General features: G+C 43.2%; 1 protein-coding gene across 1 annotated transcript; it reads right to left on the minus strand.

The window, feature by feature from the left end:
• Positions 1-34,564: 34,564 nt before the first annotated feature.
• Positions 34,565-38,452, minus strand: LOC145337322 (putative G-protein coupled receptor 139). Its single transcript, XM_080182123.1, has 2 exons — positions 38,383-38,452; positions 34,565-35,466 (listed from the first exon to the last, which is right to left on the minus strand). Exons 1-2 carry the CDS (start codon positions 38,450-38,452, stop codon positions 34,565-34,567), a joined length of 972 nt encoding a protein of 323 aa, XP_080038249.1.
• Positions 38,453-72,089: the final 33,637 nt, after the last annotated feature.

Genomic DNA, 72,089 nt, shown 5'->3' on the forward strand with positions numbered 1-72,089 from the left:
TAGAACTCACTACCAGAAGTGGCTGGGATACATTGCGCATTTTCGGAAATCAGACAAATAGGTGCGGCAAAAGGGGAAAACATTTACTACTGTTTCCTTAAATAGACAACGATGGAGAAGGCTCGACTGGATGTAGTGTGCTCCAAGTGTGAACTAATCAAGGGTCATGAAGACGAGAACTATGCACGGTGCTGCCAATCTTTTCCAAAGATAGAACATTGAGACAGGACTGTGTACAGCGAAAATGACACGACACGTAATCTTGCCTTGAATGTAACAAAATCACGCATTTAGACGCTACGGGGAAATGTTAAATAAAATTCAATCTGAGACACTTTCAAAGTCATTAGAATCATACAACCTACATTCACTTAAACGTGTTTTATTTTTTGAGGAATGTTCTAAGTGAGTAGATTATGGACGAGTGAAGAGGAAAGCAAGCTCAGAGCTCAGTCTGTTGAATGTACACACGGCAATAGAACATAGAACATAGAACATTACAGCGCAGAACAGGCCCTTCGGCCCACGATGTTGCGCCGACCAGTTAAAAAACAATGACCCTCTAACCTAAACCAATCCCTTTCCATCCATAAACCTATCCACGGATCTCTTAAACGCCCCCAAACTAGGCGCATTTACAACTGCAGCAGGCAGGGCATTCCAATCCCTCACCACCCTCTGGGTAAAGAACCTACCCCTGACATCCGTCCTATAACTACCACCCCTTAATTTAAAGCTATGCCCCCTCGTGCTAGCTTTCTCCATCCGAGGAAAAAGGCTATCACTGTCCACCGTATCTAAACCTCTAATCATCTTATATGTTTCAATAAGGTCCCCTCGCAGCCGCCTTCTTTCTAACGAAAACAACCTCAAATCCCTCAGTCTCTCCTCATAGGACCTCCCCTCCATACCAGGCAACATCCTGGTAAACCTCCTCTGCACCCTCTCCAAAGCCTCCACATCCTTCCTGTAATGTGGGGACCAGAACTGCACACAGTACTCCAAGTGCGGCCGCACTAGAGTTGTGTACAGTTGCAACATGAGTCTGCGACTCCTAAATTCAATCCCCCTACCAATAAACGCCAAGACACCGTATGCCTTCCTAACAACCTTATCTACTTGATACTTGATACAAAGAACAAAGACAGTGATTCCACAATTTGTCATTGATCCCCTCCCAATGACCGTTAACGCCCAGAAACAAACTAAATGACAGAGTGAGTGGAGCACAGAAACAGCGCCGGTTTTCCGGATGATCGAAATTCCAAAGACGGGGAGGGTGAGGTTCATCGAGGGAGTTGAAAATTGTTCAAATTTAACAGCACAACCTGTAGGTCAAGTAGATGAGATGGCCAAGTTGAGCTGCATGGTGCTTGACATTAGATGATTGTCAATTCAAAAAGATGTAATTACATTTTGTTTATGGAAAGTTGGGTAGATTTCTCTTTCAATGGGTTTGCATTTTGATGAGAAAATAATGCGCTGATGGATTGAGTCACAGATACGGTCTGACCCACCTGAATGAGTGGATAGCCTTGTGGGCTGATCTATCCCTACGGATAGTTCAGATGGTGCAATTTAGAAGGGTGCTAACCTGAGGGTATTTCACTCTCTTCCAGCAGCAGTGAGGGTCTGTGTCAACAGAAGCAACACAAAGAACAAAGACAGTGATTCCACAATTTGCCATTGATCCCCTCCCAGTCACAGTCAGATCACTCAAGCACAGGGCCGTTTATATGAACAGACAAAATCTTTTGTAGTTAATAATCATACAAACACTGCATGTCTGATCTCCACCTTGGAGATGTTGAAAGGTTAGTTCTCTAATTCATTCCGATATAAACTGGAGGTGAGAGTTTTTTTTCTAATTAGTAAGAGGAACGACAAACCCAAATAATGACTGATCTGACCCAGGGCTATTAAAAAATGTTTCCTACATTTCATGTGGGAATCAAACAACAGGAACAGAGGCTGTTTGAGGTGTTGTGTGTCTGTTTACATTTCAATCACTCCAGCTCATGATTTTCTGTAAGTTCTACATTTTGTCCCTCACCATGCCATATTTCCCTGCCAAATATTCATGCAATTCATGTAAAGATTAAATAAAACAGGTGCATTCCTCTGAGGTCCCGGTTCGAACTCTGCAATGACAGATCGTGTTGTTTGAATTACATAAAAATCTGGAATTACAAGTCTAACTTTAACCTTGAAACCATTGTCTATTTTCGTAAAAACACATTTGGTTCACTAATTTTTTGGGGGGAAGTAAATCTGCCATCCTTTCCTATTCTGCCTTATATGTGACTCCCAAACAAGAGCGATGTGATTCACTCATACATACCATCAGTAATGGGCTAACTTTTCCCCTCCAGACCCACAGCAACCACACCCCTGCCACCAACCCCGCATTGCCTGGCCCCCCCCCATCTCGTTCTTTGCCTCTCCATGTCTGTCCCTCTGCCTCAGGCGCTGAGTTTCAGACAAGTTTGTGAGGCTTTCTCCAGTGTGATTCTCCCCGCTGTATGAGGAGCCTAGAACACCGTGAGATGGGAACATTGGGATTTGAGAACGAACCTGCCATTTGCACCTCTTGCGTCTCCTGGCGCATATGGAGCCTGGAACTGGGCACAGTTCCGGCATGGTTGTCCAAGCTATTGAATAAGAAATGTTGAACTCTTCGTTGTTCTCATAGATATTTCCAATCCAGTGCATAATGTGCCGATGTCGGCATTGGACTGAGGTGGCACAGTAAGAGGTCTCTCAATACCAGGTTAAAAGTCCAACGGGTTTATTTGGTATCAAGAGTTTATTTGTTGAGTCACCTGATGAATTTTATTGGTAGGGGGATTGAATTTAGGAGTCGCAGCGTCATGTTGCAACTGTACACAACTCTGGTGCGGCCGCACTTGGAGTATTGTGTGCAGTTCTGGTCACCACATTATAGGAAGGATGTGGAGGCTTTGGAGAGGGTGCAGAGGAGGTTTACTAGGATGTTGCCTGGTATGGAGGGGAGGTCCTATGAGGAGAGACTGAGGGATTTGGGGTTGTTTTCGCTAGAAAGAAGGCGGCTAAGACGGGATCTTATAGAAACATATAAGATGATTAGAGGTTTAGATAGGGTGGACAGTGATAGCCTTTTTCCTCGGATGGAGAAAGCTAGCACGAGGGGGCATGGCTTTAAATTAAAGGGGGGGGTAGTTATAGGACGGATGTCAGGGGTAGGTTCTTTACCCAGAGGGTGGTGAGGGATTGGAATGCCCTGCCTGCTGCAGTTGTAAATGCGCCTAGTTTGGGGGTGTTTAAGAGGTCCGTGGATAGGTTTATGGATGAAAAGGGATTGGTTTAGGTTAGAGGGTCATTGTTTTTTAACTGGTCGGCGCAACATCGTGGGCCGAAGGGCCTGTTCTGCGCTGTAATGTTCTATGTTCTATGTTCTATGAAGGAGCAGCGCTCCAAAAGCTCGTGATAACAAATAGACTTGTTGGACTTAAACCTACTGCAGTGAGAATTCCGAATGTGCCTATATTACGCATGGAGATAGAAATATGTACACTGCATCCAGTGCTGTCTATCACAATGGATAAGGAGACTGCACTGTCTTCAGTGCTCCCACTCTGGTGCATCCCAATGAACAACAAGATCTGAACTGTGCCCAGAATTCCCCCTGTGGTCCAACACAATGAATAATATCTGCACTGTGCTCAGTGCTCCCACTATGGCGCGCCCCAGTGACCAATAGGTTACGAACTGCACGCAGTACGCCCACTCCAAAGATGAATCAGATCTGCACTATGTACTGTATTCACAACGTGGCCCATCCGAATGCATGAGTTCTGACAGTGCACATTTCTCCCACTATTGTCCAGCCCAATGCATATTGAGATTTGCATCATATTCCCACTGTGGGTCCCCACAATGCATTATGAGATCAGAACAATGCACAATGTTCCAATATTATCTACAGGGTAGATAGTGATAGCCGTTTTCCTAGGATGGAGAAAGCTAGCACGAGGGGGCACGACTTTAAATTAAGGGGGGGTAGTTATAGGACTGATGTCAGGGGTAGGTTCTTTATCAAGAGAGTGGTGAGGGACTGGAATGCCCTGCCAGCTGCAGTTGTAAATGCGCCTAGTTTGGGGGCGTTTAAGAGATCTGTGGATAGGTTTATGGACGAAATGGGATTGGTGTAGATTAGTGGGTTAGTGTTTTTTTTTAAAAGCTGGTCGGCGCAACATCGTGGGCCGAAGGGCCTGTTCTGCGCTGTAATGTTCTATGTTCTATGTTCTATGAGAATTCAAGGCCGAGGGCACTACCCTCAGGAAGTCCTGCAGTGATGTCTTGCAGCTCAGGTGATTGACATCTCACCACCGCAGCCATCTCTGTTCGTGCCAAGTACGACTCCAACCACTCCAGAGTTTTTCCAATGACTCCATATTTGCCAGAGCTTAGTAACCATGAAGCCCACGGTTGAATCTGTGGACAACTCAGAACATTGGCAAGTCTACAATGAGGAAAATGGCTGTGGTTGTGGTTACAGTTGTAAATAGCCAACAAGTTCTCAAATCACGATGGGGAAATGAGCCAACGATGCGGATTCCATGAGTCCATGAGAGTTGGAAAGCCAATTCTAATAAATTATTTAAATCAAATTACTACGGACAGTGGAATCTGAAACAAAAACAGAAACTGTTGAAAAATCTCTCGGTCTGACAGCATCAGTGGGGAGAGAATGGAGTTAATGTTTCCAGTCTGGATGACCCATCCTTACCGCTGAGTTTGATGGTCGCATTTGGTGTGAAGGAGCTCCATCAGTAGGGCCAGGATGGATTTTTTATAAAATTTGCTACCAAACATAGAGAATTATTAGGACTCCTCGAGTGGTTAAGGCAATCACACTCTCCAACGCATCCACCTCCAGCTCCATCTTCCCCTCCGCCCAAAGTCTCTGTCCGGATGTAGCGCTGTGCATTGTTATTGGTAGCCTATGAATATCTCCAGCTCAGTGACATGGAGCCTGGATCGCTAATGCTGATGCACGCAGTCACCTCTCATTCCCACAAGCCTTGCTCCATTCCCAGCATTGGAAGACGATTAAAGGCGAGACACAAATGACCCTATCTGATCTAAAATAAGTCACATCAGCTGGTGGATTCCAAAGAATGAAACAGTACTTAATTCAGAAAGCTCCCTTAATATTGAGGTTGGAGTCATTTTTGGGGGTTCTGAGTAATTGTTCTGTTCCTCGGACGGCCGACAAGTTAACACAACTAAGTGAAGAGCAACACCGCGCCCGCCCCCCCCCCCCCCCCCCCCCGCAACCCCCACCACCACACAAAGACACACACACACACACGCACACACACACACATACATACATACATGCACACACACACATACACGCACGCACATACATACATACATACACACACACACATGCACGCACACACACATCAATACACACATACACACACACACATACATACACACACATGCACGCACACACACACATACACACACACGCACGCACACACAGACGCACGCACACACACACACGCACGCACACACACACATGCATACACGCACATACACACACATACATACACACACACACATGCACACACATACACACACACACACACACACACACACACACCAAGAATATTAGAAATAACATACTGGCCAGTAGTCACATCTGGTTCCTTTCTGATTTTGTTAACCCAGATGCTGAACCAATGTGAGTAATGCCTGGAAAATCAAAAGCTCCATCCCCCGGCCTTCCTACACACATGGGAGCGACGTGGCAGGCCATGGGTGCATGTGGACATTTACATTTTCCATGTTTTTAATCATGGTACTCTCCGAAGGAAAGGCTTTTGTTGTTGCATCAAATGGGTCACACCTCTTCTCGGGCCATGGTCTATAAATTATGTCAAAGTGTCAGTCTATATGGAAAATCAAGGTTCATGGATTTCCGTTATGGCCAAGGCCTCACTAACGCTGATTTCTTGAAACACGTGGTCTTTGAAAGTTACCAAAACGTCTCAACGCCTCACTTTTCGCCCAATGAGTCATACAATCATCACAGAATCTTTCCAGTGCAGAATGAGGCCATTCGGCCCGTTGAGTATATACTGACAAGGACCCCACCCCAGGTTCTATCCCAACAATCCAGCATATTTTCCCCATTCATCTCTCTAACTTACACATCCCAGGAAAAAAAGGAAATTTAGCATGGCCAATCAACCTATTTCCCTTTGAACGTGGGAGGAAAGGGCAGCACCCAGAGGAAACCCACGCAGGCACGGAGAGAATGTACAAACTCCACACAGACAGCAAACCAAGCCGGGAATTGAATCCGAGTCTCTGGAACTGTGAGGCAAAGTGCCAACCACCGTGACAACGCGCCGCCCAAATGGACTGGCAGAACGTGCATTCAGTTGTTCAGCGATGGCATTACAAAACAACTAGCGGCGTCCTTGGAGGCTGAACTAGCATGTTTTTCGCTCGATTACAGGAGAACAGTGGACACAACAACAAGTGTTGCTCCAGCAGATCTCTTATTGGGAAGTGGGCTTCATCGAAGATTGAGCCTGCAATTCCCAAATGTAGCGAGAGAGAGAGCACGTCCCAGGTGGATCCTGTGAATGACTTTTAAATGACATCAAAGATGGACAATAAATGCGGACAAAGTAAGGGAAGAAATAAAACATGCAGAAAAAGAAAGAAAAAAAATCAATGAATAGAACAATAGTTCAAAGTAAATGGAAATAACGCATCGTCAATGAGGGCTTAAACTGGTTCCCTTATGATTGTTGGATGAATTCTTTATCCTGAGTTAGCAATATTGCAGCAAAAACATAGCGTCCTGCCCTTGAAATTGTTTTGGAGGCCATATTATTTCCTTTGGTGTCAAAAGCGCAGGTAAAACGTCTTTGCTCAGATGACACTATCTAAAAATAATATCCGTTGTATTACCTTCCCAGTAGAGATAACCATCTATTGAAGTCCTTTTAAGGAAAGCATCGAGGGCCCACTGGAGCTACGGATTCAGGACATCAAATTTCATTGTTTCTCAGTCATGGCGCATTCATTCAATCTGACAAGACAGCCCATTTACTCTTCTACACTCGCAGGAGCTTGAGTTCCTGGTGAGTGATTAATCATCTGACATTAGTATATAATAGTGGTAGTAGATTGCGTCATACATCTGTCACTTGTACTTCCCTAGTGTTTCTGCTTTGATCGATCAGTTGAAATATGATTTGTATAAAGAACAAAGAACAACAGAGCACGGGAAACAGGCCCTTCGGCCCAACGAGCCCGCGCCACCATTTTAACAATATGTTTTTCCTCCTCCACCCTTGACCCATGTCTATGCTTATGGTTCCCCCACTGGAAACCAGAATAAGGGGAGAATAATTTAAGGACAATGTGTTACACCAATCAGCCTAAGAGCGCATCTTTGGGGTGTGGAGGAAACCGGAGCACCCGGAGGAAACCCACGCAAGCACGGGGAAAATGCGCAAACTCCCACATGCACTGGCCCAAATCCATGTATCTGCACAGCAAACAGTGATAGTCACTGAGCTGTCGTGGTGCCTATCTGCTGGTCCAGTTTTAAGCGTACACAAACGACGCGCAGTACGAATCTACTCTCGAAACATCCAAGAGCAGCCCACGCACGACCCACCGTGTGTTTGCCCCTCGTTAGACAACAAGGTGGACCGACACACCTGCGGAGTAAAAGAGACAAGACATCAACACATGTAACAGTTGATTTCCAGGAACGTCCCGAGGCTCTGATCCTTATTTAAAACCGTCTCCTCTAACCCTCCATCCCTATTTCGCTCATGTGCCTATCTAAGTAAACCTTAAACAAGTCCAGCGTGCCTGCCTCCACAACCTTACTTGGTAGCGCGTTCCATACCCCCACAACCCTCTGTGTGAAAAACCTCCCTCCAGCATCCAAATTATACCTCTCCCCCCTCACCTTAAGCCCATGGCCCCTCGTGATATTTGTCTCCAATCTAGGGAAAAGCCTGCCACTGTTTACTCTATCTACACCCTTCGTTATCTTTCATAGGCCGAATTTAGAGTATTATCCTCACTAACCAGCGGGTGATGTGTTTTCTCTGTTCAGGAATGGAAGAGCGATAAACTGGGAAATTATAGATCAATGAGTCTTTCTCACATCGGTTGTTGCGAAACTATTTGAAAGTATTCACAGCAACGGTGCACATTTGGAAAAGTATATCCGAATTGGGGAAAGACCGCATGGCTTTCTGTGTTGAATATCATGTCTTAGTGACTTGTTGGATTTTTGTTTCTTTAATCGAAGAGGGAATGAATATGATCAATGAGAGCAGAGCAATGGATGTTTGCTGCATGTCTTTCATTTAGGTTCATTCAGAAGATTAAGATGCATGGGATTTAGGGTGACTTGTCCACTTAAATTCAGGATTAGCTTGCCCGAAGACATCAGAGTGAAGTGGTGGAAGGGTTTTTTTCCAGCTGCAGGTGTGGAATTTAGATCAGTTCCAGATATGCATGGAGAAATGGCACATGGAGTTTAATCCGGGCACCCATGAGATCCTGCCATTTCGGAGATCAAATGTGAGCGTATATTTACTGTTAATGGTGGGACCTTGAACAACATGAATCCTGGGATTCAGAAAGTTCCAGATGGTTAAGGGGCCACCTTTGGATTATGGTGGTTACCCTGGAAGGGGAGAAAGGGTGGGAAGGGAGCTTGAGGAGAAGTAGAGCTGGAATGTAGAAGTGGGAAAATGGAAGTGAGAAAGAAGGCGAATGAGATGGAGGAATCTTTTAAAACAAAATGAAACATAATGGAAATTGGGATGATTAGGAGGAGAGGATTCATGCTTGAAAGTTGTTATATACAATGGGGCGGCACGCTGGCATACTGGTTAGCACTGTTGCTTCACAGCTCCAGGAACCTGGGTTCAATTCCCTGCAGGGGTCACTGTCTGTGCTGTGTTTGCACATTCTCCCCGTGTCTGCATGGGTTTCCTCCGGGTGTTCCAGTTTCCTCCCACGTTCCAAAGACGTGTGGGTTAGGTGGATTGGCCAAGATAAATTGCTGCTTCGTGTTCTGGGGAGCGTAGGTTAGAGGGATTATCGAGTAAATATGTAGGGATACTGGGACAGGGCCTGTGTGAGATTGTTGTCGGTACAGAGTTGGTGGTTTGGATTGTCCCTTTCTGCACTGTAGAGTGTCTATGGTTCATTTCTATGGTTTCTACAATGTTTATTCCAGACTGATGTAAAGTGCCAAATCGGAAGATTAGGTTTGTTCCTCGACTTTGCGTTAAGATTTTCTACAATGTTGGAAATGCCAAAGCCGGGCATGGGGGGAGTTGAGTAATGTGTTGAAGTGGCAGTAGACAGGAAGTCCTGTGCACTATTTGCAATGGATGGAAGGTGTTCAGGAAAGTGGCCACCCGGCTTGTGTTTGGTCTCTCACATGCAGAGTAGACTGCATTGGGAGCAGTGACTGCAGTAGAACAGTCTGAAGGAGGTGTATGTTAAGCGCTGTTTCATCTGAAGGGGGAGCTTAGAACCTGGGATGGTAAACAGAGACGAGGTAACGGAGTGGTGCACATTCTATGATTGCAAGTGAAATTGCCGTAGGCAGAGGGTGAGTTGTTAGGCATGATGGAGCAGTCCAGTAGTCCTGGTGAGAACTGTGCCTACTGAATGGATGACGGGAAGATGTGTTGAGCAGTGGCATTATGTTGGAGTTTGTGAACGATGATCCTTTGAATGTGGAGGCCGGGGAGGTGAACAATGGGGAGGGGGTGGCCCTATCCTGTTTCTGAGAGGGTGGGGGAGAGTTACAGCAGTGTCGCAGGGAATGGGTTGTACATACTCGAGAGCCTGTCCATCACCTTGGGTGGAAAACCACGATCGAGGAAGAAGGAAGACATATTGGCAGCGCTATTTTGGATAAGGGCAAAATTAGGACAAATGCGAGGGACTGAGAAAGTGTATTGGAGCCCTCAAAGGACCTGGGTTGCAAAGAGCTATAGTCACTTTTCTACAGCTCTCTGAGTGAAACAAAACTTACCCAAAGATCTCTCTCAAACATTCCCTCTCTCACGTTGAACCCGTGCCCCCTTGTAATTGACACTTGTACCCTTAAAAGAAACTTCCTTCTCTGCCTTTGCCCCTCATTTTATTTCAGAACTTTATCTGGTCTTCACAACCTCTCCGTTATTCTAGTGAAAACTATCTTAGTTTATTTAAAGTCTCCTCATATCAAACACTCTCGGGAGCAGGCAATAACCTGGCGAACTTTATTTGCCCTCTGTCTAAATCTTCCACATCCTTCTGATAATGTGATGACCAGACCTGCAGGCGACACTCCATAATGTGGCCAAATCAAATTTATATACCTGCAAAATTATTTTCCACTTCATATATTCAATGACTCGCCCGATGAAAGCAAGCATGCCAGATGTCTTCATTAACACCTTGGTCACGTGTATTGCTATTTTTAGGGAACTGAGGACATACACTCCCAGATTCGTTTGAATCTTAATGTTACTTTGGATTCTGCCATTTATAGTATAATTAATACCGAAATTCGATATTCCAAAATGCATCATCTCTCATTTGTCCGGATTAAACTCCATCTGCCATTTGTAGGCACAAAGCACCATCTATCTATGTCCTGTTCTTCCCTCTGACAATCTTCGGCGCTACCAGCAACTCCAATCAGATTTTCCATCATCCGCATTTTTTAAAATTAGACCACCAACATGTTCCTCCAGCAGAGGTCCCAGCATCGATCACTGTGGAACGCCACTAGCTACAGATCCCCATTCCGATAAACATCCTTCCGCCTCTTGTCTCTGCCTTCTACAATCAAACCAGTTCTGTTTCCATCTAGCCAGACCACCCCAAATCCCATGCAATGTAATTTCTTGTACCAGTCTGGTATGTGGGCCCTTGTCAAAAGGCTTACTAAAGTCCATATGAGCTACACCTACATCTCTTCCCTCATCAATTTTCATTGCCACTTATTCAAATAACTCAATCAAGTTGGTGAGATATGACCTCCCCTTACAAAGCAATGTTGCACTTGTACGTTTTCCTCATGGGTTTCCTTCGCCCGCTCCTGTATCTTCCCACAATTCGAAACACACAGTGGTTAAATGCATTTCTCATGCAAAATACTCCCTCAGTATACCCGAACAACGTGTGGCATTGGGGTAACTTTCACACTAACTTCATTTCAGTCTTCATTCAAGCCTGCTTGATTCACCTATGAATAAATATGAAGCGTTAGCCATGACCACAGTATAACAATACTCCTGACCCCTTTTTCTCAGTAAAAACCTGACAGCACCAGATTTCAGTCCAACTGATTTATTTGATCGTAAATTCACTAGCTTTCGGGGTTTCCCTCTTCGTCAGGTGAATGGAGAGTTCTGGCCTCAGACAGAGCATATAACAGCACAGACTGTTTACAGATTACTGATTAGAATGCGAATCTTTACACCTAACCTACTGTTCAAGTCTTAAAGTGGCCGACAATGTGTGTGGAAGGGGCACTGATCGCAGGCTAAAGAGATGTGTATTGTCTCCAGACAGTACAGTAAGTGAGGTTTTGCAAACCCAGGCAAGTCACGGGGGTTACAGATAGCGCGACGTGAATCCAAGATCACGGTTGAGACCGTCCTCATGTGTGCGGAACTTGGCTATCAGTCTCTGCTCAGCGACAATACACCTCTCTTTAACCTGTGATCAGGGCCCCTTCCACTCACATTGCCGGCCACTTAAAGACTTGAACAGCAGGTTAGGTGTAAAGACTCACATTCTAATCAGTAATCTGTAAACTGTCTGTGCTGTTATACACTCTGTCTGAGGCCAGAACTCTCCATTCACCTGATGAAGGGGCAAACCCCGAAAGCTCGTGAATTTACTATCAAATAAATCATTTAGACCGAAACCTGGTGTTGTCAGACTTTTTACTGTGTTTACCCCAGTCCAATGCCGGCATATCCACATCATAACCCTTTTTCTCAACCACAGTTTTCCTGCTGCTTCTGCATTAGCGAAAGTTTGCAGTAGGAGGTCCTATAAGGAGAGACTGAGGGATTTGGGATTTGGGGTTGTTTTCGTTAGAAAGAAGGCGGCTAAGAGGGGATCTTATTGAAGCATATAAGATGATTAGAGGTTTAGATAGGGTGGACAGTGATAGCCTTTTTCCTCGGATGGAGAAAGCTAGCACGAGGGGGCATAGCTTTAAATTAAGGGGGGGGGGGGGTAGTTATAGGACGGATGTCAGGGGTAGGTTCTTTACCCAGAGGGTGGTGAGGGATTGGAATGCCCTGCCTGCTGCAGTTGTAAATGCGCCGAGTTTGGGGGCGTTTAAGAGATCCGTGGATAGGTTTATGGATGGAAAGGGATTGGTTTAGGTTAGAGGGTCATTGTTTTTTAACTGGTCGGCTCAACATCGTGGGCCAAAGGGCCTGTTCTGCGCTGTAATGTTCTATGTTCTATGTAACATTTGAGCTGCCATTCCTGTGGAGAACGTGCCAAGTCCAGAGAGAGAATGATCCACACATGGTTCCTGACGCTGGGAGGCAGCAGTGCTAACGCCTTCACCACTGTTCCAGCCATCAACTTTTTAAAAAGACCACACCAGAATCATTCCTCTTATGAGGAAAGGCTGAGAGACTTGAAGTTATTTTCATTGGAGAGAAGGTTACGAGGTGTCCTAATTGAGTCAGGCAAGATGATCAGAGGATTGGATAGGGTGGGCAGTGAGAGCCTTTTTCCTCGGATGGTGATGGCTAACACAAGGGGACGTAGCTTTAAATTAAGGGGTGGTAATTATAGGACGGAAGTAGGTTCTTTACTCAGAGGGTAGTAAGGGTGTGGAATGCCCTGCCTGCAGCAGTTGTGGACTCGCCAACTTAAAGGGCGTTCAAATAGTCAGTGTATGAGCATATGGATAACATTGGAATAGTTCAGGTTAGATTGGCTCCACTGGTCGGCGCAACATCGAGGACCGGATGGCCTGTACTGCGCTGGAATGTTCTATGAATGTGACCCTTAGTTGTCCTCAAATAAGCGACTGAAAACAATAGCTTACAAACAATTAAATGCACCTCTCTGTACCTCTGCCACTGTGTGACACAAATAACAGTATACAGTAATGATAATACAGTGTGCCTCAGGGATCTGTTTTGGGGCCACTGTTGTTTGTAATTTTTATTAATGATCTGGATGAGGGTATAGTTGGGTGGATTAGTAAATTTGCTGATGACACCAAAGTTGGAGGTGTGGTAGATTGTGAGGAAGGGTGTCATAGTCTGCAGGGAGACTTAGATAGGTTGCAGAGCTGGGCCGAGAGGTGGCGGATGGAATTTAATGCGGAGAAGTGTGAGGTAATTCACTTTGGTAGGAACAACAGATGTGTCGAGTATAGGGCTAACGGGAGGACTTTGAATAGTGTGGATGAACAGAGGGATCTAGGTGTGTGTGTACATAGATCCCTGAAAGTTGGGAATCAAGTAGATAAGGTTGTCAAGAAGGCGTACGGTGTCTTGGCGTTTATTGGTAGGGGATTGAATTTAGGAGTCGCAGTGTAATGTTGCAACTGTACACTACTCTAGTGAGGCCGCACTTGGAGTACTGTGTGCAGTTCTGGTCCCCGCATTACAAGAAGGATGTGGAGGCGTTGGAGAGGGTGCAGAGGAGGTTTACTAGGATGTTGCCTGGTATGGTGGGGAGGTCCTATGAGGAGAGACTGAGGGATCTAGGGTTGTTTTCGTTGGGAAGAAGGCGGCTAAGAGGGGATCTTATTGAAACATATAAGATGATTAGAGGTTTAGATAGGGTGGATAGTGATAGCCTTTTTCCTCGGATGGAGAAAGCTAGCACGAGGGGGCATGACTTTAAATTAAGGGGGGTAGCTACAGGACGGATGTCAGGGGTAGGTTCTTTACCCAGCGGGTGGTGAGGGATTGGAATGCCCTGCCTGCTGCAGTTGTAGATGCGTCTAGTTTGGGGGCGTTTAAGAGATCTCTGGATAGGTTTATGGACGAAAAGGGATTGGTATAGGCTAGTGGGTCATTGTTTTTGTAACTGGTCGGCGCAACATCGTGGGCCGAAGGGCCTGTTCTGCGCTGTAATGTTCTATGTTCTATGTTCTATGTTCTAAAGGGTAGGTTTTAAGAGTCTTCATGAAAGACAACTGAAAAGTAATTTGTTTATTATTGTTGAATGTTTTGTTATCATAGAACCCTACATTGCAGAATGAGGGCCTTCGAGTCTGCGCCGAACACAATCCCACCCAGGCCCTACCACCATACATTATACCCACTAATCCATCTAACCCTGGATGCTAAGGGGCAATTTTTTAGCATGGCCAATCAACCTAACCCTCACATCTTTGGACTGTGGGAGGAAACCAGAGCACCCGGAGGAAACCCACGCAGACACGTGGAGAATGTGCAAACTCCACACAGACAGTGACCCCTGCCGGGAATCGAACCCAGGTTCCTGGAGCTGTGAGGCAGCAGTGCTAATCCACTGTGCTACCGTTCCGTCACTTCTATTAACACTTCCAGCAAAATGTTAGAATGGTATAACATCTTGTACTTGAATATTACTGTATATACCACATTATTTCATTTGCAGTCAAAGCCGCAGGTGCACTGTGTTTGTTCAGATAACCGTAACTAATAACAAGCATCTGGGGTTATAAATTTCCCCATAGAGAAGTGGATCTCATAAATGCAGTGTTCCTTCAAAGGAAAACACCGAGTAAAGACAGGAACTGCGGCTTCAGGACAGCAACTGCTTCTCAGTCATGGGATATTCATTCATTCTTCCGATAGAGTACATTTACTATCCTGCACTGGCAGCAGTTGGAGTTCCTGGTGAGTTCTTAATAATCTGTTAGTGATGCATAACTGTGCTGGGTCATTTGTTGATAAATGTGTCGCCTGTTTTCCCAAAATTCCTGTTTTAATTTAATCAGTTGAAATATGAACTTTCTTAAATCATGTTTTCCTTTGCTCTTTTCAGCTTTCCATTTCTGGAGAAATTATAATAACAAAATTCCATTGTTTGCCGTAAATTAGGCTCTTTTATAGATGCTTTGGGAAAGGTGGTTTCTTGTCAATTAAATATGATAAACACCCCACCATCTATGATGAATGAAGGGTCTCCTCATCTATGTCATACATGTTCCACCATTTAATATTAAACAATGGCCAACAGCACAGATTTTCCCACAGGAGAAACCATCTTTTCCAAATGAACACTGCTTAGACTTCTCAAGATCATACATAATTTATTTAAGTCGCCTCTTATTCTCCCTAAACTAAAGCAACATTCGTATTCCAGGACGTAGTTGATAAAACTTTATCTAAATTTCTTTCAGCACATTCATAGTCACCGTTCAATAAGTAGACCAATTTTGTCTTCAGTGCTCCACACGTTGCCTCACCAATGCCCTGTCCCACTGGAACATACATTCTCTGTGATAATGTCAGTTCCTCTCGCACTGAACTTTAACATCCCACTCTATTAATTAATTGCTGTATTTGCAAACTAAATAATTTTGTTAACGCACTGGAACATCATTCTGCACCTCAGTGCTCTGATATTGCTTATTTGTGGATAAAATAAACATTTTTCTCTTCCCACCGAAATGGGCAATTTTCCACGTTAGAGTAAACTTGCCAAATGTTTTCGCACCAACTTCATCTATCTTTCTGACCCCGCAGCCACATGTAATAGTAACCTACATTGCGCATGCAACATTTTTTTTCTTTTTTCGAAGCAGTGTAAATGTGGCCAGCACAATGAGCGACACCGTGTGGAGAGAAAGAAAAATGGAACCGATTGGCAAAATGATACGAGATCACTCACGAATTTACTGAGATTGTGCGAAAAAAGAAATGAATTGAAATGAACGAGTAAAATTCGTAAAGTTATTGGAACACTATTCTGCACACTGACTGTAATGAAAGCAAGAGAACTGGAAAAATACCATGCATTTGGAGAAGCAGATAACAGATGAGATTAAAGATTATTGACGAATAACAAGAAGGGGTAGGGAATTATAATAGAAATAATGGAAAAGAAACAGGGGCAGTGACTTCACTGACCAGCGACATTAAATGAGTTGGAGGAAAACACAAGTTAAATTTAGAACAAAAGTAAACAACGATCAATGTCTTTAATAATTGTAACAAACATACACATATACACCAGCCCGCTGAGAAAGGTAACATTGCATGCAGATTAATTAGAAAACTAATTGATTGGGATTCGTATCTATTTTGTGTTAAATGTAATGATGACACAGGGAAAAAATAAGCAGGTCATTCTTCCAGCAGAGACGACTTATTTCTACAGTTATCAGTATAAAATCCAAATAAAGGAAAATCAGCCAGTCTCAGTTTTTGGATTTAATGACGCAAAACATGGGAGACCACATAGGAAAGGGGAAAGTAGGCAACAAATGACAACAACAGTTGCCATAGCATTAACATAATTAATATGATGAAACAAGAGGAATAATTATTACAGAGAGATATGAATGGGACAAAGATTAATGTTTGAAATAGAACGTTGGTAAATAAACTGAACATCAATATTGGTGAACAATGAAGTATATCAACGATGTGAAAACGCAGATGTTACTATTTTAGCTCTGAGGTAAGATAAACAAAATAGTTATGGAATACCGTAATTTAAAAGACGATACAGATTGTAAAACGTTTTCAATTCTGTTTTAGATCGTACAGCACAACAATTTCATTACTCTATGTACAACAATCCTCATGTCTGCGTCAATGCCAAATCTCTTCTAAGTCACTGCAAACCCTTCCCAAACAAATTCCTGAGTGTCGTTTCAAACACATTGTTTCCACACCTGCATTCCCAAAAGATAGATAATAAAAATCCTGTACCAGATATCCCTGCAATTTTGCAAGAAAAATAAATCAATTTCTCGTGCACCATGTTGCTAACGAATCTACAAATGTCTAGGTCATTGTGCTTGTCTTGCCTCCTTTGCCATTTAACAAACAGTACCCTCAGTAGTCTAAGTAGTTCACGTGGATTTCATCAAAGCCTGTGACAAGATTCCACCTGGGAGATTTGTCGAGAAGGTAAATTCACATTGGATTCAGAACAATTTGATGAATTGGATTCAAACTTGACTGAGTTGTAGGAGGCAGTGTGATAACAGCCGGCTGTTAGAGTGACTGGAAGCCACTGTCCAGTGGCTTAGGACAGAACTCTGTGTTGCCTCACCCCACAGTAAATGTCATGTATGTAAATGACAGAGATGACAACGTGAGGGATCGGATGAGTAACTTTACACATGCCACAACCGTTGGCCAGGTGACACAAGTGTTGGTGCAGGATTATAGATTCCTGGTTCACTTGGATAGTTTCTGGGAGTAAACCAAAAGAGAAAATGCTGGAAAATCTCAGCAGGTCTGGCAGCATCTGTGAAGAGAGAAAAGAGCTGACGTTTTTGAACCCAGGCGACCCTTTGTCAATGCTCAGTGTCGAGTGTTTTCAAGTGGCGGAGCACGGAACTGAGTGTGGCTTTCAGAATGCTGATAGAGCAGCACTTTGGAGAATGTTGTTTTGCCTGGAGGCACCTATAATACTGGAGGTTACACGCGGGATGGAATTTGATTTGAAATCCGCTTTAGTAAACAAAACAAGTCAGAGTGAATTCAGCTACATTGAGTGCCAAGAGACTAACGCAAGGTTGTGTGATCATTACCTTAATGCTCGGAGTGTAATGGGTAAAACTGATGAATTAAGGACGTGTGTTTACACTTGGATGTTGATAACGTTGCAATCACAGAATCATAGTTGGCGGAGAGGCAAGACAGGAAACTCAATATTCCGTTGTATAGGATATTTAGGCCAGGCAGAGGAGTATGTAAAGAGAAAGGTGGTGTAGCACTATTAATTAAGAAGTCTACCGCTCCGAAATCGGGATGATATCTTGAAAAGGTCTACAAATGAGGCTTTGTGGTTCGACTCTCAGAATATTACCGGGCTAGCTAAATGACAAAAAAATTAATATAGGTCCTGAAAATGTCAATGTGAAACAAAGAGGCAGATATCATAGAACCCTACAGTGCAGAAAGAGGCCCTTCAGCCCATCGAGTCTGCACCCACCACAATCCCACCCAGGCCCTACCCCCATATCCCTACACAGCTACCCGCTAATCCCTCTAACCTACGTATCTCAGAACACGAAGGGGCAATTTCTTATCGTGGCCAATCAACCTAACCCGCACATCTTTGGACTGTGGGAGGAAACCGGAGCACCCGGAGGAAACCCACGCAGACACCAGGAGAATGTGCAAACTGCACACAGACAGTGACCCCGAGCCGGGCAATCGAACCCAGATTCCTGGAGCTGTGAAGCAGCAGTGCTAACCACTGTGCTACCGTGCTGCCCCCACCGTGCTACCGTGCCACCCATATATAGACAAATAACTGAGCTGTGTAATTTTAATAATGACAACTAGTTAGTTGTAGCAAGGGATTTGAGCTCAGCCAAAGTAAATTCGAATTGGCATTCTGCAAACTGTTGAGTGGAGACAAGTTTCCTAAAATATATTCAGAGCAGTTTTATTGTATCAATATGTAAATGGCGAACAAGTGATGGAATGGCGGTGGGTCTGATTCTGGGGAAGAAAGCCGAACAAACTCTCAGTGTGGCTGTGCATGTACATATTTACTACAGTCACATGTAAGCCTACATTAACACTGCAATTAAGTTACTGTGAAAATCCCCGAGCCGCCACACTCCGGCGTCTGTTCGGGGACACTATGGTCGATGCACCTCTCCAGCATGTCTTTCGGGCTGTCGTAGGAAATCGGACCTCCCAGCCGAACACACGCAGTCAGGGGGAGAATGTGCATACTCTACACAAGCTGGAAACCGTGAATCGAACATGGGCCCCGCTGCGCTATGGGGCAGCAGTGCGAACTACTGCTTTGCTTTGCCAAGGAGGAGCATTCTCGGAATAGTGAACACGACATTTTATGGTTCAAGAATGTGAAGGACAAGCATTAAGATGGCCAGAAAAATATGGCTTTGGATTCTAGCAAGGCAGAATTTATGCAAATAAATCAGAATCTGGACCATGTTGACTGGGAAGAGGTTTTATGGGTAGAACAACAGCGGACAACTGTGTGTCAACGCGGGTTACGGGCATAGGTTGTCATTCAAAAAGTTACTCTGGAGAGTTCAGGTAAAATATTTTCCCTGCAGGAGGAAATGGAGAATCATGGACTTGTCCTGGACATTTCAGGGGCTGGATAGGGATGCAGAGACAGTCTTTCACTTATTCCAAGGGAGCAATTCAGCAAGGGGAATAAAGCAAGCGTAAGAAACAAATTTGGAAATCAATTAGAATTTCAGAAAGTAGACATGCAAAATGATTCGTGAAGAAAATTCGGGAAAAACATGAGATTTTCTACAAACGGATCAGAAAATAAAGATTAACTAAGGAAAGAAAAGGTGTCATTGAGAAACCGAGAGGGTTGTCTATGTGTGAAGCCTCGGGAATAGTGTTAAATGAATACTTCTAGTCTGTTTTCAATCAAACAAAACAAACATTAGGTTCATAATTCATGAGAACTGTGAGGTATTTGCACAATTTGACATCGGAACTTAAGAGGTATTGGCCGTTCTGAAGGGCATGAACATGGACATGTCTCCAGGTCATGAAGATTTGGATCTACAGCTCATGTGGGAGGTGAGACGGGAAATTGCCGGGACTCTGACACATTCTGTGATTCCCTCTTTGGTGAGTGGAAATGCCAGGAGACTGAAGGAAAGGGAACATGATCCAACTGTACGAGCAACTTGGTGGAAATGTAAGAATACATTTTAGACCAGCAAGCCTTAGGTAGGTGATAGGGAAACAACTGGAGAAAGTTGTGAAGGAGAAAAGTAATCCCCAATTGGAAAACTGTGGGTTAATTACGGATAACTATTAATGGATTGTCAGGGGGCGGTCAGACTTAATAAATTTGATACCGTTTTTGGAAAATTTCATCGGATGTGCGGATGAGGGAGATGCAGTTGTGTAACATATATATGGATTTTCCCAAAACATTGGAGAATGTTCCACATGGGAGACTGGTGGAGAAGATGGATGTACATGGATCTCAGAGGAACTTGGCAAGGTGGATCCTACACTGCTTTCTTGATATGACACAAAGGATAGCGGGAGATGGGCATTTGAATTGTTCAGGTCAGAGACAGTTACTGCTTATTATATACATAATTGGTATTGGTGATAATGTTGGGGGCTGGGAGGATTTGGGGGGAAGCCTTATAACCAAGTTTCCAGCTGACACCAAGATTGGTAGACTACTTCATGGTAAAGAAGAATGCCTTATGTTGCAGAAGGATATGGATGGGTTGGTCGGAAAGTTGGAACATTCTCAAATGTTTTGGGAAAATCCATATATATATATACATATATTACACAACTGCACAAGCAGTTCAATCCTAGAAGAAAATGAGGAAGGTCGGAGAATGGATGGAACTTGGGGTATTTATTCACATGTTCATGAAGGCAGCAGAGCAGGTGACTGCGACAGTTAAGAAGACCTGTGAGATGCTTGCTATTATCAACCATATCATTGTGTAGACGAGAAATGGTGTAATGTTGGAGTTGTACATAACGTTGGTTCGGCCACAGCTGGGCTACTGTGTGAGGCACTGGTCACTTGGCGATCAGAAGAAAGGAATTGCAGGAGAGAGGGTACAGATGAGACTCACTCGGACATTCCCTGGGATGGAGAATTTGACATATTGGGATAATCTGTATAGAATTGGATTGATTTCACTAAAACAGAGAATAGTAACGGGGAATGGAGTGACGGGGGGGTGGGGGGGGGTGGGGGGAGGTGGTGGGGGGCATGGCTGAGGACAATACGACTATGCGTGGCATGAATAGAGTGAATTGGACCCCTTACTTGAGATTATATCACGACATAGTTTTAGATTAAGAGAAAGAAGATTCAGAGGAGATTTAAGGAAAAGGAAAGTGTTCAGATGGTGGTAGGAATTGCAGAATACTACATGGGAAGATAATGGGGGCAGGTAACCTTAACAACTTTAACGCGTATTTGGATGTGCACTTGAAACAGCGTGGCATTCAAGAATATTGGAGCAATGTGGAAAATGGAATTAGCGTGTGTTATTGCCGTGTCAACCCAATGAGTCAAAGGGCCTTTCCTGTGTTGTCTGACTCTATAAGATTACAGCTGAATGATTCGATTGGTTTGAGTGTGCACACATGTTGGCACAGAGGAGACATAGCGGGGACATGACTGAGATGTATAAAATTAGGACGGAAAATAATGCAGGTGACAGGGAGAACCAGTTCTTATTGTTGGAGGGACCAATGCCTAGTGTTCGTAGATTTATGGTAGTTGGCAGGAAGTTCAGTGGAAATATGAAGGAAATGTTTTTCCGTTGAAACTTTGGTCGGATTATTGGAATTGACTGTGTGAGAGGGTGGTGAATGCAAAAACCGTTATAAAATTTAAGAACTAATTAAATCTCCACTTGTCAAAACATAAAAGGCCAAGTGTTGGAAAATGGGTTGGAATATTTAGATAGATTGTCTTTGGCAGAGATGAGATGGGCTGATGGGTTATTTCCTGTGCTGAAGATTTCTATGACCCTATGACTTCCATTTGAAGGAAATACACAGTTGTCATTAAACCATGTCCTTATTACCAGCCTCTCTCTGAGGGGTAATGTTGAGTTGGCACCCACTCTTCGATGAACCATTATCAAGTAATACTGTCTTCTTTGTAGATATCCTGGAAATGACCCCAGTGTGTCCAGTAAGTGCTCATAAGGTATCCATGGGCTGCCGCTTCATGCACACCCAATCTTCACTATCCAACACTCACCACAAAATAGTGAACATTATGTGAACTTCTTTCCAAGTACTTGCTATCTTTTGAGATGAGGAGAACAAAAATGTGCACCAAACAATTAATGTTGTCTTTGTCAGCAATTATCCAATTGTGATTTGAACTCGCTAAAGTTGATAATATTCTTTCCTATGTGGCCAACTGCGTTTATTTGTAAGTATTAACTTGGTTGCATTCTTTGCAGACAGGACAAATGGATAAGGATGAATGAGGAGACAGTTGGCAGAACAAGATCAACGCGGAGAAATGTTAGGTCATTTGTTCAGAAGAATAACTAATAAATAGGGATCTAATTCTTTAGGCGACTCCACAGCTGACTGACCGGGTGCATCCACGCATAACTTGAAAGTGGTTGCAATGGAGAGAAGCAGAGTAAAGAAAAAAACAATACTGTTTTTCTTTAAGAGGAAGATGGCGTTCCAGAGCATGGAGATTATGTCCCATTTAAGCATGCTGTTTAGACTTCAGTGGGAATATTGCTTCCAGTCCTGAATGCCATATTATCTGAATGCATTGGCGAGATTACAGAGAATCATTACAAGAAAGATCCCAGGGATGAGAAATTTTGTGATGGGAATCGATTGGAGAAATTTGGAATCTTCTTCATGGGGAGCAGAAGGCTAAGAGTAGATTTGACAGGTGTTCGGAATCTTGAGGAGATGTGCGCCTGTGGTGCACAGAGTAAATTGGACACAGTCACAAATGTAACCTTTAACATTGAACTATGGACAGTCCCTGAGGGAAAATATCCTGTTGGCATCCATTCTTCGAAGTACCATGATGGCAGCTGAGGGCAACAACTGGATTGATTTCGAAAATAGAACAGAGAACATTCCAGCGCAGTACAGGCCCTTCAGCCCTCGATGTTGCGCCGACCAGTGGAACCAACCTAATGACCCTCTAACCTAAACTATTCCAATGTTACCCATATGCCTATCCACTGACCATTTGAACACCCTTAAAGTTGGCGAGTCCACAACTGCTGCAGGCAGGGCATTCCACGCCCTCTGAGTAAAGAAACTACCTCTGACATCCGTCCTATAACTACCACCCCTCAATTTAAAGCTACGTCCTCTCGTGTTAGCCGTCACCATCCGAGGAAAAAGGCTTTCACTCTCTACCCTATCTAACCCTCGGGTCATCTTTTCTGTCTCAATTAAAATAAGCAAACGCATTGAGCGGAAGAAAATACCAGGCAAATGCATTGGAAGAGACAATAAGTTACAGTGTGCAGTTACAATGCCAGGTAGAGTGAGTTAAATTCCCTGCTCCCAACACGCTAAAAAAAAATCGATGATTCCGTAAATTCTGACGTAGATGATCTTTGATTTGAAGCATTTTCTAGCCCATGCCGTCCTCCTCCATAGTATATTTCCATTTCCAGCAGCACCCTATTGCCCCAACTGTTGTTCCATGCGTAGGACCGACGCCAATCAGGTATTAGCCACCATATTTCCTGAATGATCACCTTCTGATAGTCCTGTGACACACACTTTCAAAGCATTCCTCGGCTTTGTTCCACGTGCATTTTACATTGTAAGGAATGACTCTCCTTTTCGTCGAATCATAGAAACCTTATGTTGCAGAAAGAGATCATGCGTAACCCTCCGAGCTTACACCATCAACAATCCCACCCAAGACTATCACGTTAACCCCACATATTTATCATGTTAATCCTCCTGACGTTTGAGTCAATTTAGTAAGGGCCAATCAAACCAACACACACATCTTTGCTCTTCAAAAATTGATGGTATTTTGAACATTAAATGGTCATGCATATATAGATGCTGGAATCAGTGCTGTGGAAAATCATTGAATTTCATAATATGTCATCTCACTGTCCTCACTCGTGATCTGAGAGTTTTCTGAGTTGATGACATGTGATCACCTTGCTATTTACATTAGTTCCAATCTAATGTTTATACATATATGTAGAAAGAAAGAAGGCGGCTACGAGGGGACCTTATTGAAACATATAAGATGATTAGAGGTTTAGATAGGGTGGATAGTGATAGCCTTTTTCCTCGGATGGAGAAAGCTCGCACGAGGGGGCATGGCTTTAAATTAAGGGGGGGGTAGTTATAGGATGGATGTCAGGGGTAGGTTCTTTACCCAGAGGGTGGTGAAGGATTGGAATGCGCTGCCTGCTGCAGTTGTAAATGCGCCTAGTTTGGGGGCGGTTAAGAGATCCGTGGATAGGTTTATGGATGAAAGGGGATTGGTTTAGGTTAGAGGCTCATAATTTTTTAACTGGTCGGCGCAACATCGTGGGCCGAAGGGCCTGTTCTTCGCTGTAATGCTCCATGTTCTATGTTCTATGTTCTATGTGTTTATAATGCTGTGTTGAGGCTGGCCAATAACTCTCTATTTCATTCCACTCACTCCCTCCCCTTTCTCTCGTTTTTATTTCCAGTTAACTTCATTGCGATTGTGACACTGACTCGGGAAAAGTGTGGCCTTTCCAAATGTATCACGAGCTACATGCTGGCAATGGTAGTGACGGATTTGCTGGTTATTCTCACAGAGGTCATATTATTTCGGATAGGTTATGAATTTTATCCCGGATCTTTACTTTCCCTTACCCCTGCGTGCAGCGTTATAGCTGTTCTGACTCGTGCCTCCAGAGACAGCTCCGTTTGGTTAACTGTCAATTTCTCGTTTGATCGCTTCATCGCTATTTGCTGCCTAAAGCAGAGAGAAAAATATTGCACAAAGAGAACTGCGTGTCTTGTAATAGCAACAACATGCATCTTGCTGAGTTTGAAAAGCACTGTTTGGTATTTTATATATGAACCTCATGAGATAATCGAAAACAAGCCCTGGTTTTGTGTTGTTACACCTAATTATTTTGTTGAACCAGGATGGGTGGCCTTTGATTGGTTTGATACAATTCTAACGCCAATGCTCCCATTCGTTTTAATATTACTGTTCAATGCTTTGACAGTCAGACACATACTAGTGGCCAGTAGGGTCCGCAAGGGACTGAAAGGTCGAAATATAGGAAAGAATCACAGTGATCCTGAGATGGAGAGTAGAAAAAAGTCTGTGGTTTTACTCTTCACAATTTCAGGGATTTTTATCCTTTTGTGGTTGACATATGTTGTGGAATTCCTATATTATAACTTTGCAGAAACAACACTTCTAGATTATACGGACTCATTAAACACATTTGCCCGTATCGGATTTATGCTGCAGAATTTGAATTCCTGCACAAACACTTTTATTTATGGGGTGACTCAGAGCAGATTCAGAGAGCAGTTCAAAAGTGTGTTGAAATGTCCAGTTAATGCATTTATCAAATTAGTTAACAATAAAAGCAACTGAAGTCTGTACAGAATAAAATCGACCATTCCCAGATTGTTTTGTTAAGGCCACAGAACTACAATAAAATGCAATGCCTACAAAGCTTGCCAGTCTTTTGCTTTGATATTTTTGATTCAGGTGTGGTAAAGCATTTCTACACAAAGCAGTGCTGACTGTCCCTAATCAAATTATTCCTTTCTAGATTATTATAAATCTGATCTCTTTCCAAAACTTTGCCTACAACAGAAGTAAGGCTCACTGGTCTATAAATACTGGGGTTGTCTCTACTCCCCTTCTTGAAAAAGGGGACAACATTTGCTATCCCTCAGTTTTCTGATACTATTCCTGTAAACAATGACGACCTAAAGATCAAAGTTAAAGGTTCAGCAATCGCCTCCCTAGCCTCCAAGAGAATCCTAGGACAAATCCTATCTGGCCCAGGGAACTTATCTATTTTCATACTTTCCAGAATTGCTAACACCTCCTCCTCATGGATCTCAGTCCTGTCTAGTCTAATAGCCTGTATCCCAGTATTCTTCTTGACAACATTTTCCTTTTCCTGTGTGAATACTGATGAAAAATATTCATTTACTGCCTCTCCAATCTTTTCAGACTCCACGCACAACTTCCCACTATTTTCATTAACTGACCCTAATCTTCCCCTAGTCATTCGTTTATTGACTGACATTCCAATAGAAAGCTTTAAGATTTTCCTTTACCCTACCTGCCACAGGCTTCTCATGTCCCCTCCTGGTTCTTGTTAACTCTCTCGTTAGATCCTTCCTGACAAACTTGTAACTCTCAAATGCCCTAACTGAGCCTTGACGTCACATCTTAACATTAGTCTTCTTCGTAATGTCTGTGAGTAGCCCAGTGCTTCATGTCGTTAGTGTACGCTTAAACTGGACCAGATGCTGGGCAAGACAACAGCTCAGTGACTATCACTGTTTGCTGTTCAGACACATGGATTTGGGCCAGTGTCTGTGGGAGTTTGCGCATTCTCCCCGTGATTGCGTGGGTTTTCTCCGGGTGCTCCAGTTTCCTTCCACACCCCAAAGATGTGCTGTTAGGCTGATTGGCAGGAATAAATTGTCCCTAAATTAGTTTTCCCTCAATGTGGATGGCCATAAAACAATAGATAAGGGTCATGGGTGGAGGGTGGACTGGTAATGTTAAAATGGCGGCGTGGGCTCGTTGGGCCGAAGGGCCTGTTTCCCAGGCAGTTTTTGTTCTTTGTTCCTTTGTTCTTTGTAAAATTCACAAATTGATTCAACTTTTTTTTAGTAAACCATGGTTCCATCACTCCACCACTTCCTCCATGCCTGATAGGTAAATATTTATCAAGGATACACAGTAGTTGTTCCTTGAAGAAGCTCCACATTTCAATTGTGCCCATCCCCTGCAGTTTCCTTTCACATCATGTGCGTCCTAAATCTCGCCTAATCACATCATAACTTCCTTTCCCCCAGCTATAACTCTTGCCCTGCTGTGTGTACCTATCACTTGCCATCACTAATGTAAACGTAACTGAATTGTGGTTGCTATCACCAAAGTGTTCACCTACCTCCAAATCTAACACTTGGCCTGGATCATTGCTCAGTACCAATATTTCAGGCAAGTCCCGTTGGCGTGAGCGTGCGGTTGGTCGGCGTAGATTGCACACAATTATATTAATATAGGAGTTTCGAAGAAATTTTGTTGTGGAAATTGTGGTGCTTAAATCCGGACATTGTAAAGAAGGGAAGGCAAAACAACAACCTCCCTGATAAGTCCCCTTGTAAACAATGTGTTTAAATGTGTGAACTGTATTCAAGGAAATCAGAGTGTGGAGATTTCAGACAGCTCTCACCTTCTAGTGAGAATGTGATACATTGCATTCATGAAAATTGCATTCATGAAATACTAATGCACGGATGTCTCGAGTAGGTCCCAGTGTGGAAACTATTCTCTCAAGTCCGTGTGTCCGTAGAGTGCGTGTGTGTTTGCAGAGCGTACACAGGAAAGCAGATAACTCTCTGACATATCCCCTTGTGAAGATTATGCTGTTTATATCTCTTGCTTATATACAGCGAAATCAGTTTTGGAAACTCCCTGACACTCTCCATATTAGACTGTAAATGTTTTTTATCTAGACGTTCTGCAGAGACCAATTAGTGCAAAAATATCCCGGGGTAATCCCCTTTGGAGAGTGTATGGTGTATCAGTGCAGAGTACACGCAGTGAAGTCAGTGCAGAAAAATCTCTGACAAACCCTCTTACACAGAATGTGTGATTTACATGTGTATTATATTCAAAGGGAAATCAGAGCAGGAAGCCCCTGAACTTGTTGCTGTATATATATATATATATATACACATGCGCTGTATATATATATCTATATATAGATATATATATATAATATTTATATATGTATAGATATATATATTATATATACATATATATGTATATATATATATGTGTGTGTGTGTGTTCTAGCACTGCCTCATCCACAAAGGCTGTCAAGCTCACAAAACAAGGTGTATTGCTGAAGCACAACTTAAGCGCGAGCTGCGCAAGTCCAGAGCCACCAGTGCAACAACTACAGGGTCTACGCAAGGCTGTCCAATATGTGCCAGGACATTCCGTGCCCAAATTGGCCCTGATCTTTGGACACACTGCAACCAGCACCAAAATGACTAATGGTGTCGAGGTCTTGACGATGGAAGAACAACCAACTGCATAGAGGCAAACAAACGCAGAAAGATCTTTAACATACCCCTTTTTATCGAGTGTGTCATCATTTATTTAATGCCAAAGACTCAGCCATTGTGGAGTTGATTATCATACAAGTATTGATTGATTGTTAGCAGACCGTTCAATTTACATAATTTAGAAAAAATAGTTAATGGCAAATAAATTATACATCCAAATTCCAGAATGGACCAATGCACCGCTGCAAAAGAGAGCAGGAGTGAGTCATTGTTCGTGACTTCAGAGCAATGCTGTGGACAAGTATCGGTGTGCAGACAGAAAATCCTGATTGTAGTAGCGTAGACTCATAGAGGGCAAAAGTCGCCCTTAGATCCACAGAGTCAGAATAGAATCATAGAACCCTATAGTGTAGAAAGAGGTCCTTTGAGTCTGCACTGAATACAATCCCACCCGGTCTCTACATATTATACCCACTAATCCCTCTAACCTACACAACCCTGGACTCTAAGGGGCAATTTCTTAGCACGGCCAATCAACCTAACCCACACATCTTTGGACTGTGGAAGGAAACCGGAGTATTCAGATCGTTGGGCCGAAGGGCCTGTTTCCCGTGCTGTGTTGTTCTTTGAAACCCACGCAGAGACGAGGAGAAGGTGTAAACTCCACACAGACAATGACCTGAGCATCGAACCCAGAACCCTGGAGCTGTGAAGCCGCAGTGCTAACCACTGTGTTACCGTCCCGCCCTGAACTAACGTGCAAGAAACACTTAACCTCCCACCAAATCCGATTTGCCCACACTTGGCTCACAGCATCTGATCTGTGGATCAGAGATGGTATTATGGCTGAGACACAGTGTTTGCCCGAACGTGGTTTGATACTTAGAGCAGCAGTGGTACATCGTCACATTAAGTTGATGGATGAATGGACTTGAATGTCATGATCACATAATAAAAGCACTGGGAAGAGACTCTACCCCGTTTGCACTTGTTTTATCGCTAAATTAATTGAATTATTGCGATTACCAGAATTAAGTAATTGAATTATTGTGATAACCGGATATTTGACTGCATTTTTGAATTTCTCTCTGAATTTGGACTGAGTTACCCCATAAATAAATGTGTTTGTGCAACAATTTAAATTCAGTAGTGTATATCCTACATGTCGAAAGATATAGTGAATCATTATAATCTGTAGGATTTGTGCCTGAAAAGTTATAATATAACAAATGTACAACAAAATAACAACCAAAGAGAAATGGAGCTTCCAGATATGGTGAAGAGTAAAATCACAGAGATTCTCCTGCTCTCAATGTCTGGGTCTATGCAAATCTCTCCATTTCTCTGACCTTTTAGTTCCTTCCGTGTTCGACTGATCACTAAAATGTGCCTGACTGTCATTGAAGAGGATAATTAAAATGCATGGGAGGAATGGGGTGAAAACCATATCAAACCAATCAAATCTCACCCACCCAGGCTCAGTATAATAACTTGGTTTTCTGTAACAGAACCAGGTCACACTTTTAATTATAGCTCCTGGTGAATATGTAAAGTAGTAGGGAACGTTATCTTTTAGAAACAGGAGTATGGAGGCTGTTGTGAGAACGAAGAGTGCATTTTTTTTTTGCCGTGCAGTAGGTACTTTTCAGTCTCTGACAGCATATGACCACAAATGTGAGATGAACAGTGAACCAGACGGAGCAATGTGTGGCTGAAAATCTCACAACAGTCAAAATGCTACACACAGGTGTGGTTCTCAAGAAACATAATGGAAAGTAGTAGTGAGTGATTGGTACAGTATGATCTCAGGGATAATGGCCAATAGATCCGCCATTGCCATAGCTATCAGGTAATGATTTGCGCAAATGGATAGGTTGCAGTTGCCCTTGGAAAGAATCACGGTGGCCACCAAATTAACTGCAAGAAAAAAAAAATTACATTAATGAAGGATTGTTTGGTTTGAATGGAGCTCAACTCCATTCCAAAGGACGGTGGGACGGGAAATGGCCAAATAGGCTCTTCTGTCTGGTAAAGGTCTAAGGCAGTTTCAATCGAATGATCAGGTTAATCCATGTATGTTCTGCAATTGCCCAGTGGTAATAATAGGATTACATAGCTAGTTTACCTGGTTTACAGATATAATGTTATTCAGTTGTTATTGGCATCCGCTGGAATGCATTGCTGAATGGATGTTGTGACGTAGTGAAAACAGAGCCACGCACCCTTAAAGGGCAAAGCTCAAAGTGCAAAGAGTAAATGTAGTGCAAGGTGTAAAACATTAAGTATTAATTTTAAAGATGAGTGTTTAAACATTTTTTTAAAATATCAAGTTTAAGTTTTTAATTTTGATTCTTAAAGTTTAAAATTTAAAGTGTAACTTTTAAGTTTTGAAGTTTAGATTAGTACCACAACGACGCTTTGCAGCCGACAAGAGCCCTCCACCTCATCCACTACTCCACCAATCTTGGTGTCATCAGCAAATTTACTAACCCACCCTTCAATTCCCTCTTCCAAGTCATTGATAAAAATCACAAATAGCAGAGGACCCAGCACTGATCCCTGTGGTACACCGCTGGTAACTGGCCTCCAGTCTGAAAATTTTCCTTCCACCACCACCCTCTGTCTTCTATGACACAGACAGTTACTTATCGAATATAGATGCGTCTAGTTTGGGAGCGTTTAAGAGATCTCTGGATAGGTTTATGGACGAAAAGGGATTGGTATAGGCTAGTGGGTCATTGTTTTTGTAACTGGTCGGCGCAACATCGTGGGCCGAAGGGCCTGTTCTGCGCTGTAATGTTCTATGTTCTATGTTCTATGAATTGGCCAAATTTCCTTCTATCCCACACCTCCTTACCTCCTTCATGAGCCGATCATGGGGAACCTTATCAAACGCCTTACCAAAATCCATGTATACAACATCAACTGCTCTACCTTCGTCTACACATTTTGTTCCCTCCTCAAAGAATTCAATCAAATTTGTGAAGCAGGACTTACCCCTCACGAATCTGTGCTGACTAACGCGGATTAAACTGCATCTTTCCAAATGGTCGTAAATCCTATCTCTCAGCATCCTTTCCATCAACTTAGTGACCACTGAAGTAAGACTAACTGGCCTATAATTACTAGGGTCATTCCTGTTTACTTTCTTGAAGAGAGGAGCAACATTCGCCAATCTCCAGTCCTCTGGCACAATCTCCGTGGACAGTGAGGACCCAAAGATCAAAGATACAGACTCCACAATCTCATCCCTTGCCTCCCAAATTATCCTAGGATGTATCCCATCTGGCACAAGGGACTTATCGACTCTCAGTTTTTTTTTTCCAAATTGCTAATACATCTTCCCTCATACCCTCCTCCATCCTATGAGCCTGTATCACGCACACATCCTCAAAAACATGGCCCCTCTCTTTAGTGAATACTGAAGAAAAATATTAATTTAATGCCTCACCTATCTCTCCTGACTCCATACACAAATCCCCACTATTATCCTTAACTGGCCCTAATCTCACCGTGGTAACGCTTTTATTTCTCACGTAAGAGTAAAAAGCCTTGGGGTTTTCTTTTACCTGACCCACCAAGGACTTCTCATGCCCCCTCCTAGCTCTCCTAAGCCCTTTCTTTAACACATTCCTAACTATCTTGTAGCCGTCAAGCGACCCAACCGAACCTTGTATTTTTTTTCATCTTTACATACGCTTCCTTTTTCGTCTTAACAAGACATTCAACCTCCTTTGTGAACCATGGTTCCCTCATGCGGCCATTTCACTCCTTGCCTGTCAAGGACATACCTATCAAGGACACGCAGTATTTGTTCCTTGAAAAAGCTCCACTTTTCGTTTGTGCCCATACCTGGCAGTTTTTGTCCCCATCTTATGCTCCCTAATTCTTGCCTAATCGCATCATAATTACCCCTGCCCCAATTATAAACCTTGCCCTGTCATGTGACCTTATCCCTCTCCATTGCAATAATGAAGGACACCGAATTGTGGTCACTATCTCCAAAGTGTTCTCCCACATACAAATCTAACACTTCACCCGGTTCATTACCCAGAACAAAGTTCAATGTGGCCCCACCTCTTGTCGGCTTATCCACATATTGTGTCAGGAAACCCTCCTGCACACATTGTATCAACAATTCGACCTATAAAGGTTCCAATCAATATTTGGAAAGTTAAAGTCACCCGTGATAACTGCCCTGTGACCTCCACATCTATCCATAATCTGTTTTGCCATTTCCTCCTCCACATCTCTATTACTATTTGGCGGCCTGTAGAAAACTCCTAACAACGTGACCGATCCTTTCCTATTTCTAACTTCAGCCCATATGACCTCAGTAGGCAGATCACCCTCGAAATGCCTTTCAGCAGTCGTTAAACTATCCTAATTAACAATGCTACTCCTCCACCTCTTTTACCGCCTTCCCTACTCTTACTGAAACATCTATACCCCGGAACTGCCAACAACCATTCCTGTTGCTGTTCTAACCTCAGTACCTCGCGACCCTCATCACTGGCTTTTGGACTACATCTCATTTTCCCATCCCCCTGACAAATCATTTGAATCCCACCGCCCCCCCTCCCCAGCTGAAGATCCGACGCAAATTTCCCTCCCACGATATTGGTGCCCCCCTGGTTCAGGTGTAAACCGTCCTGTTTGTACAGGTCCCACCTTCCCCAGAATGTGTTCCAATTATCCAAGTAAATCAAACCCTCCCTCCTACACCATCCCTGCAGCCACTTGTTAAACTGCACTCTCTCCCTGTTCCTCAACTCACTAGCACGTGGCACCGGCAACAAACCAGAGATGACAACATGCTTTGTCCTGGCTCTCAGCTTCCAACCTAGCTCCCTAAATTCCTATGTTAAACCCCCATTCCTTCATCTACCTATGTCATTTGTACTGATGGGCACCACGACCAGTGACTGAACCCCTCCCCCTTAAGGATCTTGAAAACACAGTCCGAGACATCACAGTCTCTTGCACCTGGGGGATATCATACCATCTGTGAGTCTCTTTTGCTGCTGTAGAACCTCCTACCTGTCCCTCTAACCATCGCGTCTCCAATAACAATTGCCCTCCTGCTCTCCTCCCTTCCCTTCTGAGGCACAGGGACGGACTCACTGTTGGAGGTCCGGTCACTCTGTCTTACCAACGATAAGTCACCAGTATCCAACGTGGTATACTTGTTGCTGAGGGGAACAACCACAGGGGATCCTCACACTGGCTGCTTCCTCCTAGCTCCTCTCACTGTCACCCATCTATTTTCATTTATTTTTGGAGTCTCCAAATCCCTGAAGCTTTTATCTATGATCTGATTCCTCTCCCATCTTGGGGAGTTCAGAGATGTATAAGGCCTCACTTGGAATACTGTGTGCATTCCTGGTCATCCTATTACAGAAAGGATATTGTTAAACTGGAACGAGTGCAGAAAAGATTCACTGGAATGCTACAGGGACTTGATGGATTCAGTTATAAGGAGAGGCTGAATAGACTGGGACTTTTTTTTCACTCTGGAGCATAGGAGGCTCAGGGGTGACCTTATAGAGGTCTATAAAATATTGAGGGGCGTAGACAAGATAGATAGTCAATGTATTTTCCCAAAGGTAGGGGAGTCTAAAACAACAAGGCATAACAGTGTTCAGAGAGGGATTTTTTTTTTCAAACAGAGGGTGATGAGTGTCTGGAAGAAGCTGCCAGAGGTCGTGGTAGAGGCAGTTCCAATTTTATCTTTGAAAAAGCATTTAGATAGTTACATGATATAATGGGTATAGAAGGATATGGGCCAAATGTGGGCAATTGGGATTAGCTTAGAAGTTTAAAAAATAAACGGTGGTGTGGAAAAGTTGGGCCAAAAGGCCTGTTTCCATGATATAAACCTCTATGACTCTCCATTGCAATAGACCTCTTACAGTTAAACAGTGGCAGAATTACCACTCAATAGTTCCTGCACATTTCTCTTAAGTTACGGTTCATTTCCTCCTCTCTCTAATCACTATTTGACAACATGCCACGTTAAAACTGTGTTGTGCGCATACACAGATTAATTTTCAATTGTAACTAAATGGGTTGCACACATGACCCACAGGAATGGCAACAGCTTTCAGCAACAGAATGACATAATATATATATAGTTTTATATATATATAGGGGTCCTCACCATATATATAGAGGACATACATTGTGATGCTAATCAGTACCTTCTCAAACATTTTTTTTCTCTCACTGCAAAACTTTTACCAATAAAACTCATGATATTTCAAGTTTTTGCCTTCACCACCTATAAATTTACGATGGTTGGGTGGGGATAAACGGAGTGGTGGTGAGTCCATGTCACTTGATATTATAAACTGACATCCGCTAAGACCAGAAAAATAGAGTAATTTCACGTTCGTCCTTTACTTCTGCTGCCACACTGCCCATGAAAATATTCCTTCATTTTGATGTTGAAATTCAACATTCAGTTTTCTCACATAAAGAGTTGTTGCAAATGTTTTGCAGAGGAGCAATAATGTAGCATAAGATCATTGGAAGAAATAGGTTCAAAATTAACATATATTTTTCCAGGTACTCTTGTTTTTAGATCAGTAGGGGATCAATTTCCCATTTAGTGTAAAGAGAAAGCGTATGATGTGTTTTATCTCTGCCCGGAATTTTCTTTGAGTTAGCACATAGATGCATGTGTTTGTAGATGAACTCAGAAGCTGCAGCATAAACCCGCACTGTTGGACAATGTAAACGGGAAAGTTCAAGTACTTGTTTTGATAGTTAAAATTGACCCATTGCCAACTTAAGGAATGAACAAGATGCGTCATCCATAACACCACAAAATTTGCAGAAATGGCAAACAACAAAATCATAGACTTTCGGCGGTTCTCCAGCTCTGGATCGTTGTGATTCTCATGATTGCTTCGGAGGCTTCTGCGCACTCTATTTGATGCCAGAATGTGTCTGAGGGTGAGCATATTGAAGACTAAAATCAATATTATCGGTAATAAAGGCGTTAAAATGTTGTCCATGCACTGGTATGCCTTCCAGAAAGGCGAAGTCCAATAGTTTGATTTTCCAATGCAGTACCACGGAACATTATCTATTACAACAATTGGTTTGTACACAAAGAAAACCGGAATGCTTCTTAAAAAACTCCCCAGACAAATGACTGATATAATCACAGTCACAGTTTTCACTGTACAATATTTCCGTTTGAAATTTTGGTAACAAATTGCCGTTAAGCGATCAAATGTAAAAGATACAGTAAACCAAACCGAACCATCAATAGAGACAATATACAGAACATGTCTGAGAGTACAGACAGGGGTAAGGAACAAAAAACTATCAGGGAAATACATGTTGTTTATTCTATGCATTATCACGTCAGTAATAATCACCATCAGATCGGCCACTCCCATGGCCAGGAGATAGCGAACGACACAATTGGAGAGGCCACATTTTCCACGAGAAAGAATCACGATTGCTAACAAGTTAACTGTTAAATGAGAGGGAAAAAAATACGCAAATATAATATGTTCCCATAAATAAACCTACCATGGAACAATCTGCACAAGTTACTGATTTACCCTTCCTGAACAATGTCTACCTAGTTAGTTAACATGTTTTCTGGATAATGTGTGCATGGTGCAGGGCATCAACAAAACGGTAGATTATGTAGAACGTCTTCAAAGATTAATGCACGAGTGATTAATGTAAATAGATCAGAGATATATGAACACATTACACTGTGAATTAAATAATAGGTTCAGTGTGTCACAAAAATGAAATGTAACATTAAAAACCTATCGAATTGAATGAAAAAGAAAACAAAGAACCAAGTATGGCACAAGAACAAGCTGTTCTACTCTCCAAGGCTGTGCCGAAAATGTTGCCCTAACTGAACAGATACTTAACAAAGAACGAAGAACAAATCATCCCGGGAAACAGGCCCTTCGGCCCAACGAGCCCGCGCCGCCATCTCAACACCACCAGTCCACCTCTCTACCCACGACCCCTGTCTAAAAAAAAAGTTCTGCCCCTACTCGTACACTAACCCTCTTTTCCTTCCTTATTCATACATCCATCCAAATGCCACTTAAATTTTCATAATTTGCCTAGTTCCACCAACTGCTCAGGCAGTTGAAAACCATCACCCTCATACAAGAACATAAGAACATAAGAAAGAGGAGCAGGAGTAGGCCATCTAGCCCTTCGAGCCTGCCCCGCCATTCAATAAGATCATGGCTGATCTGAAGTGGCTCAGTTCCACTCTCCTGGTTTGTCCCCATAACCCTTAATTCCCTTGCCTACCAAAAACCTATCTACCCGTGACTTAAATATATTTAGCAAGGTAGCCTCCACCACTTCAACGGGCAGAGAATTCCAGAGATTCACCACCCTTTGAGTGAAGAAGTTCCTCCTCAACTCCGTTCTAAACTGCTCCCCCCCACCTTATCTGGAGGCTGTGCCTCTAGTCCTGCTATCCTTTCTAAGCGGGAAGAATCCCTCTACCTCAACCCCCCACCCCCTCACACACTATGAACTGGTGCCCTCTTGTCATTGAAACTTACACCCATCCTGTCTATGCCTCTCATAGTTTTGTAGACCTCTATCAGGTTTCCCTCTCAGCCTCCATCTTTCCAGTGAAATCAATCCTAGTTTATTCAATCCCTTCTCACATTCAACACTCTCGAGATGAGGCTACATCCTATTGAAACGCCTTTGGAATCCCTCCATGCTCCCACGTCCTTCTCGAGGTGTGGCAACCTGAACTGCACACAATAATCCAATCACAGCCTAAACAAGATGCTATATATCTGCAATAGGATTTACCAACTCTTGCACTCAATGAAGGCAAGCGTCATATGCCTTCTAAATCAAATTGGACACTTGTGTTGCCACTTTTAGAAATCTGTGAACTTGCACGCCCAGATCCCTCTGTATAATAATGTCACTTAGAGTTCTGCCATTTACAGTATAATTCACACCAAGTTTGATCCTTGTAAATTCAGCACCTCACACTTGTCAGAATTAAACTCCAGTTGCCATTACTGTGTCCAAATATCACACAGTAATATTTGTGATATCACACAGTAATATCACACAGTAATAATAATATTCTAGCCATGCATGTTGTACCCTCTGACCCACCCCTGCCAATATCAGCAACTCTACCAGTCTCCAGGTCATGCACAAGCTTACTAATCACACCACCAACATTTTCCTCGCCATCATTTATATGTGCTGCAAACAACAGATATCCCAACACTGAAACCTGATATGTTCCTCACGATTCTCACCAACTTTTAAAAATACACCAGAGAAAAGATTTGCTCAGGTTGTTTCAAAGCTCCTGCCCTGTTCAAGACCACAATAAATTCCAAAGGAATGTGAGTGAAGCCCAGTCCACCACTCAAACCCGCGTCCTATCCATTGAAACTGTCTAGTCTTCCCGTTGCCTCGGAAAAGCAGCCAACATAAGCACCCAAACCCAGGACACCTTCTTCTTGCCACCTCCTTCTATGACGAAAAAGATAGAAAATTATGAGCATAAGTACCAATCTACTCAAGAACAGCTTCTTTCCTGCTTTCATCAGCATATTGAATGGACCTAACTCGCATTAATTTGATCTATCTCTACACCCTAGCTTTGACTATAACACGACGTTCTGCGCTCTTTCCTTTCGATCTGAATTTACGGTACATTTTGTCTCTCTACCATGCCAGAAACAATACTTCTCACCATACAATAATACATGTGACAAAAAATAAGCAAACCAAATCTAAGTGTGGCACGGTAGCACAGTGGGTTAGCACTGTTGCTTCGCAGCTCCAGGGACCTGGGTGGGAATCCCGGCTTGGGTCAGTGTCTGTGTGGAGTTTGCACATTCTCCTCGTGCCTGCGTGGGTTTCCTCCGGGTGCTCCGGTTTCCTCCCATAGTCCAAAGATGTGCGGGTTAGGTTGATTGGCTGTGCTAAAGGTGCCCCTGGGTGCTTAGGTTAGAGGGATTAGCGGGTAAAATATGGGGGAGGGGGGGGGGCGGAGGGTAGGGCCTGGGTGGGATTGTGGTCGGTGCAGACTCGATGGGCCGAAGGGCCTCTTTCTGCCCTGTAGGGACCTATGGTGGGTCCCCTTAATTAGTTGAAGTCTGACTTAGTGATAGGTTGTGCACAGAAAAAATACGACTCCAATGGCAATATCGGAAATGGAAAAAAAACACTCAACAGGAAGCAGATCGCCTTAGGAAAATAGAAATTTTGATTGAAAAACTGTTATTTCTGATCAAACAACTGTAAATTGCGAGAAAAGGATAGGGAAAAAAAGGTTTCAGTTGCCACGGTATGAAAAATGAAACGGGCTAACGTGTCTAACAATGATTTTCAGAGTTAAGAGGATGAAAGTGTGCAATACCTGGAATTCCAACTACCGCAAGTACAGGATAGTAAATCACTTCTATCCGATAAATGGCTGGGAGACCCATTTCCTGAGTGAAGAGCAGATATCTATTGCATTCTAAGCAATGTAATTACTGAGCGAATAGGTTTTCTTTCCGATGTGCACCATAATTATAGCAAAGACAAAGGTCACGGGAATCAATTAGGAATTATCAGTTACATTAGTTACAGTCAAGTGAACACAAAGCCTTAATTAACCATTTGCACTCAAAATGGGAGTTACACGATTCAATGTATAACACCAAATGATTAACTTGACATAATGATGCTGACATTGAGCTGGAAATTCAATGCAAAACATTAACGATCTTGCCTAACGCGTGTTGACGGCTAAATCTATGTGCTCCTTTTTTTTACAAAGAGATAAAACATATTTGCAATGAAACCCCAGGGCAATCGAAGTTTACAATAGCTTCCAAATTGTCGTCAGAGCTGGAATGTTAAATGAAAAGTATTGATGAAAGTGAAGTTGGCTGTAACTGAATGTAAGTGACACTTGGAATCTAATAAAGGAATCGCATAAAGTATTACCATAAGAACATAAGAAATAGGAGCAGGAGTAGGCCATCTAGCCCCTCGAGCCTGCCCCGCCATTCAATAAGATCATGGCTGATCTGTCGTGGCTCAGTTCCACATTCCCGCCCTCTCCCCATAACCCTTAATCCCCTCGCTTATCAAAAACCCATCAACCCGCGTCTTAAAAATATTTAGCGAGGTAGCCTCCACCACTTCAAGAGGCAGAGAATTCCAGAGATTCACCACCCTTTGAGAGAAGAAGTTCCTCCGCAACTCCGTTCTAAACCGCCCCCCCCCCCCCCCCCCGCTTTATCTTGAGGCTTTGCTCTCTCGTCCACTGTCCTTTCTGAGCGGGAAGAGTCTCTCCACCTCTATCCTATCCATCCCATTCAGCATCTTCTATGTCTCAATGAGATCTCCCCTCATTCTTCTAAACTCTAACGAGTACAAGCCTAGTTTATTCAGCCTCTCCTCGTAGCTCAACCCCCTCAACTCCGGGATCAGCCGAGTAAACCTCCTCTGCACTCCCTCCAAGGCCAAAATATCCTTGCGTAAGTACGGCGACCAAAACTGCACACAGTACTCCAGCTGCGGCCTCACCAATGTCCTATACAGCCGCAGCAAGACCTCCCTACTTTCATATTCAATCCCCCTCGCTATGAAGGCCTGCATCCCATTCGCCTTCCTGACCACCTGCTGCACCTGCAGACTGGGTTTTTGCGACTCACGCACAAGGACCCCGAGGTCCCTCTGCACCGTCGCCTGCTGCGGTTTTTCGCCACGTAAGTAATAGTCCTTCCTACCTTTATTCCTACCAAAGTGGACCACCTCACACTTGCCAACATTAAATTCCATTTGCCAGTTCCTGGCCCATTCGCCCAGCCTATCTAGATCCTTCTGCAGACTCTCCACACCCTCCGCGCAATTTGCCATTCCACCAATCTTGGTGTCATCAGCAAATTTCGACACCATACACTCGGTTCCCTCCTCCAGATCATCTATATAAATGGTAAATAAGGCCTAAGCTGATTAAAAAGGGACAAAAAAACTAGGAATCAAATTGGGAAGCAATGGTTTTGATAAACCAGGAAAGACTTTAAGATAACTCCATCCATCACAGCAAAAATACTAATTCTGATCTCTCAGGCAATTTCACCATTCCTTGTCTAGCTTCTGCAGTTGGTCGAGTAAAAACTGTATGTTGTGTCTGTGCCAACTTGAATTCAATAATGAAATCGCCGGATAGAAGTTTGAGACGTGGTCTGATCAATGTCTATCACTTAGAATGCAGAAGGAAAGAAACACATACTCGTCAATTGTAAACACATGTTAAGGATTAGATGCTGCAATGGGTTTGCTTAGTGTTGGAGGCTGCAATGTCCATCAGCAAAAGTGTTCTCCGACTGCAGCACATAGATTTGTTCGAAACATTATTCCAGCAGCTGCCAGACACCATCTTTGAAAAACAGGCTTTCAGTGAACCCACCTGGCAAAGTGCTTATCGTCCTATTGGTCACTCCGTGTCTGTCTGTGTCTGTGTCGGACTGATTCTCACACATTCATTGTCATGTCGCCTGTAAGGGGAAACCCGAACGGGCTGGTAAGTTTTTTAAACTAGTAGGCATTAAGGCAATGACAGAACGAGCAGTAATCAGTCAAACCATTTTCAAAATACGTTTGTGAGCTAACAAGAAGCAATTTACAAATATGAGATGCAGTAATTGATTCAAAAGAGTGATTATATTTGTAAAACTCAAATTCCGCTTTCTTCAACACTTTTTTTTTAAGGAGTATTGTTCACTTTAGTCAAAAAAAGCGTTTTATTGCATGGCGTCATGGTAAAAGTCATTAGGATCAAGCCATATATCGGTATAATATGTTAGCCTTGGAAACATTAAAGTCTCGGATGGGAGATCGTGTGGAACATTTAGTAAAATTTCATAAGTATGTGATCTATTCACAGACGAGATGGGCGGGTATCAGGGCGTGGGGCCACGAGTGAGTCTCGTTAGACAATGACCCACTGTTGTCCCATGAGGCAACCCGTGAGACCCATAGTCCCATACGGGAGCCCATGCGAATGTTCCTGTGAACTGTGGGATGAGCGTCTTAGGCCACAAGGCAACCTGGGTGTGGGGTCAACCCAGAGGGGAGTCTGCCTCCGGACTTCACAGAGTAATAAAATCCCATTGAGCTTGGCGGTAGAATTTGACGGGGTGTGTATTTGATATGCATTATAATACAATATGAACAATAATACAATTGTCTATTGTATTAGACAACACAGGATCCTGCATTGTCTAAATTTTTGGCAGTACCAGTCACCTCTGGGAGCCCACAACAGTGTATTTTGATTCTATTTCTATGCAACGTAACAGTTATTTTTAAAAGAATCCTTTTATTCCGCAGGTGGAGGTCCACCTTGTTGTCAAACGAGGGGCATGCACACGGTGGGTCGTGCGTGGGCTGCTCTTGGAGGTTCCGGGAGTGGCCTCGTACTTCGTGTGGGTGTGTGTGCTTGATCCTGGACCGGTAGACGGGCGCCGCAACAGCTCAGTGACCAGCACTGCTAGCTGTGCAGATACATGGATTTGGGCCGGTGTCTGTGGGAGTTTGCGCACTCTCCCTGTGGTTGCGTGGGTTTCCTCCGGGCGCTCCGGTTTCCTCCCACACCCCAAAGATGTGCTCTTAGGCTGATTGGTTTACCAAATTGACACTATTCTCCCCTGAATCTGGCTAAGTTCGGGGTTCCACTCGTAGACACGCAGGGTAGAATAGGTGTAGGGTGATGCGGCGGCGCGGGCTCGTTGGGCCGAAGGGCCTGTTTCCCGTGCTGGGTTGTTCTTTGTTCTTTTAATCCTTGTTCATGGTATGAAAGGACCATCAACAGCAGCATTACCACAATCGGGAAGGATCGGCAGCTCCTCCACGATCACCCTCACAAGACTATGTTCTCAGTTCCCGAATACACTCCTTATATGCCTGTGACTATGTGGCCAAATTGCCCTCCAACTCCAATTTCCAGTTTTCTGATGACACCACAGTAGCAGATCGGATCTCAGGCAATGACGAGGCAGAATCCCGGTTTGAGATGGAAAATCTGGTAAACTTCTGCAGCGACAATAACCTCTCCATCAATATCAACAAAACGAAGGAGTTTGTTATCAACTTCAGGAAGTGCAGAGGAGAATGTGCCCCAGTGTACATCAACGGGGATGAATTGGCAAAGTTAAGAGCTTCAGGCTTTTAACCAACAATCTCTCTTCCCTGCCCATGCCGACACTGTAGTCAAGAAAGCCCAACAAAGCTCCACTTTCCCAGAAGGCTAAGAAAATTTCTCATGTAAACTACGACTCATAGAACATAGAACATAGAACATTACAGCGCAGAACACGATGTTGCGCCGACCAGTTAAAAAACAATGACCCACTAACCTAAACCAATCCCTTTTCGTCCATAAACCTATCCACAGATCTCTTAAACGCCCCCAAACTAGGCGCATTTACAACCTCAGCAGGCAGGGCATTCCAATCCCTCACCACCCTCTGTGTAAAGAACCTACCCCTGACATCCGCCCTGTAACTAACCCCCCTTAATTTAAAGCCATGCCCGAGGAAAAAGGCTCTGACCAACCTTTGTAGACACACCATAGAAAGCATTCTTGTTGGCTGCATCACAGCTTGGTACACATCCTACTCTGCCCAAGGTTGCAAGGAACTACACAAGGTCATGATGATACCCAATCCATTAAGCAAACCAGCCTCCCATCCCTTGACTCTGTCTACACTTTCCACTGCTTCAGCAAAGCAGCCAGCATAACTAAGGACCCCGCGCACCCCGGACATTCTCTCTTCCACCTTCTTCCATCGGGAAAAAGATACGAAAGTCTGAGGTCACGTACCGACCAACTCAAAAACTGCCAAAAGTTTTGAGTGCATGTACTTTGATCTTTCTCTACCCCCCAACTATGATTGTTACACTATATCCTGCACTCTCTCGTTTCCTACTCTATGAACGGTATGCTCTATCTGTACAGCGCGTAAGAAAGAATAGTTCTCATTGCCGGATAATACAGGTGACAATAAACAATCAAATCAAATCAAAAATTAAATTCCACTTCGGTGTTGCTGATCACTGGTCACTCACTGCATCATAGCAATAATATTTACGAATATCACTATTTCAATCAGGGGTATGGGATGGGGAATCTTGCAGCTTACCTGAGATTGAAAGTCCAAATTATTGAACCATCAATAAACCACTCATTAAAAAGTGCTGGTGTGTCCAATAAGATTTTAGCGTTGATGCCATTGGATGTTCCAAGTTGCCAGGAATCACTATTTGACTATTCCAGAGAGGGTTGATTTCTCAGTATTGATCTGATCATTTACACAAATCCTCTGTGTACACATTGTTGTGTGCAGTTTGGTCTCTTGTTTCCTGTGTTAAAGCAAATGAGCAAACGAACATGCAAAATAAATGCAGGACTGGACCAGTCAGCCATTGAGCTGCGCCATATTATCATGGCTCACCTCCTTGTGCTTTGCGTTCCACACTTTATATCCACGGATTTTTTTTTCCTCTCCCTAGCAAGAAGGTTACTAGCTCCACCCTAAAAATGTTCCACTCTCCAGCTCCTCCACTTCCTGCAGCACTGTTGTTGAAAGGCGGTTGTGGAGAAAAAAACACACACTAACCTGCCCTGCGTAAAGGGCCGACTCCTCATTAGAAAACCGTGCCACAGTCTTCCTGGGCTCATCCAGAACAGCAACATAAATTGCTATGTACCCATTCAATCTTGCCACATGTGCTCAAGAAATGAGCAATATTTATCCAAGGTCTCAAGTGTTACTTTTCTTGCAGGCATGAAAGGGATGTCACAGTGAAAAAACAATATGTGATCACTGCAGACTTTGCCTCCTTGGGCCATCCAGTCATATGGCGTTCTGGCGAATTAACTAACAAATGTTACACTAGGCTCCATAAAATTAATTACATCCAACATTGTGAGAAATAAAAGTGTCTGACTTCAATAGCGAAGGAAGACATTTACTCGTCAATCTTTGGGCATAACTGAGTTCTACGTATTTGGTTATCCACACACTCTTCTTTCTCACATCGTTGCGATTTCAAAAACATTAAAGCATGGAAATATAGAAACAAAACTATCAACATGTTCCAACATGTTGCGCCATTCATTGCGATCTTGGCTGATTGTTCAACTAAAAAAGCCTCACTCGGCATTGCGCCCATTTCAGTTGATCCCACTTGCCCTGAGAGTTATATTGAACTCTTTTGTTATTTGACAAAAAATGTTTTTGATCCAGGGTGTGTCAAAGATATGGAACTCATTGCTTGAAAGGTCACGGAGGTGGGAAATCTCACAAAATTAAGGAAGTACTCCAATGCACACTTGGAACAGCATAATCTACAGCACTAGAGGCCAACTGGGGAGAAATGGTGGAAAGAAAAGTTACTTGTTTGATGGCCAGTGCAGACAATATGTTTCTCTCTCTGATGCAAATCTCTATGAACTCTATGTAACTTTCACTGTCTAGGATCAGTCGCTCCGAACGCTGAATCACTGTTAGCCGAATAGCTGCAAACACCCTATCCTCGAAATTTACACCAATCCCTTTCCCGTTGTGGTTTGTCTCCCGGAACAAAGGCAATTGGGCAGAGATTCCATAGTGGCTTACGTCCCCACACACCAATAAACAATTGCTCCCATTATTGGATGAAATAAATACTAGGAGATAAACCTTTGAATTTTCTGACAAGATATACATGCGTGAGGGGAAAGGTGGGGGCGTTTCACGAACAACTTCTATTAAAAATAGTGAACCAGAAGTGCGAGAGGAGAAAATCTTTATCTTTAAATGCGAAATGATGCAGATGAAAAATAATGGCTGCATGAATACAGCATGAGGATTAGAATAATTGAGTTTACTCATCGTCTTCTGACTGGGAGTAATGGACCAACGGTGCTCTTGTTCCATTATAACTACATTTATCTATGAAACTTAATGCCTACAGCAAGCTGAGGCTAGGTTTCATTCGCTGGCCTCACGGATCTATTTTCTTGGAAGGAGCAATTATTTCAGTTCCCGGTTAAGGATGACCTTTGACCAAAACAAAATTAGCCAGAGCAGCTGCATCGTATCCCTCAAGAGACGTCTGAACAACGAGCACCTTCCGTAACAATAAGTAATTTGGTTCCACGCCCATGTGCACCAGAGAATTTGGCAATAATTGAGGTCCTTGCACCATTCTGCAACATTGTGAGTCTTTCAGCTTCCATTAGCATCTTGCAAATATTTCTTTATTATTTATTTTGCTGTCTGAAATGGTGGAAGGTGTTAACTGAATCAGGCAATAACTGAAAATAATGTGAGTCTCCGGGGATTTGAACTGTGTTGTATTATTACTCCAATATAAAACTCCTCACTCATTTAGGATAATGCTTTGTCATCCAGGGAATTATGATGAAATGCGTGTTCAGGGTTTCATAAATAAACAAAATATAGATCTGAATATAAGTGCAACAGGGCGGCACGTTAGCACATTGGGCAAGGGTATTTGTTTAGGTGTCATTATTGGGTTTTTCCTGCAAACATGACTGGAAAATGTTAGGCGATTGGATTTATTATCTACTGCTTATTACTGAACAATTCTATAAAACAATCGGAGCTCCATATTGTGTTCCTGGTAATTCTAGTTCTTATGCTCTCATGTTCTAAGTTATGGACAAATTGAATCTCCAAACTCTGATTGTTGCATGTTTCCAGGCCAATAATTCTGTCATCTATCACTGTTACACTGAGAACCTCATGTCCTTCATTCCTCACCGGGAAAAATGGTGATTACTTGGCCTATTGCTTCCAAATCAAATTCGGCACAAAAGTGATCAGAAAAAAAGAAAACTGCACACTCCGCCAAAAACCTTTTAACTCTGCCACCCGTTATAATTGCTTGGATTGTTACAATGCTTGATGTTAGCAACAATTCATTTCCTGTCCTCTGGAACTTTACTCCAGCTCGATACCGAGGAACAACCCATTCATTTATTCAGTTCCCTTATTATTATCTCTCTGTGCATTGTGACCCCCCCCCCCTCCATTGTGCTAAGATTCGCATACTCTTCCCAATGATGTGCACTCTCTCCTGTCTCTGGAACTTATGCTGAAAACTAATTACAATTCGTGAAATTAACATTGTATCACCAGAAATTTCCTGAATCACAACCAGGGGGCAGTATCCTGCCGTGTTCTAATTATATAAACAATTAAACAATTCGTATCATGGACAGTGAAACACAGAACTAGCAACATCTCAATCCAGGACTAATACAGTGATCTCAACACCAGTCTCAACACCACAAAGATGAAATTAAATTATTTATTTATATGTCACTTATATATCAATCTGGACCATCATTTAACGGTTTTGCAGCAAATCTATATTTACATAATGATTGTAAGAATATAAAGAAGGCAGGAAATATTTTAAGCAAGGAGTTAGATTGGCTAAAATGAGCCACAAAACATCCTGGGTAAGGAGGTTGACGGAAAGTCCCATGGCATTTTATGCCTACATAAGGAACGAAAGGATAGCTTGGGAACGCATAGATCCACTCAAGGACAAGGAAGGGAACTGATGTGTGGAGCGGGAGAAAGTGCCTGAGTTCCTTAATTCATATTTTGCAGCAGTATTAACAGAGGATGACATGTTGAATGATAAGTCCGGAGAGGGGAATGTTGATATTCTAGGACATGTCGCTAACAAATGACGGAGAAGTTGGGCGTTTTGAAAAACATATGAGATAGACAAGTCTCCAATTCTTCATGGGCTCTATCCCAGAATACTAAGAGAGTCGAGGAAGGAAATTGCTGGAACCTTGTACAAAATCTGCGGATCATCTTTAGGCACAGGAGAGTTCCCAGAGGACTGGCGAACAGCCAATGTTCCTTTCGTTTCAGGTGGAGGACATAGAACATTACAGCGCAGAACAGGCCCTTCGGCCCACGATGTTGCGCCGACCAGTTAAAAAACAATGACCCTCTAACCTAAACCAAACCCTTTCCATCCATAAACCTATCCACGGATCTCTTAAACGCCCCCAAACTAGGCGCATTTACAACTGCAGCAGGCAGGGCATTCCAATCCCTCACCACCCTCTGGGTAAAGAACCTACCCCTGACATCCGTCCTATAACTACCCCCCCCCCCTTATTTTAAAGCTATGCCCCCTCGTGCTAGCTTTCTCCATCCGAGGAAAAAGGCTATTACTATCCACCCTATCTAAACCTCTAATCATCTTATATGTTTCAATAAGGTCCCCTCGTAGCCGCCTTCTTTCTAACGAAAACAACCTCAAATCCCTCAGTGTCTCCTCATAGGACCTCCCCTCCATACCAGGCAACATCCTGGTAAACCTCCTCTGCACCATCTCCAAAGCCTCCACATCCTTCCTATAATGTGGGGACCAGAACTGCACACAATACTCCAAGTGCAGCCGCAGCAGAGTTTTGTACAGTTGCAACATGACGCTGCGGCTCCTAAATTCAATCCCCCTACCAATAAACGCCAAGACTCCGTATGCCTTCCTAACAAGCCTATCTACTTGATTTCCAACTTTAAGGATCTATGTACACATACAGGATTTATCCAGGAAATTGTAGGCCAGTGAGCCTTACGTCAACGGTCAAGAAATGATTGGCGGAGGTTCTCTGGGGCAAAATTTACTTACAATTGGAAAAAGTATAGTTTGATTTATGAGTGGCAGCGTGGCTTTGTGTAGGGGATGTTGTATCTTTCAAACTTGATTGTGTTTTGTGAGGAAGCGATGACAATGACTGAGAAGCACATGACTGTAAATGTTGTAGACAAAGACTTTAGGAAGGCATTTGACAAGTTCCCTCACGAAAGGCTGATACTGAAGATCAAGTCACAAGGGATCCGCAGTGAACTGCTCAGAGGGATACAGAACTTGCTTGGCTATAGTAGTCAGAGAGTAGCGGTGGAAGTGTGTTTTCCTGACTGGAGATTTGTAAGAAGGGGTTTTCTGTAGGGGTGAGCGCCGGGACCCTGGTTGTTTGTACTATATATAAATAATGTGGCTGAGCATGTAGGTGGTCTTATTAGTAAGTTTGCACAAAGCACAAACGTTGCAAGTGCTGAAGATATTGTGGAGGCGTATTGAGATGTATAAGATGTTGAATGGGATGGATAGGATAGAGGTGGAGAGGCTCTTCCCGCTCGGAAAGGACAGTAGGACCAGAGGGCACAGCCTCAGGATAAAGGGGGTCGGTTTAGAACGGAGTTGAGGAGGAACTTCTTCACTCAAAGGGTGGTGAATCTCTGGAATTCTCTGCCCGGTGAAGTGGTGGAGGCTGCCTCGCTCAATTTTTTTAAGACACGGGTTGATAGGTTTTTGATAGGCAAGGGGATTAAGGGTCATGGGGAGAGGGCGGGAAAATGGAACTGAGCCACGACAGATCAGCCATGATCTTATTGAATGGCGGGGCATGCTCGAGGGGCTAGATAGAACATAGAACATAGAACATTAGATGGCCTACTCCTGCTCCTATTTCTTATGTTCTTATGTTCTAGGAGGGTTGTCATAGGATACAGGTAGGCTGCAGACTTGGGCTGACAAAAGGCAGGTAGAAGTTAATCCGGACAAATGCAAATGGATGCAATTTAGAGGCCCAAAGCAGGAGACAACAATGCAATAAATGGAGGAACACTTGGAAGCATTAACATGCAGAGTGACTCAGGCAGAGAGTCCACAGTCCCCTGCAAAGGGCAAAACAAGTGGATAATGTGGTCAAAAGGCCAATGGCATAATACCTTTACTGGTCAGTGCATAGAGTATAAAAATGCTAATTCATTTTGCAGCTGGATAAAAATTTAGTTAGGCCACATTTGAAAAATTCTGTACAGTTCTGGTCACCCCACTAACAGAAGGATAGGGATAATTTGGGGAGGGGATCGAAAAGGTTCACCAGGATGTTGCCTGGTTTGGAGGGCATTAAATATGATGAAAGCGGAGACAAACCTGGTTCCTTTCACTTGAACCTTGGAGGCTGAGGGGCCAGCCTTATAGATGATTACAACATTCGGACACTGCTTTTGTTGATGAGCTTTGAGAAAAGTGAATCACGGAGCAGACTCAAAGAGCCAAATGATTGATTTCTATTTCATATGTTAGATTTTTTTGTGACTCTACAGAATTATGAGAGGCATGGATAGAATGGAAAATTGGAGTTTCTTTTCACTAGAGTAAAAATGCGAATTACCAGGGAATATGGATTTATGGTAAACAGGCGAAAGTTTGAAAGTAAAGTGAACATTGTCTTTTATTACAACGAGGGTGGTAAGAGTCTGGAATGTGCTGCCAGAGGAGATGCAACATCAGACACAACAGCAACGTATATCTTTACAATCACATGGGTATGCAAGAAATGGGGGAATAAGACCTCACAGAGGCAACAGGTCTGCAATCTGGAAATGCATTACATATCCATGCAGGCTTGGCCCGCCGAAAGGCCTGTTCCTGTCCTAGATTCTTTGACATGTGCAATTAAATAATAAAATATCAGTAACTGGAGCTATACAATCAGCAGAATATTTTCAGGGAAACTCAGGGAACTCTTTTAACATTGTTCAAGGATTGTGAATATAACAAAAGAATATCCCAAACGATACTGCAATATATGAAACTGAATCATTGACGATGAATGACACGAGCCAGTCTTTGGTGAATGCATGGGGATATTCCGGCTGTTTTATGGGAGACTCTTCTGCTCCATTTTAATTTCCACAAAACAAACTATTGTTTTACACATCCTGTCTCCTCGACAATTCTCCCTGGAGAAGCCATTTGATTCTCATTTTCGACTTGTCTTCTTTGATCTCTTTTCCAAAGCAGCCAAATCCAGAGAGGCATAGAGAGGTCCACCCTGTGCCTGGGAAACATATTAAACATTACCGTTGACAATAAATAGAAGAGAGGTGACATTATCCTGAACTGCAATCCACATTAAGAAAACGATTTAACAATGCAGCTTTATCATTCCCCAAATCAATCAACAATTTATCCCCCTCTATTAATTAACCAGCTGTGATTTGAAAGCTACCTTTCAATCTACATCAATGCCCTATATGTAAGCATAAGCTGATAAAACCAAAAAATTTCAGCAGAAGTAAGCCATTTTGCTCTTTGAGTTTGCTCACCATTCCATAAGATCATGACCTTTTTTTTTGAATTGTTGATGATATGCGAGCTTCTCATGCTCGGCCACCATTTATCACTCTTACTTGAGCAGGGTGGTGGGAAATTGATTTCTTCAAACGTTACACATCCCTGGAATGTCAATACTGCAGCAGTGCTTTGGAGGGGTGGGATTCCAAGGTTTTCATACAGCATCAGGAAAGGAATATATTACCAAGGTGGTATATTACCAAGTCCATCTAGCAAATGACTTGGAGGGCAAAATCAATGTGGGCCAGTTCTCAGAAATCTGCTGTCCTTGTCCTTTTCAATTTGAAAGGTTCTGCTGAAAGATACTTGATGCTTTCGTGCTGTGAATCGAGTAAATGCTGCCACTGTTAGAGTGGACTGGGTGATGTGGAATATTTTTTTTTGAGTGTTATTGGATCGGCACTCAACCAGGCAAGTGGAGGGTATCCCATCAGACTTCCGAGTTTTGCCTTTTCGATGGTGGACGGGCTTTGGGGAGTGAAGAGGTGAGTTACTCGCCGCAAGTCCCCTGGCTTTGAGTGGCTGTTGTAGCCAAAGTATGCATCTGATCAGCCAGTTCATTTGTTAGTCAATGTTACCCCCCAGAATGTTGATTGTGGGAGGTCTTTGTCTCCACCCATGTTCATGACCATCGCTGCCTGGCACTTCTCTGGTGCAAATTCTATTTGATACTTGTCAGCTCAAGGTGGATATTGTCCGAGTCTTACTGCATATGAACATTGAATTCTTATGCAGTTAAGGGGCTCTGATCGGTGCTGAATATTGTGAAGTTATCACTGAACATCACCACTTATCCCGTCATGATAGAAGGAAGGTCATCAATGAAATAGCTGCGGATGGTTGGGCCGAGGATACTAATCCATTGGAACTTCTGCAGATAAGATTCCAGAACTTAGACCTCCACATCCATCATTCTTTGTGCCAGATCTGACTCCAACCAGCAGAGGGTTCAATCAAGATTCCCATTGAATCCAGTTTGAATTTTAGAATCCCGGCAAATCAGAAAAAGTCTATTCAGCCCATCAAGTCTGCACCAAACACAATGCCAGCAACCCGACACATTTGCCCTTCTAGTCCCCTATCAGTAAGCAGCAATTTAACATTGCCAATCAACCGAAACTGCACATCTTTACAGTGTGGAAGGAAACAGGATCATCCTGAGGATAAAACGCAGAAACTATGAGAACTTGGAAACTCAACACAGACTGTCTCCCTAAGCCGGAATTAGACCCAGGTCCCTAGCGATGTGAGGCAACACTGCTAACCACTGTGCCAACATGCGACATCGAGTTTTGCTCAGGTTCCTTGGTGCTATATTCGGACACATGATTCTTTATGTCAAGACAAGTCATTCTCATGTCACCGAGGCCCTGTCGCTGAGCTCCTTTGCCCATGTTTGAAGCAAGCCTCTCATGAGGTGGAGGGTTGAGGGAAGTTGCAGTAACACAAACTGAGTACCCATGAGTAGATTATTGTTGAATAAGTGCATTCAATAACTCTTCAATCACTTTTCTTTTGATCGAGTGTAAACTGATGCTGCAGTAATCGGCTGGGTTGTATTTGTCCTGTTTCATATACACAGGGCACACCTGGACAAGTATCACCCTTGTGGGTAAATGCCAGTGTTGCAGCTTTTATAGAATAGCTTGGGCAGTGTTGCAACAACCTCTAGGCAAGTTGAGTGTAGTATCCGCATCATCATCATGGCCTGTGGCCTTTGCATTATCCAGTTCTGTTCACTGTTATCAAGTAGAGTGAATGGAATTGGCTGAAGACTGACATCTGCAATGAAGGGGGACACGTGAGGAGGCCAAAATTCTCACCCAATCGACAATTGTGGATGAGGATTGTTAAGAACATAAGAACATAAGAAATAGGAGCAGGAGTAGGCCATCTAGCCCCTCGAGCCTGCCCCGCAATTCAATAAGATCATGGCTGATCTGTCGCTGCTCAGTTCCACCTTCCCGCCCTCTCCTCATAACCCTTAATCCCCTCTCTTATCAAAAACCCATCAACCCGCGTCTTAAAAATATTTAGCGAGGCAGCCTCCACCACTTCAACGGGCAGAGAATTCCAGAGATTCACCACTCTTTGAGTGAAGAAGTTCCTCCTCAACTCCGTTCCAAACCGCCCCCCCCACTTTATCTTGAGGCTGTGCCCCCTAGCCCAACTGTCTTTTTTGAGCGGGAAGAGTCTCTCCACCTCTATCCTATCCATCCCATTCATCATCTTATACGTCTCAATGAGATCTCCCCTCATTCTTCTAAACTCTAACGAGTACAAGCCCAGTTTATTCAGCCTCTCCTCATAGCTCAACCCCCTCAACTCCGGTATCAGCCTAGTAAACCTCCTCTGCACTCCCTCCAAGGCCAATCTTTGCGCAGGTGCGGCGCCCAAAACTGCACACAGTACTCCAGCTGCGGCCTCACCAATGCCCTATACAGCCTTACCTTTTCTAGGGATGTGATCCCCCCCCCCACACACACACACACTTCATTGAACTATTCAATATTTGTGGAGCCTCCTCCTGCAGTGAGTTGTTTCATTATCCATCACAATTTGCGACTGGATGAAGGAGGGTTGCAGAGTTCCCATCTGATCCATTGGTTGGAATCTGATAAGATAATCCTCAAGTATGTTTTCCAACCTTATCCCATTCCCATGATGCTCTTATTGACTAACAATCTCTCTGCCTCTCTATCAGCATAGGTTTCCATCCAAATGTTACTGCTTTGTGTGCGCTAAAGAAGTGCACAGATGTGCAAACGCCTGAGAGAAGATATCTCCTTCAACCCTGCCTTAAATGGGCTACTTCTTCTGCTGATATTATGTCCTAGCCTTCCAGGTGGAGACAACATGTCAGCATCTGCACTGTTACACCCACTGAGTATCCTGGACGTTGCAATAAATCATCTTCTCACTCTCCTAAATTCCATTGAGTACAGACCAAACTAATCAAATTCTCCTCATACAGAAATACCGCCATACCTATAAGCAACCAAGTGAACATTCTCTGCACTGCATCCAGTGTCAACGTATTTGCTTTTTTTGAGATGGGAATCAGAAGTGTTAAATACTCCAGCTATGGTCCAACTAGAGTCTTGCACATTTTAAGCAATTTTCCACATCTTTATACTCTATTTCCTTTGAAACAGAGGCCAACATTTTATTTGAGATTACCTGATGAATGTGCATGCTACTTTTGTGATCTGTGCATGAGGTCTGAAGCCTCTCAGTGCTGCAGGTTTCTGTTGTTTTTATTCGCTAAAATAACACTCAGCTCTTATATTCTTCCCATCACAGTTTACAAGTTGGTATTGTCCTACGCTGAATATCGTTCCTGCTTTTCTGCTAGGCACTTAACCTCTGTCTCTCCCTCTGTACACTATTTTTGTCATCATTACGCTTTGCATTCCCGTTCATTTTGGAGTCCACAAGCTTGACAATAATGTATTCACTTATTTCGTCTAACTCATGAATGTATCTTGTAAATGGATGTAGGCGAGCAGTGATCCTTGTGACATTCCACTAGTTACAAATTGCGATCCTGAAAATCCATCTTGTCTCTACTCACTTCCATTTATCCCCACTCTCAGCCCTCACCTCACAGTCTATGGTAACACTAATACTGGTCGTGGCATTCAGGCCAGACATCCTGGCCTCGCATGTGACTTACACACTTGATCTTGCAGAGCTGATGTATGTGAGGGTTGGCAGTAGGGAGGGAGTCAGGAGCTGCCCAGTAATGAAGACTGAATATCACACACACACACACACACACACACACACACACACACACACACACACACACACACAAACACACACAAACACACACACACAATCACACATACGCACACAAACACACACACACAATCACACATACGCACACAAACACACACAAACACACACACACACAATCACACATACACACACACACAATCACACATACACACTCACACACACACATACATACACACACACACACACACACACCCCTCCAATACGCATAGGGTGGCACGGTAGTACAGTGGTTAGTACTGCTGCTTCATAGCTCCAGGGACCCAGTTCGATTTCCGGCTTAGGTCACTGCCTGTGTGGAGTTTGCACATTCTCCTCGTGCCTGAGTGGGTTTCCTCCGGGTGCTTCCCGTTTTCTCCCACAGCCCTAAGCTTTGCGGGACAGGTTGATTGGCCGTGTTAAAATTGTCCATTAGTGTCCTGATATGTGTAGGTTAGGGGGATTAGTGGGTAAAACATGTTGGGATATGGGGATAGGGCTTGGGTGAGATTGTGGTTCGATAGGCCAAATGGCCTCTTTTCTGCACTGTAGAGATTCTTCTATAATTCTACAAACACACACACAAATACACGGGCACACACACGAATCTACTCGCGTACACAAATAGACTCTGACATGCACTTAAATGCATTCACACACACAAAAGCATACACACATTCTCACACGCCCACATAGTCAAACACAGATTTCTCCTCACACACAATCTCAATCATACATACAGATGCATGCACACCACATTGATTCACGCCTCCACAAACAAACAGATAGCATTTAACTTAGGGCAATGTAAATTTGTGCACTGTGATATGAAGAATACAGCAGCTGAGTATTATTTAAACAGATACAGGCGACAGAAACCTGCAGCACTGTGAGTCTTCGGGCTTCATGCATAAATCACAAATTTAGCATGAAATTTCACCAGGTAATGGCAAGTAAAATGTTGGCCTCTGTTTAAAGGGGAATGGAGTATAAAAATGTCTCACGCACACACAGCATGTTCTCTCTCCTTCCGTCTTTCTTTCTCTGTCTCACACACCTACACACGCCCACACAAACACACACACACAAACACTCACACACACACACACACGCACGCACAAACATACACACACTCTCACATACAAACACACATACGCACACAAACACACACTCACACACACACATACACACACACACACATACACACACACGCACATAAACACATAGAGTCTCAAACGCTCACTTTCGTCTGAATCAAGAACAGCGTCTTCTCTGCTGCCATCAGACTTTGAATGGTCTTTCTCGCATTAAGTTGATATTTATCCACACCCCAGCTATGACTATTACAATACCTTCTGCAATCTCCTTTCCTTATCTGTGAATGACATGTTTTTTGCATAACGTGTATAATTAAACATACTTTTGTTTTCTGTGTGCTAATACATTTGGCAATAATACATCAATCAAAAAATCATAGATACAAATTATGTTTACCTACAGCCGCACACATGCAAGCATTATCCATCTTCTCTCCCTCTCTCTGTCTCTCTCTCTATTTCTCTCTCACTCTCTCTATCTATCTCTATCTATCTCTCTCTCTCTCTCTGTCTTTGTCGCCCGCTTTCTCTGTCTCTGTCTCTCTCTGTCTGTCTCTATCCCTCTCTCTGTCTCTCTCTGCCTCCCTCTCTCTGCCTCCCTCTCTCTCTCTGTCTCTGTCTGTCTCTCTGTCTCTCTCTCTCTATCTATCTATCTATCTCTCTCTGCCTCTCTCTCTTTCTCTCAGTCACTCGCTCTGTTTCTCTAGCTTGAACTCTCCCTCTCTCTCTAACCATCTCTCTTTTATCGAATTAAACAAAACATGTTTCAATTGTTGATAAAACTACCATAAGTTTGGTCTTATCTTCATTCCAATGCAAGTGGTTATGGATCTAAAGTGAAGCGGATGTGTGTGGAGGAGTCGAATCTGGGAGTGTGGGAGTGGAGACTAGACACACCCTATAGAGAAGTAAAATCAAAAATAGCTAAAGGTAGGCCATGTGTTTTTTTTTGGAATTGCTGGAAATCCTCTATACAATCTGAAGGAGAGAGTCTAAGCAGAACATTAATCTGTACCGCGCATGATCAGATGAAATAGAGGCAAAGGGAGATATACTGATTCTCAGTTTATGAGGATGATTTTGATTTGAAACAAATTTAGATGTTTTGGACTGTGACCTGCTCTCTGTTAACCACATGGAATATACAGCATGGATATCCTTCACTTTATTCGAATAAAATCACCAATATTCTGTTCAATATTACAACAATCACTTACCCGTGATGTATCGTTTTGTCTTCCCAGTGTCTGTGTTTGACCACGATCACCTGTGGATTGAAGTTTGAGATTTCACCTTGAATACTTTCCTAATTTGGGCACTTAATCATTAATTAGGGTGGCACAGTGGTTAGCACTGCTGCCTCACAGCTCCGGGAACCTGGTTCGATTCCTGGCGTGGCTCACTGTCTGAGTTTGTACATTCTCCCCGTGCCTGAGTGGGTTTGGCCCAGATGCTCCAGTTTCCTCCCACACTCCAAGGATGTGCAGGACAGGTTGATTGACCATGCTAAGTTGCCCTTTAGTGTCCGGGGAAGCATAGGTCAATGGGATTAACGGGGCAAATGTGCGGTGTGACGGGGATAGGGTCTAGGTGGGACTGCTGTTGGTTCAGATTTGATGAGCAGAATGGCTTCCTCTGTACTATTGGGATTATATGATTCCAGAAATATAGGAAACCAACTATCATTCAATGCACCAATAGCACAGGACACCAATTGTCCCGACCTTTCACAGGATCACAGAATCCCTACAGTGCAGAAGGGCGCCATTCGGTCCATCGAGTCTGCACCGACCATACTCCGATCCAGCCCAATTCCCATGATTCCACACATTTACCCTGCCAATCCCCCTGACACTAGGATCAATTTAACATGACCAATCTACCTAAATTGCATATCCCTAGGCTGTGGGAGGAAACTGGAGCACCCGGAGGAAACCCACGCAGACACGGTGGGAATGTGCAGGCGCCACGCAGACAGTGACCCGAGACTGGAATTAAACCCAGGTCCCTGGCGTTGTGAGGCAGCAGTGTTAACCCACTGTGCCATCATGCCGCAATGGGAAAAACAAATCCAAAAAAGGCTCCAAAATTCATCAGTGTTACCCAAACATCCAAATTGGAACTCAATACACCACTTGCCAAGAAATAATTTATGGAGAGCAATTTGCCACTGGATGAGCCTTCCCAACATGTATGTCTTCTACTGACCCTCCAGTATATTGTTGGCAACATGGGTCCAGCAGAGAAGAGATTTAATGATTAATCTATTTTATGGCAGGAAATGCCTTTATCAGCCTGTGAATTCAACGCATTTGATACTTAATCTGTGACAACATTTCAAAGCAACTTACCTGTTTTCCATTTTTTCTGTCGTGATGTTCCCTCTGTCAACCTAAAACTGAATAAGGACAAAATGTATTAAGATGTTGTGCTAAGCTTAACCCAGATGTCAGAATTGGTTTAGAAAAGTATTTTCGAACAGTTTTAGACTCAGTCCATAAATATCATGGATAATGCCAACGCATTCCGTTAGAAATCATGTTGAAGTTGAACGGGATTTCTCACAGTGTTAAATACCGAGAGGCTGACCTTTGCAAATGGTTATGTTACTCACTTTTCATTATGGATTTCCTTGCCATGTTTTCCTGAAAGAAGGAACTGTGGTTAGTAATATTAAGCAACATGATGGGAATCACTTTGAACAAACAGTAACGCCAATGTCAGTTCTAAACATTAACTCTCACCTGATTTGTCTGTTTTGCAAACCCAAATGAACAAAGGGATAAAAAGGAGAACCAGAATCACCAGGACAATTATGACAATGTGTTCTTTCACACTGCACCATCCTGAAGAAAGAAAACATTGAGAAACAGCTGGTCTGTCAATGTCATTAAACAGAGGTGGATCCCACCGCACCCCACCGCCCCCCCCCAGCCCCGCCGAGAACTAACACCAAACCACTCAAAGAGAAATACCTCACTTCATTATCTGTAAAAGTGAGGTGAAGTTTTGTGAAGTTTGATTTAATTTTCAGCAGCATTTCGTGGTTAAATCAAAATACCTAACACTCTTGAAAGTCATAAGAACATAAGAACATAAGAAATAGGAGCAGGAGTAGGCCATCTAGCCCTTCGAGCCTGCCCCGCCATTCAATAAGATCATGGCTGATCTGTTGTGGCTCAGTTCCACTTTCCCGCCCTCTCCCCATAACCCGTAATCCCCTCTCTTATCAAGAACCCATCAACCCGCTTCTTAAAAATATTTAGCGAGGCAGCCTCCACCACTTCAACGGGCAGAGAATTCCAGAGATTCACCACCCTTTGAGTGAAGAAGTTCCTCCTCAACTCCGTTCTAAACCGCCTCCCCTTTATCTTGAGGCTGTGCCCCCTAGTCCTACTGTCTTTTTTGAGCGGGAAGAGTCTCTCCACCTCTATCCTATCCATCCCATTCATCATCTTATACGTCTCAATGAGATCTCCCCTCATTCTTCTAAACTCTAACGAGTACAAGCCTAGTTTATTCAGCCTCTCCTCATAGCTCAATCCCCTCAACTCCGGTATCAGCCTAGTAAACCTCCTCTGCACTCCCTCCAGGGCCAAAATATCCTTGCGCAGGTGCGGCGCCCAAAACTGCACACAGTACTCCAGCTGCGGCCTCACCAATGCCCTATACAGCTGCAGCAAGACCTCTCTACTTTTATATTCAATCCCCCTCGCTATGAAGGCCAGCATCCCATTCGCCTTCCTGACCACCTGCTGCACCTGCAAGCTGGGTTTTTGCGACTCATGCACAAGGACCCCGAGGTCCCTCTGCACCGTCGCCTGCTGCAGTTTTTCGCCACGTAAGTAATAGTCCTTCCTACCATTCTTCCTACCAGCAAGTCAGCAAGTAACGATTTATTTAACTAACAAAGAGTGAACAATTTAACAAAACTATTAGCAAGCAGAATTATACCCGATTGTAATGGAAAGCTGTCAAGATGAATAGAATTCCAGCTTATTAACAAAAAAACTAGAATTTCATCACTATCTAAATTACAACCAGGTTTGGTGTCTTCTGGAATATGCTCTGTTTTGTCTATTCATTCTTCTCTCTGAAACTTCTGTCGTCTTGTTTACTTTAAGGGCGTTCAAATGGTTTGTGGATAGGCATATGGATAACATTGGAATAGTTTAGGTTAGAGAGTCATTGGATTGGTTCCACTGGTCAGCGCAACATCGAGGGCCGAAGGGCATGTACTGCACTGTAATGTTCTATGTTCTATGTTTGGCACCCTTTCTATTGAGATGAGGATTTCCCTTAAGGCATGGATGAGGCAAATGTGAGTTGCTTTCTCCACTTATTGTCCCCCTGCCATTTATTTTTATAGCTGCGATGACACTCCCTACAAGAGGAATGGAACCAAAGCCATCAAATTTAAATTTAATAAGTTGCTGGTATTCAAATGCCTGATTTAGAGTGTTTGGTAGAATGTAAAATAAATCAAAAGCCTCTTTGTTGTCTTGGAAACATTGCTGCCTGGCACTTCGATGAAAAAAGGAAGTTTCATTCAGGGACCCTATATAGTCCCACGTGTTTTTTTTTAACTTTCTAAGCATAGACAAGATCACCAACTTTTTAACAGAATAACGCAATGCTTAGCATTTTACATTTTTTAAAATAATTTTACACGCACCAAATTCTAACATTCGAATCCTCAATCTGAAATTAATCTATTGAAACTCACAACAATCAGGTAACTATTGGAATCACACACTTGGTAAGCATTTCCAATTTAAATGATGTTGTCTGAAACTCGAGTGTGAACGCGGGAATAAATTTCAAATGATAATGAAATTAGACAGCAAGGATTGGAATAAATAGCAGAACGTTTGCTAGCTCCAATCAGTTATCAGACAGTTCTGTCAGGATAGTTTCTTGTTCAGAGTGAACCAGTTTGAATGTTGAAAGCATTGCGTGAATGTTTATTTGGAAAGACATTCGTGGAGTGGAACAGACTGAATGTTTTGGCCTTGGCTTTTTGATAGATCCATTTGGGCGGCATGGTAGTGCAGTGGTTAGCACTGCTGCTTCACAGCTCCAGGGGCCTGGGTTCGAATCCCTGCTCGGGTCACTGTCTGTGTGGAGTTTGCACATTCTTCCCCTGTCTGGGTGGGTTTTCTCCGGGTGCTCCGGTTTCCCCCCCACAGTCCAAAGATGTGTGGTTTCGGTTGATTGGCCATGCTAAGAAATTGCCCCATAATGTCTCAGGGACGTGCAGATTAGAGGGATTAGTGGGTATAGTATGTAGGGATATGGGAGTAGGGCCTGTGTGGGATTGTATTCGGTGCAGACTCGAAGGGCCTCTTTCTGCACTGTAGAGTTCTATGAATTTATAATCCGGTGAGTGTCCATCATTTTGTAATATCTCCCAGATGGCCTTGCACACATTTCCTCTTTGAGGGTTTATGCAATACCCGTTGTGAAAATTACGATCAAAAATGCTCCCATCGCCCTTTCAGACTTTTCCCAGATCGCAAATCTCACAGCGTAACAAACAATCTCCTAATGTTACCACTTTTTTTTTGTCAATTCCCTTCAATCTGTGTTTGTTTCCTTACTGATCTCCTGCCTCTGGACTTTTTTTTTAAATTTTGCTTAATCAATCTCGCGAAGATCTTGAGCACATTTTTTTCTCTCTGTTGGAAGGAGAACAATCTCATTTCCTACAGTATTCCCACATTGACCGAAGTTGTCCAATACCATTCATTCCACTCTGCACCCTTTCTCAATCCTTCTCATTCCTCCCCAGAAAAGCAGTGCATGGAACTATCGACCAACCTGCAAACTTCACCGTGGCCTTTTAACATAAAATAACTCCCCTTGCTTGTGGACTCGATTGCTCAGTTGTATACACCCAGGATCTATATATCTTTCAGCAACACTTTCAGTTTACCTTTCCATCTCCAACAATAAATGAAACTTAGAATGATTACAGCGCCAAAAGAGGCCATTCAGCCCATTGTCTTGTTGTTCTACCTTTTCTCTTCAACTAGCAATTGCTTTCTTTTCAGATCACTCCCCAATTCCCTTTGAAATCTGCCATTGTACTGCCTCAGCCTCAGGCAGTACATTGCAAATGATGAACATTATCTCAACAGACGTTTCCTTCATAATGTTGTTGTTTATTTCTGTGCTAATTCCAAACGAATTCTACCCTCTGGTTCCATACATTTTGATTGCAATATTCCAGATGAGGCCTAACTATGTTTCTGTGTAGCTGCCGCTTGACCTGCCCATTTTTAGACTCAATGCACCAAGCGATGAAGGCAAACATGACGTATGCCTTCTTGACCACCTTATCCACCTGCTTTGCCACTTTCAGTGATCGCTGGGCTTGTGCGCCCAAATATATCTTCCTGCCAATAATCCTAAGGTTACTACCATATACTGTATAATACCTACATGCATCGGGCCTTCCAAAATGCATAACCTCACATTTATCCAGATTAAAATCCATCTGCCATTTCTCCACCCAAATCTTCAACTATTCTATATTTTCCTCTATCCTCGGATAATCCTGTTCACTCTCTGCAACTCCATCACTTTTGTGAAATCTACAAACTTATTATTCAGATCATTTTTCTCCAAGTTCCTTCAAATTTTCCCCCAAATACTTTATGTCAACTACAAACAGCAAAACTCCAGAACTGATCCCTGGAAGTCACCAACTCACCTGTGCCAGTCGCTGCTGCTTTGGGGGATGACACACTTTTTGCCCGATATTTCCCTGGAGTGCCCAGTTGAACAATACAAGTACAGACACCACCACTTCTCCAGGTTTCGCTCGACACCATGATGTGACTTCTGATGCTGTACGTCCCATCATCACCCTCTTTTGTCCCGGGATCAGTCCATCCCTGAGTGACATTACCGGAAATATTCCAGAAAATAGCAATGTGATTGGAAGAGACTTCACTGACCAAACACACTAAGGGAACGGTGTCATTCAAATCCAGCTCACCCGGCGGGGCAAATACCAGCACAGCCGTCTTGCTGGTGGAACTATCTGGACACAGATTTGGACACAGTTAGTGATACAATTTACATACAATATTAATGCTGTGCACAATCCGAATTCATTTTTCTTGCTCTCTTACCTCCAACCAGCAGCGTCGCCGCTTTCTGGAGCGGTGCATAGCTAGCTATATGCGCACAGTAGTAGGTGCCTGAATCACTCACTTGGACATTCCGTATTTCCAGAATCAATATATTTTCCTGATTCCCTTTTTTAGAAATAAACTTACAATGATTCCCAGGGCAGGATGTAGTATCGATTGGTGTTGGCGCCTCACCCACATGCTGTTTGAACCAAGCATAGCTAGACACTAACTCCACGTCGTAACTGAAGTGACAGAATAATTCCACATTCTTGCCGACTTCAGCGGTGATTGCGAGGGGATTCTCAGACAGAGAGGAACAGAATTCTGCAAATAGAGAAATTATTGTTAACTAAACACCGATTACCGGGGATGATCACCTAGCTGTTTTAATTTAGAAGAAAAACATATTCGTCTGGAAAATAATTACAATCTCCTTATTGTCCATGAGCATTGTTGGCCAGATTTATTCTTCAATTTTACTTTTCAGGCGCTAAAGAAATTAAATTCAGTTGATCAGGTCAAAATGACCTCACGTGATGACAAGGTCATATTTTCACCTCGGTAAAATCTCACACTGGCTGATTACCATTTACAATGATTCCAATGAAAATTGTTGCCGTGTCTTACCATAAACCCAAAACACTTGGAAAATCATTATCAGCGATAATAATGGTTTGGCCATAGTCACACGGGCAAGGGTCCCCAGTTGCTGCTGTCACTCTGTTGTTACCGTAGGTGGAGTGGCCGCAGACTGACCTGAGCTCAGTCCCAGCGACTTGTTACCCTTTCAGTTGCCGTGGAATCGATGATGAGCTGTGTTGTGGAAAGTATGACACCATTCTGCGTGCGTGCCCTGCTGAATGCAACATTAATTTTGCACAATGTGGTCAACCTCCGTGTGTGAGAGTGTCACACAGAGCAGAATGTCTATAAATAAACTTGAATAGGTGCAGTTCAGAGGACGCGGCAGAATAAAAAGTGGATGGGTGCATGCTGAATACTGTGGATGCAGCTTAATTCAAGAGTCGCCATCGACAATAGTCACTGTGAATCCATTTTAAAAAGACTCCCCCTCAGCCTTCACTTATTTAGTTAACAGAGACCAATCTGTTCGCCCGTTTTTTTGTTATTTTTATTCTGTCTCAGTCCTGTTGTAGGCCGTGAATTATTGTGTATGCACTTTGTCTGTGCTGCAATGCCCTCTTTGTACAACAAGGACCGGACGTGTGCACATTTCCTCCAAGTATTCAAAGCTGGGTCCAAGATGCAACAAAAAAAAGAACGACTGATGAATGTTAGAATACCATTCCTTTACAGGTTATTTTTTGTGTTTCTGGTGAATATCTCCAACACGTTCAACAAATGTGATCTCACTTTTGAAATTATTGACACTGCGTATAAACACAGTGTACGAATGCAACCCCTGATAAAGTTAAAATGTTTATTAATCACCAGTAGGCTTACATTCATAGGGCAATGAAGTAACTGTGAAAGCTCCCTTGTCACCCCCTTAACATGAAATTAGGGATGGACGGGAGATAATCATATCCGATGAAGGACTCGACATAAATTAGCTATGCTTTGCTTCCATAAACGATAGAACAGGGAACTGGCACATTTTTTTTCTATCCTCTACTGCCCAGTTTATTTCCTGTGATGTGTTTATATCTTTATAGTCAGTCCAAAGCCCACGTCCTCTCTTTACCCTGTTTCTACTTAGATTCAAAATGGTGATCAGACTCCAAGAGACTGCAGTAGAGTGAGCTTCTGCATTATCAATAACACAAAGCGGAACCGCCTTGTATTCCCCGTCACTAACCGACTAAAAATGTTTTCCCATTGAGGAATAACAGTGGACATGATTTAAAAAAATACTAAAGCCTCGATTGCAAACACAGAATACATGAGGGGGATATTAAACGGTAATTGGTATTTTGGTAGGACGAATTTCCCAGCGAAATGGATGTTTGCCCTAACGAGCAGGTCAGGACTCAATTGAACTATTCCTCACAGGAGATTAAACAGTTTTTGGGAACAGAAAGTCTTCTTGATTGATAATGGCAAACCCACATCACAGGAAATAAAGCGGAGGGTAGAAAAAAAAATAAACCAGGTGCCTTTGTATCGCTTTATAAATCAAAGGATAACTAATATACATCGATTCATTTAGTGGGGATAACTATCGTTCGTCCATCTCTAATTTCACCTCAAGGAGGTAACTTCACAGTAACTTCGTTGTGGTGTGAATGTAAGCCCACTTGTGACTAATAAATTCACTTTAACTTGATCAGGAGCTGCATTCTTGACCACAATCATCCACAACGTATCGATAATACAACAATGCATTTGGGGTGGCAGTTCCAGGATTTTGAACTACTGACAACAAAAAGGTAGAAAGATTCTTCCCGCTCAGAAAGGACAGCAGGACTAGGGGGCACAGCCTCAAGATAAGGAGGGGGGGGGAGCAGTTCAGAACGGAGTTGAGGAGGAACTTCTTCACTCAAAGGGTGGTGAATCTCTGGAATTCTCTGCCCGTTGAAGTGGTGGAGGCTACCTCCCTAAATATATTTAAGACATGGGTAGATGGGTTTTTGGTAGGCAAGGGGATTAAGGGTTATGGGGAGAAAGCAGGAAAGTGGAACTGAGTCACTTCAGATCAGCCATGATCTTACTGAATGGCGGGGCAGGCTCGAAGGGCTAGATGGCCTACTCCTGCTCCTATTTCTTATGTTCTTAACAAGGAAACATTGGTGAAGTGCCAAATGAAGTGACTGCGCGGTGAGGAGTGCAGTTGCAGGATCTGGTGTACCGTTATGCCTTATGCTATTGCCACCTTCTTCCAGAAGGTGGCCGACTTTCTATGGTATTGTGGTGTCTTGCACATATGGATATTACACTGTGCCATTCCAGTGAGCCAGCAATGAAAGGATTGTGCTATTACGAATAATGTGGCGTTCACTTTTATTCAAGTTCCGGGCATGGCAGCCATATTGTTACCCAGTATTATATCGGTTAATCGACTGGCAACCAGTTTAGTTATACACCAGTCTATTCTCTGCTTAGTTCAATGCATCTGAGGCTGTAAACCCCCTCATTGTTTTACCGATGAGGAAGGTTGTCTACATGGAGCGCCTTAACTGCAAAAAACAAGAATGAAAACTTCAAACACTATTTTCCATCTGAAGCAGAAAGTTGTGAAGTGGTCACAACCTTGCTCAACAATTTCCACTCGTCAGCGCATTTCGCATAGCCCCAAATGGGCTGTGGTTGAAATATGTTGACAGTTACAGCAAACAACCTCGGTCGCAGACAAAGCTGCCGAACCCCGCTCTCTGCTGCAAGCTTTAGTGAATCATGTATTCGTTTGATCAATTACCTCTGCAACATAGTTGATGCACTCAATAAGTTGCAATATTATCTGCTTATCTAAGACCCCATCCAGTCAGTCATTCATTCTCCCAGGCTGTAGACTTTCAGGTTACTGTAACTCGCTGTTATCTCCAGGCTTCCATTCCTCAGCACTCTCTTGAAAATTCACTGATATGGATTCCTGCGACTATTTTAGCGGCTGCACAGCACGGATTCTTATTGCATTGAGTTGATGATTGGCCCATGTTCTCTTTAAATAAATTTTGCAAAGAATCCTTTTACCCAGTGGCACTGTCTAATTGTCAGTGTCGTTTATTTTAACCATTTGCGCGAACTGTCGTGATGATCCCGGACCTGTTCTTGACCCTGTTTGGGATTTGATTCCGTGCAGTACCTGATTGGCTGAGCAGTGATGTTAAGCTGTGGTATTTTATGGACTGGTTTTGTTTCCTGGCATCGCTTTGAAACACGAATTTTAGAACATAGAACATTAATGAACTTAACAGACGAAGGAAAACTAGTGAGTAAACCATCCTGTAAAGTTGGTTATTTATTGACAATCTCACTGCATGTAAAACTCTTTCAAAACTCTACCACGCCCCCGCTCTCCCCTGCCCACCCAAAGCCATCCCCATGGTATGGCCGTTTTAACATTTCAAAAATTATTTCCTGATTTATTTTGGGATAAGTTAATATTTCAAAACGTTATTCTTTCCAATGTGAAATGTGATGTGTCATCCAATGTGAATGTCCCATGAAATAGAACAGCAACAGGCCACTCGGCCCATCGATCATGTCCTGCCATTCGATATGATTATGGCAAATCTTATTGTGAAGTTATCCCCACTTAATTCCACTGTGAATCAAAAAATCTCCCTAAATCTGTCATAAATAAATCTGTCATTGACTCATCCCACATTGATCGATATGAATGATAATTTTGAACACCAGTGACCCTCAGAGAGATTGAATTCATCACTCTCTAATTAAGCTCTGAAATTTCCATCCCTTCTTCCAGATATGTCAGGAGGAATCCTGTGTTAGTGCCGTCCAAATTGATTGAATATCAATATACCAATAACAAGCAGGATCGAACTGTCCAGCCACTCGACTCAGCTCCATAGGATCATGACTGAACTGATAATAACCCAAATTCTGCATCCCATTTAACAACGGTAACACATCAACTTCCCTAAACTAACATCTCTATCTTTTAACAGTTTCAAAGATTCCACTTTCACACCATTTTCAGGAAGCGAGTTCCAAAGACTCACAACGACCTGAGATACTAAAAATCCTCATTTCCATTGTAATCGGCGTCACATTAATATTAAATGGTGATCCTTACTTCTAGGTTGCTCCAAGCGAATAAAACCCAGCTTGCAGGTGCAGCAGGTGGTCAGGAAGGCGAATGGGATGCTGGCCTTCATAGCGAGGGGGATTGAATATAAAAGTAGGGAGGTCTTGCTGCGGCTGTATAGGGCATTGGTGAGGCCGCAGCTAGAGTACATAGAACATAGAACACTACAGCACAAACAGGCCCTTCGGCCCACGAGTTGTGCCGATCACATCAACACCTACCAACCTACAGACCTATCTATAACCCTCAATCTCATTAAACCCCATATACTCATCCAGAAGTCTTTTAAAAGACCCCAGCGAGTTCGCCTCCACCACCACTGACGGCAGCCGATTCCATTCACTCACCACCCTCTGAGTGAAAAACTTACCCCTAACATCACTTCTGAACCTCCCTCCCCGCACCTTAAATCTGTGTCCTCTCGTAGCAACCATTTCAACCTGGGAAATAGCCTCTGAGAGTCCACCCTATCTATTCCTCTCAACATTTTGTAAACTTCTATCAGGTCGCCTCTCAACCTTCGTCTCTCCAGGGAAAAGAGTCCCAGCTCCCTCAACCTAACTTCATAAGGCATGCCTCCCAGTCCAGGCAACATCCTTGTAAATCTCCTCTGTACCCTCTCAATAGCTTCTACATCCTTCCTATAGTGAGGCGACCAGAACTGCGCACAATACTCTAAATGAGGCCTGACAAGGGTCTTATAAAGTTGCAGCATTACCTCCCGACTCCTAAACTCAATCCCTACTGTGTGCAGTTTTGGGCGCTGTACTTACGCAAGGATATTTTGGCCTTGGAGGGAGTGCAGAGGAGGTTTACTAGGTTGATGCCGGAGTTGAGGGGGTTGAGCTATGAGGAGAGGCTGAATAAACTAGGCTTGTACTCGTTAGAGTTTAGAAGAATGAGGGGAGATTTCATTGAGACGTATAAGATGATGAATGGGATGGATAGGATAGAGGTGGAGAGACTCTTCCTGCTCATAAAGGACAGTAGGAGTAGGGGGCACAGCTTCAAGATAAAGGGGCGGGGGGGGGGGTTGCTGTTTAGAACGGAGTTGAGGAAGAACTTCTTCACTCAAAGGGTGGTGAATCTCTGGAATTCTCTGCCCGTTGAAGTGGTGGAGGCTGCCTCGCTAAATATTTTTAAGGCGCGGGTTGATGGGTTTTTGATAAGCGAGGGGATTAAGGGTTATGGGGAGAGGGCGGGAATGTGGAACTGAGCCACGACAGATCAGCCATGACCTTATTGAATGGCGGGTCAGGCTCGAAGGGCTAGATGACGTATTCCTGCTCCTATTTCTTATGTTCTTATAATTATCCTTTCAACACACATTCACAGAAGATTCTTGACGATATTATTTGCTTCATTGCAGTAGCCTATTATCCTTCTGAACTGCAGTGGATTCGAACCCAACCAGTCGAATATTTACCCATAAGATAAAGTGGGCATTAGACTAAACGTCAGTATTGGTCTGTTTGGAACCTATCAAGCTGAAGCATAACATGCCTGGTTATGTAAACGATCCCGCTCATGATATTTGATTCCCCATTTAATTGCTGCAAAATCATATAGCATTTCTTTGAATCATGCATCGTGGCAATCAGTTACTCTCAGTTCCTCGGTGGTCTGAAATCGCTCACCGTTTGGTAAAGTGCTTCTTTCTAACACTTCCTGCCACAGTTAACAATTTCAGATTTTACATTTCCACCACATTGTGCTCCAGCTGGCAGATCCATGATTTGCCTGCCTATGTTTTTGGCTTCCATAAGTTTTGTTTCGAACATAATTCCCTACACATCAATTCATCGCCATAAAATCTGACAAATATCCCTATCATTAGAAAGAGTGCAGAAAAGATTTTACCCCAACGCCACCGGGACTTGATGGTTTAAGGAGAGGCTGGATAGACTGGGACTTTTTTTTTGCCGTGTGGCATAGAAGACCGAGGGGTGATCTTATAGACGTCTATAAAATAATAAGGGTCCCAAATCAGCTAGATCGTCAATATATATTCCCAAAGGTAAGGGAATCGAAATCTAAAACTACAGCCCATAAGTTTAAGGTGAGAGAGATACAAAAGTGTCCAGAGGGGCATTTTTTCACATAGACGGTGACGAATGTCTGGAACAAGCTGCCAGAGATAATAGCAGAGGTGGGAACAATTTTGTCTTTTAAAAAGCATTTTGACAGTTAGATGAGTAAAGTTAGTATTAAGGGATATGGGCTAAATGCAAGCAATTGGGATTAGCTTAGGGTTTAAAAAAAGGCAGCATGGACAAATTGGGCCGAGGGGCCAGGTTCCATGCTGTAAACCTATATTACTCTATGACCCTCCGAACACCTTCATCCAAATCATTTACATATATAATAAATAGCTGAATTCCCAGTACTGATCTTTGTGACACACCAAAACTTCTATACTTCCAATCTTAAAAAGAATTAGTCATCCCGAGTCTCCGCTTTCTGTTAGTCAGTCAAAATGCTATCCATGCCAATATCTTCCTGTTAGAACATTAGCTTTCAATTTCACCAATAAATGGTACCATATCACTTTAGCAAATCACTTCTGGAAAGGGAAGTACAGTACATCAATTGGTCCGCCTTTATCCACAGCACATGTTATTTCCTCAATTAATTGGGTGAATATGATTTCCCCTGCAATAAACCATGTTGCTCCTGTCTGATTTCATTGAATTTATCCAAGTGACATGAGGTAACTTATTTACAAATATCTTCTACCATGTTCCATATCAGAGATGATAAGCTAACCAGCGGTTGACTGCTTTGTTCTCCTCCCACGTTTTAGTAAAAGAATGCAGATTCTATCGTCCATATAATAGGGCCTTTCCAGAATCTGGAGGTGGGGGGAAATTAAAACCAATGCATCACTTGCAACGTATTTTAAGACCCGAGAGCAAAATCCATCAGGTTACAAACACTTGTCAACCTGAACTCCAACACTTTAGCCAGGAACAATATTCTGCAAGAGTTGAATTTTTATTAGCTCATTCCTCGCATTTTATGTTTCTGGTTTTTCTATGATCTAACCCACACCCGAATCTTCGATAATAAAGGGTGATGAAAAATCAAATCAATTGGGGTCAATTCATCTGCTTTTCCCTTGATTGCTGTTACCAATTCACAAGTTTCACTTTCTGTAAGACGAACACACAAAGTGTTAACTATTTTATCACTTGTTTTTAAAACTCTAACCCCTTTTTGAATTTTGTATACTAATTTGCCTCTCATTTTGATATTTTACTCATCCTATAATGTCCCTCAGATTCTTTCCAATATTCTAACCATCACCTGTATCCAATCTCCACCACCACAAACCCCCCCCACCCCCCACCCCCACCCCACCACCATCCCCGCCCCAACCAACGCCGGCATCTACTTTTGCACAATTATATGCTGTTTTGTTTAAGTTTGCTACTATCCTTAACCTTTCCAGTTGACAAATAATTATTGTTCGGTTCCTTGGATGCCTTCTTAGTCAGCTGTGTGTAAATATTCAATGTATTTTTAAATTATCACTTAAATATTTAATGCCCATCCATCTCACTGTTATACTTTAGGGAAGGAAATCTACTTGGTCCAGTTTTCCTGAGACACCAGAGCCATGGATTTGTTTGACTTCTAAATGCCTTTCGATAGTTGTTTTTTATTAAACTGGAGGCCTGTGACCAGCGGTGTGCCTCAGGGATCAGTGCTGGGCCCACTGTTATTTATCATTTATATTAATGTTTTGGAGGAGAATATAGGGGGCATGGTTAGTAAGTTTGCAGATGACACCAAGATTGGTGCCATGGGGGACAGTGAGAAAGGTTATCTTCAATTGCAACAGGATCTTGATCAATTGGGCCAGTGGGCTGACGAATGGCAGATGGAGTTTAATTTAGATAAATGCATTTTGGTAGACTGAACCAGGGCAGGACTTACTCAGTTAATGGTAGGGCGTTGGGGAGAGTCACAGAACAAAGAGATCCAGGGGTACATGTTCATGAAAGTGGAGTCACAGGTGGACAGAGCGGTGAAGAAGGCATTCGGCATGCTTGGTTTCATCTGTCAGAAGATTGAATACAGGAGTTGGAAAGTCTTGTTTGAAGTTGTACAAGACATTGGCAAGGCCACACTTGGAAAATTGTGAGCAATTCTGGACATCCTATTATAGAAAGAATATTATTAAACTAGAAAGAGTGCAGACGCTACTGGGACAGATTTACTAGCATGCTACCGGGACTTGATGGATTGAGTTATAGGGAGAGGCTGAATGGACTGGGACTGGTGGAGGCAAACACACTAGAGTCCTTTAAGAGTAACTTAGACAGGCACATGACTGAGTTGGAGATGGGTGGATATAGGAGAACCTTTAAATAAGGGTCATTAGCATTGGGGTGTCCCTAGAAATGTAAATGGGTATAGTATGATAATAATGTTTTTCTCTTTTAATTCACAGGTTTTAAGTTGGTCCACCTCGTGTCCAACGAGGGGCATACACGCGATGGGTCGTACTGGGGCTGTTCTTTGTTGTTCGAGATTGGCCTAGTGCTCCATGTCGTTAGTGTGTGCCTAAACTGGACCAGATACTGGGCAAGATGACAGCTCAGTGAGTATCGCTGATTGCTGTGCGGACACATGGATTTGGGCCGGTGTCTGTGGGAGTTTGCGCATTCTCCCCGTGCTTGCGTGGGTTTTCTCCGGGTGCTCCGGTTTTCTCCCACACCCCAAAGATGTGCTGTTAGGCTGATTGGCAGGAATAAATTGTCCCTAAATCAGTTTCCCCTCAATCTGGATAGCCATAAAACATTCGATACGGGTCATGGGTAGAGAGGTGGTGTTGAGATGGCAGCGTGGGCTCGTTGGGCCGAAGGGCCTGTTTCCTGGGCTGATTTTGTTCTTTGACTTTTTTCTCTGGAGTGTGCGAGGCTGAGGGGTGTCCTTATAGAGGTCTATAAAATAATGAGGGACATAGACAATATCGATAGTCAATATTGTTTCCCAAAGGTAGGCGAGTCTAAAACTTGAGGGCATATGCTTAAGGTGAGAGGGGAGAGATACAAAAATGTCAAGAGTGTTATTTTTTTCACACAGAGGATGGTGAGTGGTTGGAACAAGCTGCCAGAGGTAGGAGTAGCGG

The sequence above is a fragment of the Carcharhinus amblyrhynchos genome, unplaced genomic scaffold, assembly GCF_965287045.1.
Source record: "Carcharhinus amblyrhynchos unplaced genomic scaffold, sCarAmb.v2.hapA scaffold_46, whole genome shotgun sequence".
Taxonomy (NCBI): Eukaryota; Metazoa; Chordata; class Chondrichthyes; order Carcharhiniformes; family Carcharhinidae; genus Carcharhinus; species Carcharhinus amblyrhynchos.

Coding starts and splice junctions, on each gene's coding strand:
- LOC145337322 (XM_080182123.1), bottom strand. CDS start 38,452: ATGGGTCTCCCAGCCATTTATCGGATAGAAGTGATTTACTATCCTGTA. Junction 35,467..38,382: donor TGCGGTAGTTGGAATTCCAG/GTATTGCACACT, acceptor CTCATTTAACAG/TTAACTTGTTAGCAATCGTG.